Source organism: Nerophis lumbriciformis, linkage group LG32, assembly GCF_033978685.3.
Source record: "Nerophis lumbriciformis linkage group LG32, RoL_Nlum_v2.1, whole genome shotgun sequence".
NCBI lineage: Eukaryota > Metazoa > Chordata > Actinopteri > Syngnathiformes > Syngnathidae > Nerophis > Nerophis lumbriciformis.
Window position 1 is genome coordinate 13,777,725 of NC_084579.2, and position 72,089 is coordinate 13,849,813.

Genomic DNA, 72,089 nt, shown 5'->3' on the forward strand with positions numbered 1-72,089 from the left:
ATGGGATTGCTTTTTACCCCTCAAACTTAAAAACAACCCCTAAATGCTTTCTTGCATATTTTTCCTTTTTAAATGGCTTCATGCCCTTCATTAAATTTTGCTTTCTTTCTAAAATTTATTTTCCATAACATTTCCTCATAACAAATGAGAAATCTTCTCATAAGGTGACTTTCTCCTCCCAATATTTTTTTCTTATAGGATTAATGTATCTTTTTTTTTTTTTTTTAAATCATAATGACTTTCAATCAGTCAATCAAAGTTTCTCATACTGACACTTCTAAAAATGTCAATCTCATGACACTGACTTAAAAATATAGCTTTTTAAAGTCATTTTTAATACTGGAACGACAAACTGATTTTTTTTAATCATAGAATGAATTTCTCAAATTCCAACTTTTCTCAAAAACTTTCTTTACATAAGCTTTTACTTTTGTAAAAGAATGATTATTCTCATGACACTGACAAAATATATTCTCCATCCGTCCATCCATCCCTTTCTACCGCTTGTCGGGGTTGTGGGGTGTTGGAGCCTATCCCATCTCCAGCACTCGGGCAGAAGGCGGGGTACACCCTGGACAAGTGGCCCTAATGGCAGGGCCAACACACAGACAACATTCACACACTCGGGACCATTTAGTGTTGCCAATCAACCTATCCCCAGGTGCATGTCTTTGGAGGGAACCCATGCAGTCACGGGGAGAAAATGCAAACTCCACACAGAAATACCCCGAGCCTGAGAAATCGAACCCAGGACCTTCGTTTTGCGAGGCAATGACTTTTTCCCATATTGACGTGTCTAAAAGAAAGTAATTCTCATGACAGTGACTTAAAAAAGAAGAAGAAAAAAAGTCACTGTTTCTAAAAGAATGTGATTCTCATGACACGGATTTAAAAAAGGTAAATTATGAGATCTTTTTTTTTTTTTAAATCATGGAATGACTTCTATATTAACTTTTATAAAATTTGATTCTCATGACAACTTAAAAAATACAACTTCTCAATATACTTTTCACACTTCGTTTTCATCATGGAATTACTTTCTTTTTAATAATGTTATTCTCCGAACACTGACTTCAAAAATACAACTTCTCAAATTTCTCATGCTTTTTTTAAAAAATCATAGAATGACATTCATAAAAATCACTTCTCTAATAAAATGTGCTTTTTTTATGATACATTTCTCATATTTTTTATCGACACCGAATGACTTCCTCATACTAACTTTCCTAAAAGAATGATTATTCTCATTAAACTGACTTTAAAAAAATAAAACCTTTCAGACTAATTTCTCATACTTTTCAAATGAGTTTCACTTTCCTTATAAAAATGTTTTTCATGATACATTTCTCATACTTTTTCATCAGAGAATGACTTTCTCATACTGACTTTTCTAATGTGAATCTCATGACATTGACTTAAAAATAGAACTTCTCCATAAGTCCCTTTAAATCCTAGAATGACTCGTACTGTTTTTTTAAATCATAGAATGGATTTCTCATGATTTTTCAGACTTTCTCAAAAACGCTTTTACATAAACTTTTAATTTTCTAAAAACAAAAAACATTCTCATGACACGGACTAAAAAAATTCTAATCAAAATAATTTATCATATAGGTTTTATTTTAAATCAATGAATGACTGATACTGAGGTTTGTAAAAGAATGTCATTCTCATGACAGTGAATACAAAAAAAAATACAACTTAGATTAATTATTGCTACTTTTTTTTTTGTTTAAATCAGTACGACTCATACAGACTTTTCTAAAAGAATGTGGTTCTCATGACTATGACTTAAAAAAATAAAAACCCTCAGATTTTCTCATACCTTTTTATCATGGAATTACTTTTACATGCTAACTTTTATAAAATAATTATTCTCATGTCAATAACCTAAAAAATACAACTCAAGATAAATTTCACACTTTTTTCATCATGAAGTTACTTTCTCATGCTGACTTTTAAACTCTTGTGATTCTCATAACACTGACTTCAAAAAGTACAACTTCTCAGACTGACTTTTTTATAATCTGAATCTGTAAAATAATGTGACTTTCATGATACATTTCTAATTTTTTCATCATCGAATGACTTCCTCATACCAACTACTTAAAAAAATACAACTTCTCAAATGCAACATACTTTTTTAATCATAAAATAACTTATAATCTCTTTTCTAAAAGTGTGATTTTAATTATACATTTCTCATACTTTTTTCATCATTGAATGACATTCTCATACTAACTTTTCTAAAATAATGATTATTCTCATGACAATGACTATGAAGAATACAACTTCTCAGACTAATTTCTCATACTTTTTTTAAATCATAGAATGATTATCACTTTTCTAAAAGAATGATTTCCATGACACATTACTCATACTTTTTCATCAGTGATTTCTCTTACTGACTTTTCTAAAAGACCTGACTCGAAAAATACTTCTCAAGATTATCATACTTTATCACAGAATTACCTTTTCCCGTATGTTTTTTCTCAGACTTTCTAACAATTTGGACTGTCCTAATTAATTTATCTTTCTTAATTTAGCTTCTCAAGAATAATTTCTTATACTTCATATAATCACCCAACGCCTTTCATAATGACTTTTCTATTACAATGATTATTCTCATGACATTGACCTGAGTTTTTCAGAACATTTTCCTCATACCTCTTTAATCATAGAATGACTTTCTCACTTTTTTTCCCCTCAGATTTGTATTCTGACTTCAACCTTTTTCTTTCAGAATACGAATTTTTAATTATTCATATTGACCTTTTTCTAAAACATGACTATTGTCAATACACCGACATTTGTTAAGTTAAAGTACCCATGATTGTCATACACACACTAGGTGTGGCGAAATGTGTCTTGAAAAAATATGGCTTTTCATAAGATTTGTATTAAGATATTTTATTTTCTCATACTGACTTTTTCCCTCATCTTTTTAAAGTCGACTTTTTTCTTGGGGAAAAAAAAAATACTTCTCATAAGATTTATTTTCTCCCAGTGACTTTTTTTCCTTCTAAAACGATAACGATCATCATTGAAGTGACTTCATTTTACATCTAAAATACAACTTCTCAAGGGGTGACTTTTTTCCGTCTAAATAAAAACAATTACATCTCACGCAAGCTTATCTTCTTCATAACATCACTTTTTCCTCAAAAAGATGTGCCTATTTGGTATTTTCCTCATTACAACTTTTTCTCAAGACTTTTCCCTGTGGAGGACGAATTCCAAATGTGCACGTGAGACAAAAAAATGGAATAAAAATGGAAGGACTGGGTGCTATTGTAGTGCTGAGTGCATTTGCTATTCATGTGCCTGTAATGTCGTTTAATGAGAGGACTAAGCGCGGGAATGAGATGAATAGAAACACGCTCATGTGTTTTTTTTATATATATTTTTTTAGTAGGCGGCGGAGGAGGGGGGGAGTGTTTTAAAGCATTGTTCCCATGCAAAGCTGCTTTGACGGGCTGCACTTTTCGTAAAGCAGTTTAATATTCATGGGAGTTCTGCTGCAGAGTTTTGGGCTATTTTTCCAGCTTGATGGAGTGCGGCTAAATGGGCAGTTTTGCTTCTTTATTTCGGACATCTTTATTCCATGGCTGCTTTTTCCCCCCATTGAGCTTCTCCCCAAAGTGATGTCCAGGCCCCTGAAAAGTGTCGCAAATCAATCTTTCATGGGGGGTTTTGAGGGCAATTTGACATCCATGCACGCCTCTTTTCACTCCAACTACAAGAAGGATTGGGAGTGGAAAAAGTAGGCATTTTTTGAAGAGGGGCCGGGGGATATATTGCAAAAGAAGGTATACATGGCAAAAGGCAAGGTGAGTGACAGGGCACGTAAAAAGATTACTGCGCAAACAGCTGCTTTTTATGAGACTGCCTTTTTTTTCCCAGATGAAATTCAGGCCCGCCACCCCCCTTCGCCCTATTCCCTTTCTCATCTAGATTGATTTACATTTATGGCATTCATCAGGCAAAATCCGAGGTAAATGGCGGGACAGGGGGGCGGGGCCAGGCTCTTTATTAAAGAGGAATTAAAATGGAGTGAATTGGGGTAACGCATGGATTTGATTTGCTTATTTATGCATTAACCTTATAGCGGCTTTATTGGGGGCGCTGGTAAAGGCGCGGGCATCACATCATCCCCGCTTAGCCGCCATTGTAAAGCCATTATTGTGGCCATTTAAAGCCTATCAAGTTTGTGTGGATGATTGACAATTATTGCACAAAGACGCACGCTAATTGTTGTCATTTCAAAGAGCTGCTGGGAAAGCTATCAAAGAAAGCCTGCAGAAGGGGAGAGAGAAAACATGTTACAATGCTTCGGAGCACTCAATGAATAATTATTATTAGTAGTAGTATTATTATTACAGGCACACCTGCACCCGCTAGTGTACATCTTGTCAACAAAGCTCACACTCCTTAAAATGTCTGCTTTCATCCTAGCCACAGTCTCATTACATTGACTATACTTAAAATATTAAGACTTTCTCTCATAGTGATTTTCCCCCTTTTCTCATACGGACTAGCCGGGTGAAAAAAAAAAAAAAATTTTTTTGCATGGATTTTCTTTAAAAAAAAGTACTCTTTTCCTATACTGACTTTCTATGAAATATGCTTCTGACAAGGAACATTTTTCCTCATACTGATATTTTTCTCATGATTTGTGCTGTTTTTTTCTCAAAACATATTACATTTACTAAGATATTTTTCTAATAGCAACCTTTTTAAAAAACATAACTTTTCACATGACTTTTTGTTATCGAAACTTGTCTCATACTGAAGTTTTTACAAGATGACATTTTCCCTATACTGACATTTTTCTTTTGAAACATCCTCATTACATTTATCTCATAACATTATACCAACTTCTTGTAAAATAAAAATACAACTTTTAACAAGTTTTCTCATTACTTTTTTCTACTAGCTTTTTTCCTCAGAAAATATTCTCAGTTTATTCTAAAAATATGTCTTCTCACAGATCTCTCTCTCATACTGACTTCTTTAACTTTCTTTTCCTCATACGGACTTACTGAGAAAAAAAATACTATCCTCATTACATGGATTTTTCTAAAAAAGAAAATCATGATTTAATCATACCAACTTTTTTTATACTTTCGATTTAAAAAAATCTTACAAGATAGTTTTTCCTCACTGACATTTTTCTCAAAACACGTCCCCACAGGATTTACGTTTCTCATACCGATTGTATTTTTTCTTAAAAAATACGAACTTTATTCGAAGAATGATCTTGCGCTCATACTGTCTTTTTCACAAAAGTTATGACTTCTTATTGCACCTTTTTGAATTCTTTTCACAAGATATTTTCTCATACTGCCTTTCCCCATCACTTCATCTTTTTTTTACTCAAAAACTGAATATTTTTCATGACTTTCATACTGACTTTAAAAAAAATAAAAATATAACCACAATATGACCATTTCTCCTGACTTTCATACTTGCTTTTTTCTTCAAAAAATATTTGTATTAAATCGACTATTCTAAAAAATAAGGCTTCTCACAGATGACATTTGCTCATTCTGCCTTTTACACAAAAATCATCATCTTTTATTTATAACTTTAATTTAAACCAATGTTTTTGCTGAAACCTTGCACGACAAGTTAACTTTCCCCCTAAAATATTATTAAATACTCAATGTAATTCTCATATTTCCTTTTTAAAACTTGACTATTCTTATTACTTTGACTTCTTTTCAGAAAATGACAATTCTCACGAAATCAACTTTCCCAAAGATTACTTTTTACCCCTCAAACTTAAAACAACCCCGACATGACTTCTTACATATATATATTTTTTAAATGTCTTCATGACCTTCCTCATTACATTGACTTTCTTTCTGGAATGTTTTTTCCATAACATTGCCACATATATTAAACAACCTTTGTATTTAAAATTATTAATTTCATACCATTATGATTGGAAAACCGACCTATTTTAAAACATGACTTTTCCGCCGCCTCATATTGGAGGTTTTTTTCCCCAGATGATTCATTACTATGAATTGTTATGAAATACGAAGCACTATCACCCCATTAAAGAGACTTGAATGGCGCAAGTTCAAGCAGAAAAGTGGCCGTAAGCGAGATGGTAAAAACTCACCCACTAGTTGAGTACTTGAGATGAAGAGTTGATGTGAAGAGAAGGTGCACACACATAGAAAGACAAGAGCACACACACACTTGACAAGAGAGTAGTCATTAAAATGAGATTAAGCTGTCGTCATGAGTGCCACAGTGTGCAGGATAGCGAAGATCAGCTAATCTGACGCAAAGGTGAGAGCAGAGGTGCACCCCCCTGGCTCTCCTCCGTATTCTTCTTGTCACATGACACCTGCCTGCCTCGACGGGTGGCTGCACACATGCATAGAAACATATAAAAACATGATTAAATCATCCATGCCAAGTGATCAGGTAGTTAAAGCAGACTGCCAGCATGCGACATGTCAATAAAGCTTAATGAGAAGTGTTTTCATGCGGAAAGTCAAATACAATTAAGTAAACGTAGCAGTTAGAGTAACAAAAATGTAGTGTAAATCTTGCAAAAATACAACTAGAACTACTACTCCTAAAACTAACATCACTTTTGTGCTGATCTTTAAGGATTTTTTTATCAAACTTTTTCTCAGCTTGTATATATTCATTTAAAAAATCAGGCATTTTAAATACTTGATAGACTGGTCCCAAGCTACAGGAGTATTAGGGGTAATCTTTAAAAAAAAAAAAAAAAATCACCTAATTCTGTACTGTAGATAGCAAATACTAAGTTGTAACTACAAGAAATAACATTTACAAAACATTAAATGACTGTAGCGTTGTTCTAGACATAAAAAAGGCTTTAAGTTTGGAACTTAGAATAAAACTAAGAATTTGACCACTCATATTACGACTTTTCCCCCCGATTATTCCTATTACATAAATTTTTTTACTCCGATTCATCATTTACAGATGAAAAAATGGGTTATTCCACTATCACTACATTTCTTATAAAAATCCTCCAGGAAAAAAATATTGTAACTATGACTTTTCCTAAAAAAATAGGAAGTTTCACAGAAAACTTTTAATCGTTTTCATTTTCTTGAAAAACTAAGTCACAACATCCCGACTGTTTTTTAAGTATACTTACCATTGTTGAAAATGTTTTCAGACTATTCGTAACTTTTTTTGTCAGACAAACTACCTCCGCGGAAAAAAAAAATCGTAACATTACGACCATCGTTGTCGGAAGTGTTTTCAAGAAAAAAATATCCTCAAACATTCTCTGACATTTTTTCCTGAGAATGAAAAAATTCTCAAAACATAAACAAAACACCTGAATATTTTACATAAAATCGACAATTCTTGCAACTTAGCATTTGTGAAAATAATTTATTTTTTTTTTTTTTTTTTTTTTTCAGAGCAATGTTTTCCAGAATAACTGACTGTTATGTGACTTTAAGAAAAAATTACATTAAAAAAAAATATATATAATAAATTGTCGAGTACATTTTTCCTGCATTACTAAAATTGGATACCTCTAATAGCACAATTTTTTGTTTTTAAAACAGAAAAATACAACTTTATTCCCATTCATCTTTGCAGCATGGCTCAAACACTCCCTTGATACTAAAGTAGCTATCAGATGATGTCGCAGATAAACACGGAATTAATGATAATTAATGATAACAATAACAAAAGGTCGGTCTGGGAATGAGTCTGGAACAAGCGCGTTATTGGCTTGCAACAATGGCACCACCGGGTCATTAGTGTCCACAGGGACGGCACACTAAGAGAGGAAGAGGATCAAAATCAAGGGCTGGATTTGGAAACAGCTGCAGTGTATCAATGCCGGGGCCGGTATGTGGCTGCTCAGGGGCCAGTATGGCAGGGGCCCCCCTGCTGGGCGCAAGCATGTGCCCTGACAGAACCGGAGGGGGGTGGCGAGGAGGAACATGTCACTAGAAGCGCAGCCTGAGGGCGACACGTTGCTACTATTATTACTATTATTGTCAATGTTTTTAAATGACATGCATGAATTATGTCAGCCCGGATTTCTACACACACATCCAAAATAAGAGCACTAAATGGAGGTCAACCACAAGAGAGGCTTGCGGAAAATTTATTTTGACTTTGAGAACTGTCAACAGGCTATATAGAAAATAGATTATCTGCTAATAAAACATACAGTCGAGCTATAATTCTCTGTATCATGTCTGTATTTACACAATAGGAACCAAAAACAGCTTAACAGTACACAATAAAGGTAGTCTGGATGTTTGTTTTAATACATGGTTAACTGTACACCAAAAGGAAAATAAACCCACCATAATTAGACATTTCCGAAATTATATCCCTTTTCATTAAGAAATGACATTAATACAAGAATTGATTCTCCGTAATGACGCATCATTCCTATTTAAAGTTAGATCACACAAAAAAATAAAAAAATAATTAAAAAGTTATTACCATTGGACTGAGAAGCAGGGAGGTACCAAAGGAGACAGTTTTGATCATAATACTTAAAACATAAAAAGAAAACAATATATCCTACAGTTATCAATCATCACACAGGTAGAATTAACAGAGGCTTAGCAGTCTTGAATAAGTCGTAAGTATACAGAACATACACAAAATAATTCTATAGCACTTTTATCTTCTTCAAACAAGATGCAACATCCAATTTCAATCACATTCATAATCTTTGAACATTTTCAGTATAAGGAAAAAAGAGGGACACTTTTCCTACAATACTGGTCGCAGGAAAATAATTTCTATATATCTATATATATGAAACATATATATCCTTAAATTAACAGTCAAATACATGAGAATATGTACAGTTTTACAAGGTAGCAAAGGCAAAACAGCTATTTGCAACATCCCTCTAAGTCTTAGATACCAGATCAATGTAATAAATTATCCTCGACATTTCCATTTGAGAAAAAAAAAAAAAAAAAATAACAGAAAACATCTTAAAACTACAAGTTAAAAGTCGGTCAAAAATATTAGAGAACCCATCTTTGTTTCAAAAGTGAAAGAAGATATTGCACCTTTTTAATATATATTGTGTGTGTTTAAACCAGAATACAATAAAAATGACAATGAAAAACAGCATACAATGCACAAGAGGAATTAAATTAGAACTATATTGCCACCGGAGGCTGACGTGGAGCCTCGCTTTTTTTTTTAAACTCTTTAAACCATGTAACAAAAAAACAAAAAAACACATTTTCCTGTAACAAAACATCACAGTTTCATTTCACTGAATCATGTAAAAATAAGACAAACAGAATCATCTCAACACGTTCTTTAAACATCTTATGACACGTGACAAAAATAAGACACATATTCAAGACTGCTAAGCGGAATCAACAGGGTGCCATTGGAAACCAAACTAGAAAAAATAGATGTTATATTGCCTTTTTGAAATGTTACACACGCAAGTCTCGGGGTATTCATTTTGGCGGTACAATCTGAGTCACGACAAGAGAACAAACAAAAAAAATACTTGCTCAAGTCCAAAAAGAGATCCCAAATACGGTCTACTCAAAAACAGTGTACATAAGCATTTAGTAACAAATAAAGGTTTGCTGATTTTTAGAAATATATTTATCATGTCATTCTACAGCTAGTGTTTCCCACTAAAAAAAGTCTTCAAGGCGATGAGAGTCTAGAACCCTCCGTTTAAAAAAAAATATAGAAGAAAAAAAAAAAAAGAGGGTCGTCTCCGTCCTCAGTGATGCGACCTTCTTTAGTGATCCTGCAGGACGACACACACACACAAACACACAGCTTATTCCTCACGCCGATTTACATCAGACACACCCTGCACTCTCGCCGTCTACACGCCGAGGAGTCCAAACTGATTGACAGCTGAAAATAATCTTCACGACACACACCTTTGATTCAAATACACTAATAATTGCTGTCACATTTGCTAGAAATGAAACAAGACGGAAAGTGTCATTTGATGAAAAGTGGTTGAATTATTTTTCATTACTACGAAATTAATATGTACATATTAATCAAGTTACCACATTAAGTTCCATGAAAGGGTTAAACATAACCTGTTAATATTATGCAACTATAACATTATTTTAAATTAATACCTCAATTAAAACGGGGCTTATTGGTAAGTCTGGATATTTAACACATTAGAAGATTAAACGCATGTACCAAATGACTGTAATATACTGTAACATCTCCAATCAAATGCTGGGCATTTTTTTAGCCAAACCACAGAAAAAAATGTAACATTAATTGGAAGGAGTTGATAATTGCAGTCAAGCTATTATTCCCAAATGTGAAAACTAATTTATATTTAACTTAATATTTTTACTTCCCAAATTAATTTGGGTGCTTAAGGAAGTAAAAAGGCTTCCTTTGACCGCATTGGCATTTGTAAGACAGGTGTACGGTTGGTTGTCCCTCGCCACATCGCATCTTCACCACATCACAAATTAAAAAAAAAAAACAGTTTAAATTTGTTTAGTCTTAAATCAAGCATTTAAGCATAACAATGACTAAGTGGACACAAAATATTATACCACAGTAGTATTAACCACATTAATTGAAGACTAGACTAATCAGAGTACACTGTTATCATGACCTCTGATGGGCTCAGCCTCAGGCTGCATTACTATATTGAACTAAAAGAGTGCAAAGGCGACTAAAGGGCGTTTTAATAATAATATTGTTGAAATTCCTATTTAGAAGGTAGTAAACAGTTTCTATGCTCAACAAAGAAAATCTTTGATTCATAATTAACGATTCCTACTTTACCTAAATTAATTTATCGCGGACATGTCTGGAAACAATTAACAGCGATAAATGATGGATGACTGTATTGCACAACACAGCATCAACAGAACCATGCTGTAATAGCTATTAGGAGCAAGTTGCTGAGCCAGCATTAAGACAGCTGATTTATCCACTGTGAACACAAATGTGTTTTTTAAAGCGAAAGCTGAGGTAGATAAACCTGCTGGATGCTCAATGCTCACCAGCGATGACACATACATCAATTGCAGCTACCACCATCCTGTGACATTATCAAAAACGACATCAGGTTGGGTACACCCACAGCTGATAATGCTAATGTTTTTTTTACCTGTTGCCATTTACAGACCCCATGCGACTGTAGGCAACTTGTTGGTTTAACTGAATGGAGATGTTAATTAGGATAGGATAGACTTTGTTTATCCCACAATGCAGCATTTACAGTGTAAATGCAGGTTAGCACAGGACTATTCAACTAAATTGTGCTAGGGGCCACATTTCCAGAAAGCAAAGAACAGGGGGCCTAACCTCTCCCTTTACTATTAATCTTATATTGTATATTCCTGAGAACTGACATCGTCTGTAGTGGACATTTGATTTAGTTCTATTTCATACGTCAGGCCATGTCCACACGAATATGGATACTTTATAAACACATACTTATCTCTGCATTTCGGCCTCTTTTACACACGCAAACGCATACATTTGTCCTTAAAAAGGCATACATTTGTCCTTAAAAAGGCATACGTTTGTCCTTAAAAAAACGCATACGTTTGTCCTTAAAAAAACGCATACGTTTTTCCTTAAAAAAACGCACACGTTTGTCCTTAAAAAACGCATACGTTTGTCCTTAAAAGCGCACACTTTTGCAAACGATGGTCAATGCGGAAAGTTCCAAAAACGTTCTCCTTAGTGAGCTGTACTCATCTGATGACGTCACGGTTATGCGCTGTTATTTCGAAAGGTTAGTAATGAGTAACCAACACTGCATTGCTGACTTAAAACAGACTAACAGAACTTACTGGATGTTTGAACGGAAACGTACTGCTATTTCACTCTACATTGATGAAAACTTTCATCAACATAGGCTTTCAAAAACTCTACGAGACTCCCGCCAGCGGTTTTGGATAATTTGCAGTCAAACCTCCAGCTGATGGGACACGACTTTTTGTTTAGTCTCAAAGGAAAGATGCAACATTATCTCATGTTTTAATTCTTATTTAACGACAAATCATGAAGTTAACTTAAGTGTGTTGGTTCCAACTTGTGTAGATTGCGTGTGCGCATATAGTGCACCAGAGCGACAAAAAAAACAGTGATGTATCCTTCCTCCTTGTTAGTGTGAAACTGATGTTAAAGATAATATACACTTCATTGCACATGTAATTTCACTATACTGATGACTAAATATGGTGTAATACCACAAAAGGTTTGCAGCTCACTTAACTATTCAAGAGGTTTCCTGGGCTCCTTGTTAGTGTGCGCTGATTTTAGAAATAATGTACACTTCACTGCACATGCACTATATCACCATGTTGCTGATTAAACGTTATAATTCAATAAGTGTTGGGTTCTAACAGTTTAACAGCACACGTATGCATATGCGCGCTTTAGGCACCAAAAAAAGATTCATGGTGTTCCCCGGCTCGGTTAAGTGTGTGTGTTTTTTTTTGTTTTTTTTTAAAGAATTTACATGTCATTGTGCATATCAAAATAAACAATAACAGAGGTGTAACGCCGCCAAGGCTTCTGATTAGATAAAATGGGCATGACAGCCGATGTATGTGTTTGTGTATAAGCATACAGTTTTGAGACTACACTCGTGTGGATGGAGATCATTTTAAACCAAGATATGCGTTTATCAAACTGTGTTCGTGTGGACATGGCCTCAAAGCTACAAATACAGCCCTGGTATGCAACACCCAAGTGTCCACTGCAGGACGCTGACTCTCAGGAAGTTGAAATGGCAATGAAAAAAATCTGCCAAGCCTAATAAGATTCACTTCATATATAGAATAATTATTAATCTTCTAAAACAGTGATATCAAAGTCAAGGCTTGCGGGCCAGATCCAGCCCGCGAATGAATTATCTATGGCCCCCGGGATGATATTTGATTAGTATCAGAACCGACCTGCAGGCCACAGCAGCCTGCTTTGAAGGAAGTTTGTTTTTGTCTGTGAGCCTGTGGAAAAATGTTTTCAATTGAAATTAGTGATAGAGCTATACAAAAATGTTGGCTTATTAATTTAATCATTAAATAAAATACAGTACACTGTGTTAGGTCTTAGTTCAATAGGTTATGTGCAATCATTTTAATAAACATTGAACCAGTCCGGCCCTTGGGTTGTAGCAATTTTTTTTTTTTTGGCTGTCTTGATGTATTTGACTTTGACATCCCTGCTCTAAAAAGAGGAAAACACAAAAAAGTTAAAATAAATGCAATCAGTGCATGTTGTTTATGGAAGCTACATGAGAATTAAGCCAATAAGCCATCAATTGGCCAGTGATAAATTAAAACAGAAACGATGTGTTTACAATGGTCCAAGTTTCTCTAAACAACAAGAATGCTCCGTTGTTTCTAAGGACCCACTGCAGAAAAACTAATCAAAGTACATCGATATGAGAGTGTTGTAGTATTTTTAGGCATCTGCTGCAAAAATATACTGAATTCAGGGGCCGGTCTGACATCATTCCCCTGTGCCGCCAGTTGAATAGCCCTGGTCTAGAACATAGTGATCTATAGCTGGAACAAATTTTGGTAGCTGAATTGTGCAATAATGCATTGTCCAGTAAGTCTATTTCAGCCGCATGTCAAACGGTATAATGACAGTTAAATCAAACATTATAAAGACTTTTATGAACTGTGTCGATTTGTCAGTTTTTTAAAACTTTTTACCTGAAGGCCTGGGGCTTGAGTCTGCTGAGCGCCCTGGTTAAAGTAGGCCATGGGCTGTCTGTAGAAGTCCACCCAATTGCTGAAGTCAGGATTGGAGGACTGCTGAGATCCAGGAGCTGATGTTTGACCTGACGACAAAAACCACCATGAGCACAACAAGCTCGAGATGAGAGGATGGGGTGTGGTAAGTAATCAATAGGAGCTCACCCCAAGTTTTAATGTATTCTGAAGCAGCGCTCGGGGCCTGCTGACCCTGCTGACCTGCAGAAGACAACAGCCATGTCTATTTAATGTGTACACATTGCTTGTAACTAGGGTTGTACGATATACCGGTACTAATTAAGTACAGTGGTACTAAGAAATCAAACAGTATTATACTACCTCTAAAAAAATGCCTGTTCACTATTTTATTTAAGGCCAAAATTGTTCTTCGATTGCAATAAGAAACGTTTGTTTAATGTATCGTACGATTTTTTGTTAAAACAAAGCTAATAACGCCATTTTTTGTGGTCCCCTTTTATTAGAAAAGTATCGAAATACATTTTGGTACCGGTACCAAAATATAGGTATCGGGACAACCATACTTCTAGCACGTGAATTTACAGATGCATATGTCAGGAAGAAATAAGTGTAGTGGTTTGCTGTGCTTGCCTAGCTTTTTGTAATACTGCTCCCAGTCCATCTGGCCCGTCTGGGATCCATTGTGACCTGAAAGCAGACACACGTAACAGTGTCAGCTTCTCATCTGCAATTCTCTTTCCTAATCATTCCCATGGAGTACAAACTGAAAGTGTGTCTGGACAGGAAAAAGGTGGTTAGCATCATCATGTCTCAAAACCATCCCGTGTGACCTATCAGACTGTCATAAAAACACTTTTCCGTTTCCCTCATTTTGAGATCTGACAACATTAGCTCATGTGACTTCTGTGAGGCGATATGATTGTCCAACTTACTGTGCTCCTGTTGGCCAGGAGGCTGCCAGATCTGAAAGGTTGTGCCCCAGCCACCGGCCATGAACGTCTGAGGGCCGCTGTGAGACAATAATGTCAGTTCATAATACACTTTAATGTGTTTCTGATCTTGAAATGAATGAAAAACTAATTACTGCTGAGGAGGAGTGGCTGATCCTTGGTTGTAGGGGTTCATGCCAAAGCTGCCGTTTCCTCCAATTCCCGGAGCCTGCAGCGGAAAGAAGGAAGTGGCGTTTGAGAGAGACCACACTTGTGTTTAAAAGGAAGCCAACAGACAAGGTCAAAGGGCACGGCTGGGTGCTGATGCACTCCATTAAGTCCATTTGATGGATTCTTACTTTGTAACCTCTGGTGTCATCTCTGTGGCCACCAGGGCCACAATCACCACGCAACACCACCCCACCCCCCACCCGCTGCAGCAGGGACATGTGTGTTCATGAATATAAGCGAGGCACAATAGGGCAATGGAGGAGCTAGACCACCTACCCCAATTCTCTCATCGATCAGCTGGCGAGCTTTTTCCAACTGCTGCGGGGTGCCTCGGATGGAGAAGATGCGCACGTTGGGATCAGTGTTGGGTGGCGGGTTTCTCTGCAGCTCCACGTGGGCACGAGACTGCTCCTTGATGTTTTTGATCGTCTCGCCACCTGCAAGAGCATAAAACGCCTTTAAACGTATCCAAACAATTTTGGACAGGCAGGAAGTCAACTATTGGAAGTTTTGTTGCCAAGCAACGGTCATGATATTAAATTGTTTACCGTACATGGTGGTCTGCCACAAATAAATTTAGCACTACATTTTCACCCTCGCTTATAAACAATGCACCAGAGTAAAAAAAGAAGAGCAGAAGTGATAATTATGGTTGCCAACGTAGCTACTTTGTCGGTATATTTAGTAAATAATCAGATAACTCTAGATACAAAAAAGCATGTGCTGCTCTTCTCAAACATTGGGCTTTACTTTGGACCCCTCCTCCATCTATTCAAACTTTTTGCAAATGTGTCACAGCCAATTATATAAATTTGACCAAACGTTACAGTCCTAAGATGAAACGCACACAAAAGGGAATCAACTAGCCGTGGTTCTAATTAATTACATCCGACCTACTCGAGGTGGGAATCTTTGGGCACCTCATGATTAAATTACGTTTTAGGGGCTGCAATTCGATTATACATCTACAATTGTTATATTGTACAGGGTTTCCCCAAGCTTGCCAACATATACACTATGTGGCGGTGGGGGCGTGGCTATGGGCATTACCAATGACATAATTTTGATTTGCAATGATGCATATATTTTCTTTAAAAAGGCTAAACAAATGATTTATGTATATTTAAAAAACATTGTGTTATTAGTTAATGTTAATATTAAAAATAGTTTGTATCAGAATCCCAATCTAAATCAGTTTTAACACAAGGAATTTGACTTGGTAGACTGTGCTCTTAATTCAATGCAGTTTCAATTGTTGCTTACTGTAAAAAGTAACACTTTATTATGCCCTCCCTGAATGTTGTAATATAGTTTGCCAAATATGTAAACAGTTATTTTTTATTACATTTGAAAATAAATAACTAGGTGTTTTGTTTATATTCTTCACAATCAAGTCACTGTAAAACTAACCACACTAAAGAAAGTACATTATATATAAACATGAAGTGCATACATGTAGGAATCACATTAGATTAATACCTTTCTCATTTTACTTTTGCCCGGTGTCAACACGTTTAGGTGTGCGACCAGCTGCTGATGCGCTTCTGACAGGCAATTTAAATGCAAGTTTTCCCCCCCATAATAAAGCAATGAGGAACATTTTTTATGATGTATGAGCTATTTTTCAAACGTATTATAGCCAATAGTACGTAAATAATAGACTATATACATATCCACTCATGTAATACATCACTTAAATTTGCTTTCATGTAAAAAAAAGAAAAGAAAAGAAAAGAAAAAACTTATTTTGAAGGTTTGGCGGCAGTAATCTTGCCGTGGCGTTGCGCCACGATCCTTTACATGTAGGGGAAACCCTGATTGTATATATTGTAAATATAATGAATATGTCTACAGTAATAAAACAACCGTCCCTACATGGCAGTCATTAGAGGTAGGTGATTTAATAAATTTTAAGATGCATCGCAATTCGGACATGGACAATTATAGAATCGATTAGTAAACGTCAATAATCAATATATTTATTGTAAATAAAGTAATGTAGACAGTTTTAAAAGTTGGCTGACTGCAGTGAGCCACCTCACGGAGAGATCTGACCAGCTCCTTTACTATCTGGCACCTGGCACTTATGGTCCAGTTTATCACATTACACATTTTTAAATTAATTTAATAAATGTGGGAATTAATTTAACTGTTTTATTGCAATTTTTATTAGATTTTTTTCAAGTTGCAAGTGATAAACTCTTATTTAGTGAAACAATTTTTTTAAAACTGCATCCATGTACATAAATTAAAGATGCATCAATAATCTATTTTCAATCGAATCGTAGCCCCTGAACTGTAATCGTAATCCAATCATGAGGTGCCCTAAGGTTCCCACCTCTAGCAGTCATCCTTGATTATTTTTTGTGCTTTTTAAAACCACAGAATGTTCAAACACTTTGCCCCCAATCGCCATAAACGTGCGGCTCAAAGACGTGTGTCCTTTGTTCACTCATTCATATCTATGGCTGTAAGTGTTGCCGGCTGGTGGCCACACTGTATGGTTAGTAGAGGTGGGGGAAATAATTGATTTTTAGATGCATTGCAATTCGGACATGGACGATTATAAAATTGATTAGTAAACGTTGATAATCAATTGTCGATAAAGTAATGCAGACAGTTGTAAACATTTGCAGCGAGCCACCTCAAAGAGATCCGACCAGCTCCTTTTTTATAGGGCACTTTTGTTCCAGTTTTGCACACGTTTCCATGAATTCTATAAATGTAATAGGAATTTCTTATTACAAATGCACTGTTTTTAAAAGATGTAAGTGATAAACGCTTATTTCGTTACACGAAAATACATGTAAAACTGCATCAGTATACATAAATTAAAGATGCATCAATAACCGATTAATAGAATCGTAGCTTCTGAATCTTTATCGTAATTGAATCGTGAGGTGGCCAAACATTCCCACATTTAACGGTTAGTATTGTCTCTTCTGACTTATTGATTTACTTGCGAATATCCTCCTGTTAGCTGGTTACTTTCTGCTGTAACACGGTTCCTAATATCCTTCTGTTAAAATGTACAAGGCATTTACTGCTTTGTTGTTTTACTACTTCACATTCAAGCTAGCACAGCGCCGTGGCTAGCATAGCTCAACTGGTCAGTGTCTCCGTGCTAACACAGCCAACACATAACGAAGAAATGTTGGCTATTGAGTCTACCATAATTAGGTAGAACCAAACCTAAAACTACCGATTAGAGAACATTACCATTTTAGAAATGTCTGTATTACATTAACATTCATAAATTATTGATATTTGGACACTTGTCCATCAATTCTTGAATTGCCCACATTCTAATCGTGATGCATTGTAGAAATTATTATTTTTCCCACCTCTACCAACTGCTGTAGTTTGCTACATCAACGGGTTGTAAACATCTATTTTTTTAAATAGTGGTGTTGGACGATTATGATCTACAAATTCACAGTAAATACAACTGTTGACAGCTACCAAACAAATAGGTAGGAAATACGTGGAGTCAGGTTGCCAACTTTGTATGTCTAAGACATAAGCAAGTTGAAACTTATTTCTCTACAAAAAACAAACACATTTGGACCCCCGTGATTAGATTCAAACATTATACATTATAATGTGAATGTAGAAGTTACAACTATGTACCGTTTTCGTTCCTTAACACACCTCATACGCACCTGGTCTGCCAGAGAATAAGATTACATAGCAGGAGGGATCAAATTAGCAATAGACCCCTCTTGATTAAGATTAGTTGTTTTTTTTAAAAAGCCACCAATGACAAATCTAGCGACTTTTCTGGTCTTTTTGGACAAACAAAAAAGTGCTTATTGCTCTTCTTTATGAGCAGCCAGTGTTGCTACGGGGCCCCTCCCCACCTAGCCTAAAACAGTCAATCAGTCTTGCTTGTAACCTTGGGAAAAAAAAAGAAAAATAAGCAACAGAAATCTTTTTATTTATCAACATTTTTGTTTTGCGTTTGTTATTTTACCCACATAATCTCAAAAAGTGTCCATAAAGATCACATGCACATGCGTCATGGCTAATTATGCAAATGACACTGTACCCCCGCATTAAACAGATTGCAGTTACGTGGGGAAGAATGAGGGGTTAATATTTTGTGCTAAAATTATTGTAAAAATTAAAATTTTTTGATATGACCGATTGACAATTTTGAGGGGGTTAGGGGGTTTGGTGTCACACGTCCACACCATCAAAATGCCGAGGCAAACATTTCCAGATCAACACCGTATGAAAAAAATAGTGATTTTTTTAGTTGTGATTTCCTTCTCTGCAAGAAAGTTTAAAAGTAGCATATATTAATGCAGTATGAAGAAGAATGTTTTAATGTGGACACATAGAATCATCATACTGCTGTGATTATATGCATCAAGTGTTCATTCAAGGCTAAGGCAAAATATCGAGATATATATCGTGTATCGCGATATGGCCTTAAAATATCGCAATATTAAAAAAAGGCAATATCGCCCAGCCCTACACTCTTCACATAATTAATTACACATACAGTACAACCGGGTGTTTGAAGAATTGCTCAAAGCTAAAGCTGTTGCTTTACAAAGCGACTTGACACAGATAATGAGCAGAGAAAGAGGCCTGAGTCTGTTGTGATCTTCTCTCGCGTGAGAACAGCGTACACACAACCCAATCTGTGGCATTGTGTCGGGTCACACGACAGAACGTTACGCCGCAATGCTACCTTAAGACAACCGGCATGTGTCTCGCCACTTTCCTACCATTCTATGATGACATCCGTGCAAATTGGGGAAACAAAAGAGGGACATCTTCTGCACCCCCCGGTAAGGGATGCCAGCTTCCCCGACGTGTGGGGAGAGCAATTACACCAGCAGGGAGAAATGAAACATAGCTGGCAGGAGAAAGGAGCCAAAATTGAAGCGTATCCTCCTCCTGGGACATCATTTGTCTCTTTTTAGCCTTTTCATTCTTGACTCTATGTTGTCTCGATGTGATGAGAACACAGAGTGAATGACATTGGGGGGAGCAAACAACTGCCACCATCCCACTTTCTCCACTGAGATCTCAAGGAAAAAAGCTGAGGGTGCTTCCCCGGGGGGACACCGGGGCTCTCCTGACATCAATTACACATTTGTTCACTTGTGGCTGACACTTAAGATGACCCGGACTGACCCCCGAATGAAAACGCTCAACAAAAACCTCTCCTCCTCCTGGACCCTTCTCCATGCTGCCAACAGACTGCACATGGGCCATTAAGGCATTGTCAAGCAAATGAAACTTCTGCCTTAATGAAGCCATTATGAGCTCTTCCAGTCAGACAGCAGAGAGCAATGAAGAGGCTGACTATTCATTTCATGGACTGGCCTCAAGTCAGGACAGATAATACAGGTCTTATTAATGAGACTGGTTTAGTACGCTGGAGAAAGGGAGGGGGACAAAAGTGCAACTGGTGCCAGTATTCAGAGGGTCTGGTTAGCGGCTGGTGTTCGAGGGGTAGCGGGTGGGGGGTTATTGCGGAGCATGCCCTTGTGTGAGTGAGAATAATATTTTAAACTGTGCCTTCCACAGTGAGGCATTTTTAATATTTTGCTCCTGTTACGCCAAACTTGGGACGACTGGAACGTGTTATAAGTGAACAAAGGAAGCGTTAAGTCAATGTGTTCGTCCTTAAGTAAACCGTGGTGAGAAAATCGAAATCAAATGTTTATATTTTAATTTATGTGAATACATTTGCCCTGTTTAAAAGACCAGCTTACAAGCAACAATTTTGTACGAAAACATCTTCCTCGTAAAATGTTTTTTCTTCTTCATACAAAAGAATGAAGAATGCTGGATGATAAAACAGCTTTGTGTAGAAAACAATTATGGCAATTTCCAAAATAAAAGAGCCAATTTGATGAAACAAGGTACAGTTTTATTCAAATCCCCAAATCATTATCTTTATTGTATTTTTCCTAATACACCATAGCTGTTATATGGTCAACTAGATGGACTATGGAGCTGTAAAAGACTGATATTTTAGTGTTATGGCAGGAAAATATTACACCTCAAGCTTTTATTGTCAGCTGAAGTAAACAATTGTCCTATTTAACACTTGTTTTGTGTGCTAATGCTAACTTGTTAGGTTTAGAGAGAAAGAGAAACGTATACGTTAAATGAAAAACAGACTACTGTGCTGTTTCATTCTCTGCTCTTGCCATGAATTTAAGCCTGTTTTAATGTGAGAGCAGATTGGTGGGTGGCTTGATCCATCAACAGCGAGAGGCGTTGAGCGACACTGTGTGTGCATGAGCGAGTGTGTGTGTGTGTGTGCAGGGGGTCAAAAGCAGGGGGCAACGGGCTACATATGGCATCGTAAAGATATTAATCACCGCACTCTTTAAGGGTTGGCTGACAGCACCCAGACCCACCGCCATCTCGAGCATATTGACCCACTTCATATGCTAATGCATAGGGAGGGGGGGACGCAACGCCCAGGTTTATTTGTTTCCCTTGCCCCGCTACATGCACAAAAGCCACTTGACATTTCTATTGCCATGTTTTTATCTTAGGTAAAGAGGCTCCCTTCGACCCCTCCCACCATCAGCTGCGCGTGCACACACACGCATGCACACACACGCACACACATGCACGCACGCACATACACACCCCCTCCTTCCAATGCAATGGTCAATGACTTTTAAATAGCTGGCAATAGAGTGGGCATGAATAGCCAATAAGCTAATTCCTCCTATTCATTCCCTTGCTGCACTCTATTGGGCTGAAAGAGGCTCATTAGATGCCAGGCAGCCTTCCACATGATTGAGGGCTGTTATTATGCACCTTTAACAATTAATGTCACATTACACGCATTATCCCCATCATTAAGCCCTTAGTGAAGCCAATGAATGCCACTTGTGCTATATACATGAGGCCTGCGAAGAGAATAGAGGGTGGTCACTCAACCCTCATCGGTTTCACAGAAGGGCAAAACGGCAAACGGTACTCATTTATTCAAAAAGGTAGGTGAAGGGGGTTCGGGCAAGCTGTTGACTTGAACCAAACTGAGTGCATCAATGAACTCACACTTTGCATAAGACTTAAGTCTGACATTCAAAGCCTATATCAACACATGTGCAATAGAAAATATTAGGGATATAAATCATACAACTCACGATTCAATTTGATTCCAATACTTGGGGTGCCGATTCGATTCAGAATCCTTTCAACACAATCCTCACAATATTATAAGTTCTAATAACTTCACAAAATTGGATACAGATTACAAAAGCTCCTTTAGGCTGCTGACGTATACATGCAAGTAAGTGAGAAGACGGCTTAAAAAACTTTTTTTTTATTTTTTTAAATTGATTCTTTAACATGTGAATAGATTTAGAATCGTAAGAAAATAAATTTTCGGCATCCGTAGAGACAAAAAAAAATACATATATAAATATGTGTATATGCATACATACATATATATACATATACACATATATACATATATGTATATACATATATGTATATATATATATATATATATATATATATATATACATACATATATATACACATACATACATATATATACACATACATACATACATATACACATACATACATATATATACACATACATACATATATATATATACATACATATATATATATATTTATGTGTGTGTGTGTACATACATACACATATACATATGTATATATACATATATATATATATACATACCGTATTTTCCGCACTATAAGGCGCACCTAAAAACCACAAATTTTCTCAAAAGCTAACAGTGCGCCTTATAACCCGGTGCGCTTTATTACGATTAATTTTCATAAAGTTTCGATCTCGCAACTTCGGTAAACAGCCGCCATCTTTTTTCCCGGTAGAACAGGAAGCGCTTCTTCTTCTACGCAAGCAACCGCCAAGGAAAGCACCCGCCCCCATAGAACAGGAAGCGCTTCACCCGCCCCCATAGAACAGGAAGCGCTTCACCCGCCCCCGGAAGAAGAAGAAAAAACGCGCGGATATCACCGTACGTTTCATTTCCTGTTTACATCTGTAAAGACCACAAAATGGCTCCTACTAAACGATCCGGTTCATAAAAAGACGCAATCTCTCCATCCGCACACGGATTACTACCGTATTTCACAGCAACTGAACCGCACTGTGGAACGGGAGCACGTACGGTGAATATTCGCTCCACAGGGAATGAGAAGTCATCCTTCACTGTGGTTCTAGCTTGCCATGCTAACTTCCACTCATGGTGATATTCAAAAGGAAGACCTTGCCAAAAGAGACCTTTCCAGCCGGCGTCATCATAAAAGCTAACTCGAAGGGATGGATGGATGAAGAAAAGATGAGCGAGTGGTTAAGGGAAGTTTACGCGAAGAGGCCGGGTGGCTTTTTTCACACAGCTCCGAAGGCGAACACACCTTCACTAAGACGGGCAGACAGCCTCGGACGACATACGCCAACATTTGCCAGTGGATCGTAAATGCTTGGGCAGATATTTCGGTCACAACTGTGGTCCGAGCTTTCCGGAAGGCAGGATTCACAGAACAACAGCGACACTGACTCCCGATGACTTCTACGAGACGGAACCGGCCATTTTGGATACCACGCTTGCGCAACTTTTCAATTCGGACACCGAAGACGAAGAATTCGAAGGATTTACGAATGAAGAATAACTTCAGAAGGTGAGCGCTATGTTTATTTTGTGTGTTGTGACATTAACGTTCGAGCAACATTATGTTACTATTGCTCTACACCATTTTGAATTTTACTATGTTTGTGATTGCACATTTGCGTACATTTTGGGACAGAGTTGTTAGAACGCTGGTTTTCAATATATTATTAAAGTTTGACTGAACTATCTGACTGTTTTTTTGACATTCACTTTAGCGCAGCGTTTTTTTGACATTCACTTTAGCGCAGCGTAGGCGCGGCTTATAGTCCGGGGCGGCTTATTGGTGGACAAAATTATGAAATATGTAATTCATAGAAGGTGCGGCTAATAATCCGGTGCGCCTTATAGTGCGGAAAATACGGTATATATATATATATATATATATATATATATATATATATATATATATATATATATGTGTGTGTGTGTGTGTGTACATACATACACATGTACATATATATATATATATATATACATATATATATATATATATATATTTATGTGTGTGTGTGTGTGTGTGTGTGTGTGTGTGTGTGTGTGTGTGTGTGTGTACATACATACACGTATATCGGACTATAAGTCGACATTTTTTTCATAGTTTGGCCGTGGGTGCGACGTATACTCCGGAGCGACTTATGTGTGTAATTATTAACACATTACCGTAAAACATCAAATAATATTATATATCTCATTCGCGTGAGCGACGAAGAAAATGTCCGCAATCATCACACACACGTCAGCAATCGTCACTCACACGCCAACAAATGAGAATTCGGCGGGGGCGGGTCATGGCAGAAGTGCATTGTGGGTCCTGGGATGCTAACTGCTGTACGCTACTGCCGGAGCTATTAAAATGGATCACATCAACATTGGCGGTAACTTATAAAAATTGAGAAGGACTGAACTAAAATGGCACCGAAAAGGAAATCATATACTGCAGATTACAAGCTGGACATAGTGAAATATGCTGCAGAGAACAGCAATCGAGCAGCAGAAAGAAAGGACGCTAGCGGGGCGCATACCAGAGGCGACACCGAGGAAGAAGATTTCATCGGATTTAGCGATCGGGAGTGACAGATTGTTTGGTAAACGTATATCATGTTCTATATGTTATAGATATTTGAATGACTCTTGCCATGATGTGTTAACATACCAGGCACGTTCTCAGTTGGTTATTTGTGCGTCATATAACGTACACTTATTCAGCCTGTTCACTATTCTTTATTTATTTTAAATTGCCCTTCAAATGTCTATTCTTGGTGTTGGATATTATCAAATAAATTTACCTAAAAAATGCGAATTATACTCCAGTGCGACATATATATGTTTTTTTCCTTCTTTATTGTGCATTTTCGGCCGGTGCGACGTATACTCCGGAGCGACTTATAGTCCGAAAAATACGGTATATACATACATACATATATATACATATACACACATACATACATATATATATATATATATATATATACATACATACATACATACATACACACACACATACATATATATATACACATATACACACATACATATATATACATATACACACATACATATATACATATACACACATACATATACACGTATATACATATACATATATACACACAGTACACATATATATACATACATATACTGAACACACACACACACATTTTTTTACCTTTTCCAATCACCAGGCCACACTTGTCAGCAGGTACAGCATATGTCACTTCCTGCAGTCCTCCAGGACCGCCCATATTACAGTCACTTCGGCTTCTGCGCCCCATTACACCTCCAAAGCCATCTCGCTCCTAAACAGTTAACAAGTCAAGATTCATTAAGAGATACACAAAAGAGGTATTTGGCAACCTGGTGGCCGTGTACATACCTGAGCAGTCTGAACCAGTTCATTGATGAGGTGCACAGCATGGTGGCAGTGGTCAGGCTGGCCCATGACCTGGGCAACACGGTCCGGGCTGACGCCATCATCTGCAGGTCAATAAAATATAGGTAAATTAATGGAATGCCACATCACAGATTCAAAATAAATTGACTTGCTTTTACCTTGTTTGAACTGGATCCTGACCCCAGCATCATTCTGAATCTTTTTGATCATCTCTCCATTCCTGCCAATGATGATGCCAACTGCAAATCGAGGTACCACCACCTGATGCCATCCAATAAGAGCGGAAATCCTAATTATTTAGTCATTCAGGTGTTTGAGTTATTTTTATGCCAAGATTTGATTGCCTCTTATTAAGTTGGTTAAAATGCAATAATACGTCAGATGCTGAGTCACTCAAGAGTCTCAAACAAGACCTGATTGAATGGTAAATGCAGATGAACAGGCTCTTACATCCAGACTGCTTCCACCCATTTTGGATCCAAAGTCAACCCTGCCGGCTCTAAAATCTCCCTGGTCCTTATCCCGGATTAGCTTCACCACAAGTTCACGGGCTTGCTGTTAGAACAAAACAAAAAAGTCAAACAATAAAGCCAAAACAAAAACTTGTAAAGATGAAATACTGAAGCAGATGCAGGGTCGACCTGCACTTTGTGGGGGTCCCCAGTTATTCTTAGGGGCTTGTCTGCACCAGTGGGCATGGGGTCATCCTGAATCATGATCATCTGCACTCCTGTTCTCTCCTACACAGCAAACACATTCAGACATGGAAATGAAAGCTACTTTATTCATTTGTGTCACTGTGGAAATCAACCCCCACCTGCAGCTGCTTGATGGTCTCTCCTCCCTTGCCGATCACCAGACCCACTTTATTGGCAGGGATGAGGATCTGCTGAATGGCTCCATTGCCGTCCATCTCGCAGTGGAAGCCTGGTCCGTATCGACACTGCTCGACAATCTCACTCAGCAGTCTTTTAGCTTGACTGTGAGGGCAGAGGGTGGAGGTCGTGGTAGCATTAGTCACCAAAAATTGTTTTTTTTGCTTAAGTCACATTTCTCATTGTCCAAACACAGAAAAGGGAGTTAAGGAGGTGCGGTGACTGATTGAAAGAGGGGGACATGGAAGGAGATGTGGGTTCGTGCCCTCTGCGGCGCAACAATGGACACACGTTCACACAACGCACAGCCTACTTTTTTTTCTTTTAAGTAAATCAGTAAAAGTGGAGAAGACTCACTCAATGTTCTCAGGGCTCCCGGTCAGAGTGCAGGGCCTGTCCAACATGCCTCCACTGTCTAAAAAGTAAAAACACAAATGAACACAATTGAACAAACATTTCTAATTGTTCAAGACATTCACAAAAATTGTAATGCACAGCAATGTTTAAAAAATATCTACATTGGCATCTAGATTAATCCCTGATGACTGACAAAGTGGTACTTTGTTTAAACGTGCCAAAATACAAATTCTATTATTACAAGTAGTTTTCAGCAGGAATCCTTTTTGTTCATATGCAGGAGTTACAAATTAAGTTTTACTCTAGGGTTCATTTTCCAATGTTAAATTGAATCTACGTATTACTTCCATGATCAATTTAAAAGGGACATATGATAATGTTTTCTTTTCTGACTTACAAATGTTACAATGTTGGATACTTATGTTAAACAATGCCGAAGAGTCATGTCATAAAGTTAATTCATTTTGGTGCGAGCTTGCACGCAGTTTTGGTTCCCTCTGTTCACAGGGTCTTGCGTATGGCAACAGTACAGCAGGGTGGATGTACATATTTAAACAATAAGACAAATTCTCAAAAAGAAGGGGATGAGTTCCTCCCCCTCTGTCAGGTTATGAAAAAATGCAAAACAGCTAGGTTTTGGTATTATTTTCATCTTAACTCGGTATGCGCATAACACCACCGATGTGCAACATGTAATGGCATAAAGTGTTCAGGTGTACCCATTGTTATGACTGGGTGAATCTATCCATCCATCCATTTTTCTACCGCTTGTTCATCTCCTCCACAGGCGACCCTAAACATACTCTCCCCAATCCCTTGGTCGCACACATTCAAACGCTCAAGCCCCAGTACTCCTTCACTGCCCTCCAACAGGGAGCCAAACGTCAAAACCCACAAATGTTGTGTAAGCCATGAATGAATCAATAAACCTACACTACTATTTCTAAAGATGAAAAGGGTTATCAATATAATATTATTTTTAAGAAAGTCCATGGTTTCCCCTACATGTAAACGATCATGGCGCAGAGCCACGGCTACATTACTGCCTCCACACCTTCAAAATATATATTTTTTATTTTAACATGAAAACAATTGGGCCAACATAGTGGAAACAGGGGTGGGTGTGTGTGCCTCACAATACGAAGGTCCTAAGTTCCATCCCCGGGCTCTGGGTCTTTCTATGTGGAGTTTGCATGTTCAACCCGTGACTGTGTGGGTTCCCGCCAGGTACTCCGGCTCCCTCCCACCTCCAAAGACATGCACCTGGGGATAGGCTGATTGGCAACACTAAATTGACCCGAGTGCGTGAATGTGAGTGTGAATGTTGTCTGTCTATCTGTGTTGGTCCTGCGATGAGGTGGCGACTTGTTCAGGGTGTACCTCGCCTTCTGCCCAAGAGCAGCTGGGATAGGCTCGAGCACCCCCCGCGAAAATGGATGGATAAAAACACTTCAACATGAAAACAAAAATAAGTGATCGTATGAATGGATATAACGTATGTAGTCTATTATTTACATAGTATTGGCTATAATAAGTTTAAAAAAACAGCCTAAATATCATAAAAACGTTCCACATTGCATTATTAAAAACAACAACAAAAAACGTGCATCTTAAATCGCCTGTCAGAAGTGTGTCAGCTGGTCGCGCACCTAAACAGTTGACACTCGGCAAAAAAAAGGAGAGAAAGTTGAAGAGAAAGGTATTAAGCCTGTGTAAACTACCCTAAATCATTTGACATTACTACCGACAATCAAAACTCTGCACTCTGCGATTGGCCATGCTAATTTGAGTTAGCTTAGCTATGAGCTAGTCGATTGAAAGTTAGCATTAAGCTCACGACATTAGTGCTCAACCTCCATCATTGTAATGCTTTTTTCAGTTTATTCCAAATTACCGTATTTTCCGCACTATAAGGCGCACCTAAAAACCACAAATTTTCTCAAAAGCTGACAGTGCGCCTTATAACCCGGTGCGCTTTATATATGGATAAATATTAAGATTCATTTTCATAAAGTTTAGGTCTCGCAACTACGGTAAACAGCCGCCATCTTTTTTCCCCGTAGAAGAAGCGCGCGGTGCATGCTGGGATATGTGACGTTTCATTTCCATTTGTGTGTTTATGTAAAGACCCCAAAATGGCTCCTATTAAGTGTGTTGTCTGTCTAATTATAAATAATGCAGACGAGGCGTGTTAACTGAGTTCTCAACGTTTACTCACAGCGTGCTCATAACCACATTCTAACTCCCAGCATACAACGCTTCTCAGGGCTACCGCGCATGCTCGTAACTATCGTTGCATGCTGGGTAGTGTAGTTGTTATATTTGCTAGCTCATAACAGCACATTGAGAGACACGCTTACGCGCTTAATTCAATACTCGCCGTCATTCCGGGTGGATTGACAAAAGACCTCCAGCCGCTAGATATTGGTGTCAACAGGGCATTCGAAGCTAGACTGCTAACTGCGTGGGAACAATGGATGACAGAAGGCGAACACACCTTCACTAAGACGAGGAGGCAGCGCCAGACGACGCCAACATCTGCCAGTGGATCGTAAATTTGCCCAACTTTTCACTTCGGACACCGAAGACGAAGGATTTACGAATGAAGAATAACTTCAGAAAGTGAGCGCTATGTTTATTTTGTGTGTTGTGACATTAACGTTCGAGCAACATTATGTTGCTATTGCTCTGCACTATTTTGAATTTTACTATGTTTGTGATTGCACATTTGCGTACATTTTGGGAGTGAACAGAGTTGTTAGAACGCTGGTTTTTAATATATTATTAAAGTTTGACTGACCTATCTGACTGTTTTTTTGACATTCCCTTTAGCGCAGCGTAGGCGCGGCTTATAGTCCGGGGCGGCTTATTGGTGGACAAAGTTATGAAATATGCCATTCATTGAAGGTGCGGCTAATAATCCGGTGCGCCTTATAGTGCGGAAAATACGGTATATTATTAATCTAAAGTGATTCCTACATGTAAGCAGTTCATGTGTATATATAATGTACTTTCTTTAGTGTGGTTAGTTTTAAAGTGACTTTGTTGTAATATTAACAAAACACCTAAAGTGATTTTTTTCTAATTTAATTAAAAATAACTGTTTACAGTAAGCAACAAATGAAACAATATTGAACAAAGAGCATAGTCTCACAAGTCAAATTTCTTGTGTTAAAGCGGATTGTGATTCTGATATAAGAAAAACATGATAGTTATTAAAGGTACTAATAACACTATTATTTGTTTTTAAATATACATAAAACATTTGTTTAGCCTTTTTAAAGAAAATATACGCATCATTGCAAATCAAAATGATCATGTCATATATCTGATGATGTCATACTGAGCACGCCACTCGCCAAGCCCCCACCGCCACATTTATATTGGCAATCTCGGGGAAACACTGAAGTCCACAGACAGAAATACGGTTTTACACGTCTAAAGCTGCCTTCCCAAGTGGCTGAAAAATAATATACCATTTGGCCAATTACCAAGAGCACATAGAATTTACTAAATTCTGATTTTGAGGCCAAAACTGAAGAAATGTAGCCAGATTTTTTAAAAAAAGAAAGAAAAAGGGTACCGGTACAACAAAAAAAACTCCATAAGCCATGATTGTGTCGGCCAATTGCATACTGGACTTTCTTCTTGATAGAAACAACTAAGGATTTTATTATTTTCAGGACCACATACCAACAGGAAACAGAAAAAACAAATGATTAAAAGTTCCTTAATTATTGCAGAGTGATAAGTCTCTTTTGACAAATATTTCCAGAGGGCCCACATGTCAGTTTCAAAATGTGTTCTATTTTAAAACGGCGTGGCTAAGTTGGTAGAGTGGCCGTGCCAGCAATCGGAGGGTTGCTGGTTACTGGGGTTCAATCCCCACCTTCTACCATCCTAGTCATGTCCGTTGTGTCCTTGGGCAAGACACTTCACCCCTTGCTCCTGATGGCTGCTGGTTAGCGCCTTGCATGGCAGCCCCCGCCATCAGTGTGTGAATGGGTGAATGTGGAAATACTGTCAAAGCGCTTTGAGTACCTTGAAGGTAGAAAAGCGCGATACAAGTATAACCTATTTATCATTTATTTAAAAGATAAGGTGGTTCATAGTTATCAACCACCAACTTCTAAAAAGACATGGCTCTAAGTTCCATATCTGTTATAATAACACTTTTAATCATCCATCCATCTTCTTCCGCTTATCCGCTTACACTTTTAATCAATGCATGGACATAAGACATTTTTTAGACTGTTGAGAAAATGAAAAAACCTTTTATCAACTTTAGGACAATATTTGTTGTTTACAGGCTAGAATGCCATATTGCAAAATGTTCTATAGTGGAAAAACAAAAAAAAAACCTCTACAAGTCTGATTGGCGTAGCATAAATATGTCATTCGTACAAGAAACACCAAATACCCTATTGCCAAACAGAGTCCCATAATGATCCAACCAATGTACAAGCATATGAAATAGACCAGGGCTATTCAACTAACTTGTTTTGAGGGCCCCATTTCCAAAGAGCTAAGTACCAGGGGGCCGGATTTCTCTCTTCACTATTATTCTTATTTTGTTTATTTCCGAGAATCTGTTGCTTTTTAGGACCCACTGCAAAACAGCTAGTAAAAGATAATCTATATGACCGTGTTAGTGTTTTTAGGAATCTTCTGCAAAAATGTTTGTATTTTCAAAGAACTTCCTAAACTTTCCTGAACTCACAGTGTGGTTCTGTGAAATAGCTCTGGAATAGACCATATACCAGACACCAAAGAAAAGGAAATGGGATCTCAATAGTGAAATGTGATTTTTGGATTTATGAACTTCAAGCCACAGAATACCCTGGATTAAATGAGGGCATTGATTCAACTGTTTTATGGAGTTATTTGTACACCGCCATTCAGTAGTGATATGTCCACATAGGTGTCTTTTATACGTTTGCACAATATGCAAACCCTTTAACAGATACCTTACTGATGTTATTTTTGGTTTTAAGCTCACATGGTGTACTTTTACAATTGTTTGTACCCCCGATGAAGGCCGGATGGCTGAAACACACCATGAAGACATGCCATAAATATGAAAGACATTGTAACTTAAATAAAATGCCTTGTGTAGGAGACACAATTAGGGGTTTAAGGAGCAGTGTCTTTGGGGTTGACAAGGTGTGTGTCACATGGGTATAGGTGGGTGTGTGCATAACTTGGCATTTAAGGAAAACACACCTGTGAGGGAGGATAGAGAAGAGCACAGGTTTTGGGTGCCATACTCATTGTTTACCCCTTAATGATGCTACTATATTTGATCTTGTTATTGCTTCCATTTGCCATCAGATTCTATTTTTGTTACCGTATTTTTCGGACTATAAGTCGCTCCGGAGTATACGTCGCAGCGGCCGAAAATGCACAATAAAGAAGGAAAAAAACATATATGTCGCACCGGAGCATAAGTCGCATTTTTGGGGGAAATTTATTTGATAAAATCCAACACCAAGAATAGACATTTGAAAGGCAATTTAAAATAAATAAAGAATAGTGAACAACAGGCTGAATAAGTGTACGCCATATGACGCACAAATAACCAACTGAGAACGTGCCTGGTATGTTAACGCAACACATCATGGCAAGAGTCATTCAAATAACTATAACATATAGAACATGCTATACGTTTACCAAACAATCTGTCACTCCCGATCGCTAAATCCGATGAAATCTTCCTACCCGGTGTCGCCTCTGGTATGCGCCGTTTCCTTTCTTTCTGCTGCTCGATCGCCGTTTTCTGCTGCATATTTCACTACGTCCGGTTTGTAATCTGAAGTATATGATTTCCTTTTCGATGCCATTTTAGTTCAGCCCTTCTCAGTTTTTATAAGTTACCGCCAATGTTGAAATAATCCATTTTAATAGCTACGGATGTAGCAGCAGTTAGCATCCCATGACCCACAATGCACTTCTGCCATGACCCGCCCCTGCCGAATTGTTATTGGTTGACGTGTGTGACGATTGCTGACGTGTGTGTGACGATTGCGGACATTTGCTTCGTCTCTTACGCGATTGAGATAAATATTATTTGATATTTTACGGTAATGTGTTAATAATTTCACACATAAGTCACTCCGGAGTATATGTCACACGCCCGGCCAAACTATGAAAAAAACGGACCTATAATCCGTAAAATACGGCATATTGTTTTGTAACATATTAAACCCACTTAAAACCACACTGGAGAAACAAAAAGGTCAAAAGCGCATTATTCATGAAATGAAGACCCATTATTATCCCTCCTGCAACCAAAAAAGGGAAAGGAGGTAGCAACACATTTTTTCCCCTCAATTTTGCTGAAACCTGCTGGTTTAATTAGAATTGGCACCTAAACAGTCCTTTTCATATGAATGTACAGTATGTTTTACGATTACTTTGCATAGGGATGTCCCGATCCGATATTTGGATCGGATCGGCCGCCGATATTTGCCAAAAAATGCGTATCGGCAAGGCATGGGAAAATGCCGATCCAGATCTAAAAAAAAACTCCGGTCCGTGTTTTCCAACGCACCGATTTAAATAATACATTCCACTTTTCTGCTGCTCCCTAATTTCCGTTCCGCATTTTCCAGCACACCTTCAACACATCCACACGTCTGTGGATTCTCACGCAGTTGCTTTTAGCTGCTGGCATTACACGACAGGCTCTTCTCACTCTTTCCTGTGTCTCCCTCTCACAGACAGCAAGCGCACCTTCTTACACACGTCACATACTGTCACGTCATACGTCACATACGAATACGTCCTCCCCGAGCAGAGAGGTAGCAGCATGGCTAACGTTAGCTGTGATGCTAGCACAGCCGTGCGAGAAACGTTCCCTCTAAAAGGTGCGCGCCTGTGCAATTGCGCACTGCTCAAGCGTCCTCTGCGCACGGCAAATCTATGCCACGCACAAAATCAAATAAAAAAATAAGCGCATAACAATTTTCGACACACGGACACGACAGAGAAAACAGTTTTCGTCATCATTGTTCAAATATTGTAACGTCTGTCGAGACGCTTATCTCCGTTCGGTGCCACACGTCCACACCATCAAAATGCTGAGGCAAACATTTCCAGATCAACACCGTATGAAAAAAATAGTGATTTTTTTAGTTGTGATTTCCTTCTCTGCATGAAAGTTTAAAAGTAGCATATATTAATGAAGTATGAAAAAGAATGTTTTAATGTAGACACATAGAATCATCATACTGCTGTGATTATATGCATCAAGTGTTCATTCAAGGCTAAGGCAAAATATTGAGATATACATCGTGTATCGCGATATGGCCTTAAAATATCGCAATACTAAAAAAAAAGGCCATATCGCCCAGCCCTAGTTCAATGATGCCATTTCTGTTTGTCATGTATAATTTTGTCTATTTTGTGTTTATCCTTGAAAAAACAGGTCAGTTTCTTGTTACCAACCATTGTGTATTATTCAAACTTCCCTAATTCAGCTGGCTAGTTGTTATCAAGAGTACTAAAACCCTTTTCAACATGATTCTGACAACTAAGTAGGCTAAATAACTTTAAACTTTAATACATGCTCGGATAGGCCAGTATCGGTCAGTATCGGTATCGGATCGGAAGTGCAAAAACAATATCGGTATCGGATCGGAAGTGCAAAAACCTGGATCGGGACATCCCTAACTTTGCATATATTCATGACATGGAAAGACTAATGCTAGGTAACTTTTTTTTTTTTAAGTAAAATAGATTTTTTCGATATATTCACATTCTGTGAGCAAACTAAACAGTCAACAGTTGCATAATAAAATGCAATTCAAAAAAAAGTTTGCATTATTTTGACTTCAATAGTGTATGTTAACTAAAATGAAATTGAATTACCAATAATTTAAAGCAATCATGTATTAATAAAAAGGCATTAGAGAGTAAAAAGCTTAAGAGTTGAACAGTGTTACAAAAACTCGCTATCCATTAACATGTCTTAAAGTTTTCTTATGAATAGAAATTAGTCACTTTTGGATCCGATTTTAAGGTGAGAACAGACACTTGAGTGAATGCTACTTGAACTCACCGGACGCAATCTGGATCTTACAGCCAGATTCCAGCTGGATTCTTGAAATCTGCTCGCCTCCTTTTCCAATGACTGGTGGGAGAAGGAGTTAAAAAATAAATAAATAAATAAATATATATAGGTGTGTATATATATATATATATATACATTTATTCTGTATATAATTTAGACTGGGACCTATGCGGTGACCCGATAGCTGAGGAGAATGTCAATACTGTTGATTACATGTGGAACATTAGCGGCGACTGCAACTAACTCAAAGCCCACTTACTGAATCCCACCATCTTATCAGGCACTTTGAAGTCTTCGGTCGTAAGAGCCCTGTGAGATTATGAGACAATCAATACATACTCAGTGATTGAAAAATACAAAAATGAGCAGAATCAGAAATGACGCCCACCTTTGATGTACCATTGCACCAAGGTGATTCCCTACTGAGAGAATGGAGAAGTCAGAACACAAGTTAGTGTGTAAGAAACGTATCTAATCAAGCAGATAAATGAGAAGGTAACGCAATGCAGCTGCCAATCTAGAGTTGCCATTTGACACCCAGCAGGATGGAAATCAGGCCTGCAGGTGCACAATAGAGAATTTCAGCTAAAGAAAAATATGGGGGGCAACTGGGTCAGTGGGTGCAATTGAATTTTGACAGGTAGCACAGAGCAATGGTCCTGCAGGGGTCACTGGAGGATGTGCCGTCATGGATGTAAACACCCACGTCGTGGCGAGTTCAATCGATTTTCTGGTGGTTTGCACTCATTTCACTTCCTCTGGTAATGCACTGAGGTGAGGCTGGACATAGGGGACTGCTATGAATATCAAAATAAAAAGGAGCCATACAAGGAGGTACTATCCTTGCAACCGACAAATTTGATTACTGTATGCTGATGAAAGTTTTATATGGCGTGGTGCAACCTTGAATGGAGGAAGCGGGGACAAGGCATTCGAAAAAACGGAATAAAGTGGGCCAGTCAAACAAAGCTAAGGCTAAAGTGTGTAATTTCTCTGATTGACATCTGAAATTTCTACTGAAACACACAGTGACAAGAAAATAAAGAGGACAGATTAATCGGCATGTGTGTTTTCTCTTCATGGATGCTATAAAATGACAGGACAACAACATGAATAAGCACATATTTGTCACAACGTAATATGTACATGGATGCACGCTACGATGAAAGGCCTCATATTATACAAGGTTAAAACAATTTTAAATACACCTCAGAATACTCCACGACACTGAATTTAAAGTGTACTATCTCCCCTTGATGTTACAATTTAGAGTTTTAAAAGTGCTTTTAGTCAATCCTACTGGGAACACACCATTTTGTGTGTCTGTAGCTTTAAAGTACCAGTAGAGTGGAAAAACGAATTGCCACTATATTGAAGCTATTTTATATATCTGATTTATGACACCAAAATACTTCCAAAGTTTGGGAATAAATAAATATGATCACAATAGTATCAATCTCACAGAGATGTTCAAGACATTTTGAGAGATAATGAAGAAGCTAGTCACGTGAATGCGTCACGTTTTATTAGCAACATGCTAGATTAGCTTATTCTCTAGCCGACTAACGGATTATTGTTAGTTTCAGATATTATCTTAAAGCTGCTTTATATCATAGTGAGGTAGATGTATAGAGACCGTTCGTGTTCGATCATTGTGACACGCCCTCTCCTAATTTTATACCTTCAAGATACGCACACGCAGAGAAAAAAAAGAACGCCGCGGCTTAAGAGTGGTGTTTTGAGTGATTTATGATCTCGCTCACCTGTTTAAACTCTACACCCTTTTTTTAATCTGTCATATGCAGAGAGCACTCCTGTAGGGGGGCACGCGCTTTGAGAAAGTGCGCCGAAGTGTTTTACAAAGTTTAACTTCGAATTGTGACAAATAGACGTTTATTAAATTTGTTTTGTTAAACCCCTAATAGTGACATAAGCAAGCCGGTAGTGTTCTTGTTATATTTTTTTATTCGAAAAATTTAACTGAGCAGGTTGTAAACAGACCCTTTTAATGTGTAGCGAAGCCTGATCAATGTTGGCTCCCCTACCCAAGAAAAAAGCTGTCGTTCATCAAGTGGTGGGCCACTGCGTAGGGTGAGCTTATCTAGATTGGGGTGGGCCAGAGGAGGCATCATGCGCAAAGGAGGGTTGTCCTTCATGATGAAAACTAGAAACGTCAAAAGCGACCATTTGAGTGTCTCGTCTTAAAAGTGGAGCAAACAAGTGAGGGAGATTATAGATTTTTCCTTATGTTTGGCACTCAAACATGCTCTAGGGCAGTGCTTCTCAAATATTTTCTGTTATAAACTGTAGAAGCATATTTGTGAGTCTTTTATTCTCCTTTACTTCCAAATAAATACTTTTCTTTAGGAAACTTCCACATGGAATGCGTTGTTGCATGCATACACAACAACGGACACTGGCAGCATCTTTGGTGCTATGTTCAGCATTAAGAAAATATCCTTGATAGTAGAGGTGGGAATCTTTGACCACCTCAAGATTCGATTACAATTCAGGAGCTTTGATTCTATTAAAACTCGATTACTGATGCATCTTCAATTTATGTATATTGAGGCAATTTTACCTTTCTTTTCGTTTCACTAAATACCGTATTTTTTGGACTATAAGTCGCTCCAAAGTATAATTCGCACCGGCCGGGGGCGTGGCTAAGAGGGGAGGAGTATATTTACAGCTAGAATTCACCAAGTCAAGTATTTCATATATATATATTAGGGATGTCCCGATCCGATATTTGGATCGGATCGGCTGCCAATATTTGCCAAAAATTACGTATCGGCAAGGCATGGGAAAATGCCGATCCAGATCCAGTTTTAAAAAAACTCCGGTCCGTGTTTTCCAACGCACCGATTTAAATAATACATTCCATACTTTTCTGCTGCTCCGTAATTTCCGTTCCGCATTTTCCAGCACACCTTCAACACATCCACAATTCTCACGCAGTTGCTTTTAGCTGCTGGCATTAAACGACAGGCTCTTCTCACACTTTCCTGTGTCTCCCTCTCACAGACAGACAAGCGCACCTTCTTACACACGTCACATACTGTCACGACATACGTCACATACGTATACGTCCTCTCCCAGCAGAGAGGTAGCAGCATGGCTAACGTTAGCTGTGATGCTAGCGCAGCCGTGCGAGCAACGCTCCCTCTAAGGTGCTCGCATATCAAACTCTTTTGGCTGTCTTTTGGACACTTACATCCGGCGCCCCCCTCCACACCCTGGATTATAAATAATGTAAATAATTCAATGTGATTATCTTGTGTGATTGTATTATGATGATAGTATATATCTGATAGTATATATCTGTATCATGAATCAATTTAAGTGGACCCCGACTTAAACAAGTGTAAAAACTTATTGGGGTGTTACCATTTAGTGGTCAATTGTACGGAATATGTACTTCACTGTGCAACCTACTAATAAAAGTCTCAATCAATCAATCAAAACACAGAATCATCATACTGCTGTGATTATATGCATCAAGTGTTCATTCAAGGCTAAGGCAAAATATCCAGATATATATTGTGTATCGCAATATGGCCTTAAAATATCGCAATATTAAAAAAAAGGCCATATCGCCCAGCCCTAGTTCAATGATGCCATTTCTGTTTGTCATGTATAATTTTGTCTATTTTGTGTTTATCCTTGAATAAACAGGTCAGTTTCTTGTTACCAACCATTGTGTATTATTCAAACTCCCCTAATTCAGCTGGCTAGTTGTTATCAAGAGTACTAAAACCCTTTTCAACATGATTCTGACAACTAAGTAGGCTAAATAACTTTAAACTTTAATACATGCTCGGATAGGCCAGTATCGGTATCATCGGTCAGTATCGGTATCGGATCGGAAATGCAAAAACAATATCGGTATCGGATCGGAAGTGCAAAAAACCTGGATCGGGACATCCCTAATATAATATATAGATATATATATATATATATATATATATATATATATATATATATGTATATATATATATATATATATATATATGTATATATATATATATATATATATATATATATATATATATATATATATATATATATATAAGAAATACTTGACTTTCAGTGAATTCTAGCTAAATATATAATTATTTTATTATATATATATATATATATATATATATATATATATATATAAAATAAATACTTCAATTTCAGTGTTCATTTATTTACACATATACACACACACAACACTCATCTACTCATTGTTGAGTTAAGGGTTGAATTGTCCATCCTTGTTCTATTCTCTGTCACTATTTTTCTAACCATGCTGAACACCCTTTCGCAGGTACCCAGAAATGTTTCGAGTACCACCAAAAAAACTGAATCTCTGAAGACAGTATAAAAATCTGTGTTAAAGGTGTACAAATACTGTTTGTATAATAAGCATGTTATTGTTTACAAATGAGGGTTAAGAGTTCAGTACTAAGTACTCAGTAAACCAAGAACTCGCCCTCGATCATTCTACAGTTATAACGTGTGTTGTGGGAAAGCGGACGTGAATACAGGCTGTTAACACGTCACTCAGGTCCGCATGGAGCTGGAGGGGGCGTGGCTTCCAGCTCCGCCTGAATTTCGGGAGATTTTCGGGAGAAAATTTGTCCCGGGAGGTTTTCGGGAGAGGCGCTGAATTACGGGAGTCTCCCGGAAAATCCGGGAGGGTTGGCAAGTATGCTGGTATGTTAACGTAACATATTATGGTAAGAGTCATTCAAATAATTATAACATATAGAACATGCTATACGTTTACCAAACAATCTGTCACTCCTAATCGCTAAATCCCATGAAATCTTATACGTCTAGTCTCTTACGTGAATGAGCTTGATAATATTATTTGATATTTTACGCTAATGTGTTAATAATTTCACACATAAGTCGCTCCTGAGTATAAGTCGCACCCCCGACCAAACTATGAAAAAAACTGCGACTTATAGTCCGAAAAATACGGTAAGCGTTTATCAATTGCAACTTTAAAAAAATCAATTTGTAAAAAATTAATTCCAACATTTATTAAATTAATGGAAACGTGTGCAAAACTGGAACATATGTGCCCTATAATAAAGGAGCTGGTCGGATATCTCGCTGGTAATTTCACCACACCTAGTGTGTGTGTGAATATCAGTGGTACTTTAACTTTTAAATGTCAATCAAAAACGTTACAGGTGCACGAGTTAGTCCAACGCTGTCTTTCACGGCTTAATGCTTAATTTGTGGACCCCTCCTGATGTTAAGACATGATGTGTCTCCAATATCTTTTACTTAAAATCCTAGTGAGTGTAAAAAGAAGTGTGGTCAAGCAGTAACTTGAACGGTCAACTTCGGGGATGATGAATGGTTTAAATCTTTAGAAAATGTTTTTTCTGAAGGGTGTATGAATCAACTTTACTCCATTTCAATATTTTTTTTATGATATCAGGCTTTTATATTTGCCTTTCAACATTTCAAAATACGCCCACACCTGCATTGATGCAGGTAAATAAACAGTAGACTAATGGGACTCTTGCCCTCAACCTGAAACCCAGAAGTGCTTTTAGGTCACGTGATTGCAACCCAGCAATTGCACGACATTGTACACAAGAGACTTACCTTCATTGTCAAGCGTACGTTTCTGGCCCCCAAAGCCGTAGAGGGAGGGGTCGATGACGGGAGAGGTGCTGTGCATGTTCGGCATCTGGTCAGCTCCCATCTTGGCAGCCATCTGGAGCCAAATCACAGTGAGACACGTTGAAAGAGGGCCTTTTTTGTTCACCTCTCTAGGATTACCGTATTTTCCGCACTATAAGGCGCACCTAAAAACCACAAATTTTCTCAAAAGCTGACAGTGCGCCTTATAATCCGGTGCGCCTTATATATGGGTTAATATTAATATTAATTTTCATAAAGTTTCGGTCTCGCAACTACGGTAAACAGCCGCCATCTTTTTTCCCCGTAGAAGAAGCGCGCGGTGCATGCTGGGATATGTGACGTTTCATTTCCATTTGTGTGTTTATGTAAAGACCCCAAAATGGCTCCTATTAAGTGTGTTGTCTGTCTAATTATAAATAATGCAGACGAGGCGTGTTAACTGAGTTCTCAACGTTTACTCACAGCGTGCTCATAACCACATTCTAACTCCCAGCATACAACAACGCTTCTCAGGGCTACCGCGCATGCTCGTCACTATCGTTGCATGCTGGGTAGTGTAGTTGTTATATTTGCTAGCTCATAACATCACATTAAGAGACACGCTTACGCGCTTAATTCAATACTCGCCGTCATTCCGGGTGGATTGACAAAAGACCTCCAGCCGCTAGATATTGGTGTCAACAGGGCATTCGAAGCTAGACTGCTAACTGCGTGGGAACAGTGGATGACAGAAGGCGAACACACGTGACGTTCACCAAGACAGGGAGACAGCGCCAGACGACATACGCCACTATCTGCCAGTGGATCGTAAATGCCTGGGCAGATATTTCGGTCACAACTGTGGTCCGAGCTTTCCTTAAGGCAGGATTCATGGAACTGCTGGACAACAGCGACACTGACTCCGATTACTTCGACGAGACGGAGCCGGCCATTTTGGATCCCACATTCGCCCAACTTTTCAATTCGGACAACGAAGGAGAAGAATTCGAGGGATTTATGAATGAAGAATAACTTCAGAAAGTGAGCGTTATGTTTATTTTGTGTGTTGTGACATTAACGTTCGAGCAACATTATGTTGCTATTGCTCTGCACTATTTTGAATTTTACTATGTTTGTGATTGCACATTTGCGTACATTTTGGGAGTGAACAGAGTTGTTAGAACGCTGGTTTTTAATATATTATTAAAGTTTGACTGACCTATCTGACTGTTTTTTTGACATTCCTTTAGCGCAGTTAGATGCGGCTTACAACACGGGGCGGCTTATAGGTGGACAAAGTTTTGAAATATGCCGTTCATTGAAGGCGCGGCTTATAACCCAGGGCGCCTTATGGTGCGGAAAATACGGTAACTGCAAGTGTGTTTAGCTTTCTGATATTATTGCGATGCCAGTGACAGCAAGAGGAAAAAGCATACTGACGATGGGTAATGGCAATGATGCGCAATAACGCAAGCGACACCAACATCTCCATACTGACTGCTCAAAATGATATCGCTAGAGCAAAGTTAAGCAGTGAAATGAAAATAAATCACATAAGCTATTCACTCGTAGTGTATTAGTGGCAGCACAGCACTTCAGTTTCATTTAAAGGGGAACTGCACTTTTTTTTTTTGCCTGTAGTTCAAATTATTATGAGACAAAACCACAGATCTATATTTTTTTTACATTCTAAAGATTAAAAAAAATGCTCACAAGATGCGGCTTAGGAGAGTACCCTGTATACCTTCAAGACCCTCTAAAACATCTTCAAAAACCTCCATTAACGTTGTATATATATATGCTGTATGTATACATTAAAATGTATAAAACTGCGAAAATAACAAGTGAAGAAAGACATGTTACTTTTAGCCCGGTAATTAACATACAGGTATTCTTGTCTCAAGGTGCCACACAAAACAATATGCAATAATTTACCGTAAATTCCGGATTATAAGCCGCAATTTGTTTCTTAAAGTTTGAACCTTGAGGGCTATAAGACGGCGCAGCTAATGCTGGATTTTTTCTTACCCTGACGGCTAAAATAAAAGTAATAATAAATACATTTTTAAAAAAACACTGAGAAGGTGTTTTATTGTTTGTGTTCTGGCACCATCCTTTGGACAAATTAAATCACTGCAGGTGCTGCAGTGTCCTTCCATTTACCGGTAGTGCTTTCAACAAGAAGTGGAGTGACGTTCAGTCTTCTAGCAGTCCACAGCGTTTTTGCTACTTGCATGGATTCTTCATTACTTCAAGCAACGTTTTTAAGTTTTACTGTATAACTGAAACTGTTTATACTTACTTAACTGTCCCATGTGTGAGGTCTGTAGGAGTGTTTCTATGCATATTTGTACGTGCTATCAAAATGTAGGGACGCTGGCATCGTTAGCAATAGCGAGTATGCCAACACGTTTACGAGTGTCAGTGTTAGTATTAACTTACAACAGCATTCTTTTTGTATCGTTTCAGTGCCACAAATTCCTCAGTATTTTCACCAAGACGTCACTGTAGATTTATTGAGTCTGTTTAGTTGACTGGAGAGCCAGCTTCCGATGCCAATGGATTCATGACGATTAATTCTGTTTTGTTTGATCAGCCATTTTACTGCCGTGTTACAGACACTGTTTGGAAACATTTAACTTATGTAAAAAAACATTCAAAAATAATCTTACTGTGTAAATAACTCATTTTGCAACCTATATATCGGCGGCTTATAGTATGGTGCTTTGAACTTTAAATATAGTTTTAAAAAAACATAAAAATTAGTAACGAATAAACCACAATAAGTAAAATAATAGTAATATATTTAAATAATAGCAATATAAAAAAACAATATAATTCAGTGTTTCCGTTTCAATGGTTTTTAATTCCATTTGATACATTTTACACTTATTTTAACACCATAGAGTGTGTGCCTTTTTCAAATAAAATTGAATAAAATGTTATATGCAAAGATCCACACATTTAAAGTTAAAGTTAAAGTACCAATGATTGTCACACACACACTAGGTGTGGCGAAATTATTCTCTGCATTTAACCCATCACCCTTGATCACCCCCTGGGAGGTGAGGGGAGCAGTGGGCAGCAGCGGTGGCCGCGCCCGGGAATCATTTTTGGTGATTATTGGTGCAATACATCTTTGGACAATTTTTTACCAGTATTTTAGGTGAAAGCATAACATCTGTGAATGTATCAGTAAATGCTTTAAGTACATTATGCTTGAGTAAAGTACTTTTTTTTTAAACTTTATTTTGTTAGCGTAGGCAGACCGGATATGGTGCACCGCGCTATTATTGTGAAGGGAGGAATTGTGCTTTGCTGTTCTCAGCTTGACGAGTAAAGAGGCAACATGAGGCCCAAAAAAGAAAAAGAAAAAGAGCGGCTCTGAAGTTCTAATTGCCGTTTGTACATTGCTGTTACATCCATGAATGATGTTCACAACAACACAAACAGATGAGATGTGTTGTGGGTGTATGGATTGTTCTTGCTTGCTTTAGTTTCATGGGTTACTTCCAGTCGCCGTCTCCACATTGTTTAGTTCAGGACAGGGCGGTTGACTGTGCCTGAATGGGCAGTATCGGACACATTATTTTCCCAAACAAATTGTTCTTCTCTTCACAATGACAGCAATGTCAATTTCCATAATATCCTGCGTTTAACAGCGGATCACGTTTTATTGGACAATTATGTGACTCAGCCCACAGTTACGTGAATGCGGAAATCAAATGCCTTACTTCTTTTATTGAGTTTAGTAATTATTGATTAGGCATACTTGCACTGGGTCAAATAAAAAGTAGCAACGATGATGACATCCTAAACTTCTCGTAGACATGCTCTTTTTTCCCCACTTATTCGCTACTCATCCGTTTCACCGTTACAAAATCCGGAAGTTGCAAGTACGTTGCCTGGCCCATTAATTTTCCGATTATTTTATTTTCATGATCGTGAGAAGCCATAATCGAAATCAAAACTCTAATCGTCCAGCCCTACTACACCGGGCTCTTTAACTAAAGAAATAATAGATAACATCTATACAGTATGTGTTATGTAATGTAATCATAAAATATAATAATGCAAATAACCATTTGAAATAATATAACATTGAATTTCTCATTGCATTAGAATTGATTACTATTGCACTGTAATTGGAAGGTAAACACTTTAACTTTGTTGTCCTAAATAAACAAATAATAAAATGAGCTAATTTCTGTAAGCAAAAATTTTACATGAATCAATATTGAACATCTTAAAGTGCATTTTTTTCCAAGTTGGAAAAATTAGGTTGGACGTTGTGTTTTTATTTCTTGTCATCACGTGATCAAGGCATTTTTGCTTGTTAGTCCGTGTTAATGTGCTATTATCGCTCATTTGATTTGAAGCTGAAATATTTCCACAATGGGAAATTTGGCTTTGTAACTTATTTGTTTTCCTCCTAATTTGTTACTTTGCAACACTTGTCACTGGCAAAGCGCAAGGCTCTCTGTACTGTGAGCGTGTTGGCGAAGGCGGGTCACTCTGTTCTGTTATTTCCATTTGTAAATAAACGCGCTTAGGTGCAGACAGCGATGCACTAAATAAGCGTCTTCCTTTTTGATGCGAGAGATGAACAAACACGTGGCTGAACAATTCTGATTGGCGAACATGTTGTCACTTAAATGCTGATGACGGCGGAGGAAAAAGAAAACTTCAGCCTCTTGCGATTATTTACCGCACTAATTAAAACCTCAATGTCGGTTCAATTTTGATTAATAGCGCAGCCCTATAAGTCACTATAATATTGGTCATAATATATGCAGCACGTCATGCTTATTACAGCTACATACACAAATGTAGGCTAATACTTTACAGATATTGTAATATAATATGTTCATGTTTTTCAGTCCGTACATATTGGTGTCATATCGCATTTTGTTCGCATTACTAACTCAAAAGTCATTCAGCTGCTGACACAGAGGCTAGCTTACTTCTCGCTAATACTGTAGCACTGTGAGTGTCTACATATTAGACTACATATGTTACACAAGAAAAACAGTTCCTCAGTGGTTGCTCTTACAATTATATCGCTACAACTTTATTACACAGGTTACGGAACGTAAATAAAGTATTGTTGGCGGTATTTGAATGCATTTTTAGAGTGATTTACTAGGCATAATGGATTGCTCCCATTAGCTACATTGCTAGCCGCATCTTACGAGCGTTTTTTAATCTTAAGAATGCATTTTTTTGCATTCTAAAGATAAAAACGGCTCGTTCTAGGAGGCTAGCAATTCAGCTAATGGGAGCAATACAATCTGCTTCTAAATCACGGAAAATACATCCAAAAACCGCCAACAAATCTTTGTTTAAATTTGCAACCTGTACTACAATAAGGTTGTGGCGACATTATCGTAAGAGCAAACACTGAGGAACTGTTTTTCTAGCGTTGAAACAAATTGCCTTGCAACGGCATGCTACGGTGTTAGCCGTAAGATAGCTCGTGTGTCAGCAGCTGAATAGATTTTGAGTTTGTAATGCACAACACAATGCGATAGGACACAAATCCATACTGACTGGAAAACATGAACAATCATATTACAGTATCTGTAAAGTATTAGCCTACATTTCATGTTTTGTTTGTACACAGCTAGCTTGACAGCGTATGTACTGTATTTGGTATAAGCAGGACGCGCTGCACGTACCATGATGATTATTATGGTGACTCACTCCATGGACATTTGTCCGTTTGGTCAAGCTGGCCAGGGGACGTTTTTTTCCCAGTTGATTTTGGTTATGCGCTCTTTTGTGTCGGCATAGCTTGGCTCCAAGTTCCAAATTTACACTGTGTGTCACGCCAATTTTAACTAACTCGCCTTTCGTCTGCTCAAACTTTTCACCGTCTTTGTGCTCACTAAGCTTCTATAATTAGTACCGTATTTTTCGGACTATAAATCACAGTTTTTTTCATAGTTTGCCCGGGCTCCAGTGCGATTTATATATGTTTTTTTCCTTCTTTATTATGCATTTTCGGCAGGTGCGACTTATACTCCGAAAAATACGGTAGTTTATTCTGTGTATATTTAGGTTAAAAAAGATAAAGTCGTGAATCCTTATTTGTCCAAAAATAGCCATCTATGTCGTCTATGCCGAAGTCCGCCATTATTAGAAAACCCAGGCTTTTGTTGGCGGAGGTCGGAAGTGCGTTGCTATGGGAAAGGATGCAGAAGAAAGAAGTTTACGTAATGCTTGAAATGACCAAAATTCAGTAAAATGTGTACATATTACATACTGTTATGAACTAGAGGTGTAACGATTGATCATACATCGATTTATATTTATAAATTTCAATCAACCCGTGCTTGGCAAGTTTGCTTACGTATAGATCCACATTCGTTTTAAAAGGGAATCGTGGTTTTAATCGATACTAAAAAAATGAAAACATTGGATTTAAGAACAGGAGACTTAATATGAAGTTTGGCACTTCTAAAAATAAGGACGCTAAACGTTTAGTCTATTTGCCAGTCTGACAAAAATGGCGGATAGCTACGCGGGTCAAGAAAGGTCTTAAATGCCACAAAAAAATATCAACTACAACAAAAACTTGAAGCCACAATAAATACAAACGATACAACACCATAATATAAAGCCACAATTTAACTTTAAGCCACAAAAGGCGCGACCGACAAAACAGAAGTGACAACGGAGCAAGATAGACGACGCACCAACTTCCAGAACACAACTAAAAGCCAGGGAAAAGTTATTTTGACAGAAAGAAAGAAATACAAGAGAAGGATGAAGGAGGCTATGGAAATTAGGAAGCGAGGGGCCAACACAATCAACAGGAACAAGGGGGCATACCGTACATGCTTCCGCACACCTGAGACACTGTCCGTCATCGGCGCCGCCAGGGCTGAGATCAGATACTGTATGGCTAGGTCGGTGTACGTTATTTAGGTAGATCTACTGTTAAAATGTTAATGTACTTTATTTAAACTTGCTTGATTGAAAATAAGAGCAGAAAAGGTTACCTCTTGAAATGTTGGTTGCACTTTATTCAAATAAGATGTGAAGGCATTGGCCATTAATTGTTTACTTGCTTATTTGTATCATAATTCATTTATACATAATTACCTGACAAGAAATAACAGGAATATAAGAAACTTCACCTGCAATGTCCAGTATCCACTGTTCATTTCACAGTCACACTAGTTAATAAAAAAGTTTTTGATTCGATTTCAACTCACTGAATCGTTGTTTAAAAAATGAGACCCTCCCTGAATCGTATCGCATACACCGAATGTTAAAACGAGTATCGTTACACCCCTATTATGAACGTATCTGTTACTACAGTATAAATATACTTGCAGGGCGTATATAAAACGTTGGCGTGTTTAGAAGTTGCTGTAGAGGGCTTGGAAAGCTACAAAAGTGCAGTTCTCCATTAATTTAATGCTAACAGGCTGACCCTAAATCAGCTGGATGTCCATCAATTTTCTACCGTTTGTCCCTCTCGGGATTGCGGGGAATGTGTTGGTGAGAATCCCAGGAGACTTTGTTTTTAAAATGCCATGAAAACAAACTATTAGAATTACTTAGAATCGTTTTAATCGGGTCAAAAAGCTCTCTCCCGGATGCAGTTAGTCCAGAGCGCAGCAGCACGACTTTTAACAGGGGCCAGGAAACCCAAACATATAACCCCAATTCTTCAGACTTTGCAATGGCTCCCTGTTCATTTTAGAATTGATTTTAAAATGTTGCTGTTTGGTTTTAAAGCTTTGCATGGACTGGCACCTCTTTATATCTTGGACCTCATCCAAATTTACACTCCTGCGCGCGCTCTGAGGTCCGAGAGCCAGTTACAGCTCGTGGTGCCCAAGACGAGACTTAAAACCAGGGGTCGACAGGGCCTTCTCTGTGGTTGGCCTTAAGATCTGGAACACTCTGCCCCTCCATGTTCGAACTGCTCCCACTGTGGAGTGTTTTAAGTCTCGTCGTATTTGTATCTATTGTTTTAATTGGTTTTACCCTTTAAAATCCTTTATAATCATATTTTCTTTCAATTGTTTTTATGTTGGTTTTCCATCCATCCATCCATCCATTTTCTACCGCTTGTCCCGTTCGGGGTCGCAGGGGGTGCTGGAGCCTATCGCAGCTGCATTCGGGCAGAAGGCGGGGAACCCCCTGGACAAGTCGCCACCTCATCACAGGGCCAACACGGATAGACAGACAACATTCACACACGAGGGCCAATTTAGTGTTGCCAATCAACCTATCCCCATGTGCATGTTTTTGGATGTAGGAGGAAGCCGCAGTACCTGGAGGGAACCCACGCAGTCACGGGGAGAACATGGTTTTATATTTATTTATTTTGTTTTTATTCAGGCATTGGTAGAGCTAAGGATAAGGATAGTGTTTGAATCTTGTTTTTAATATTTTTGTGCAGCACTTTGAAAACATTTTTGTTGTTTAAATGTATCTATTTGTATTGGCCCTGTGATGAGGTGCCGACTTGTCCAGGGTGTACACCGCCTTCCGCCCGAATGCAGCTGAGATAGGCTCCAGCACCCCACACGCCCCCCAAAAAGGGACAAGCGTCAGAAAATGGATGGATGGATTGAAAAAGTTCCTGGTAATGTTGGTGGAAAGGGCTAAGCCACATGCTATTGATAAGCTACTAAGTCCACACTGGGCCCTTTCCTGTTTTTGACATTTACAATTGGATTTGAAATCCTAAATGTTAGAAGTCGGATGATTTTCTACAAAAGATAAACTCCAACCAACCAACTGTTTTCTACCGCTTGTCTCGTTCGGGGTCGCGGGGGGGTGCTGGAGCTTATCTGAGCTGCATTCGGGCGGAAGGCGGTGTACACCCTGGACAAGTCGCCACGTCATCACAGGGCCAACTAGGGCTGGGCGATATATCGATATACTCGATATATTCGATATATCGCGGGTTTGTCTCTGTGCGATATAGAAAATGACTATATCGTGATATTCGAGTATATGTTCTCACGCAGTTGCTTTTAGCTGCGGGCATTACACTACAGGCTCTTCTCACTCTTTCTTGTCTGTCCTTCTCACAGACAGCAAGCGCACCTTCTTACATACGTCACATACGTAGACGCCCTCGCGGAGCAGAGGTAGCAGCATGGGTAACGTTAGCTGTGATGCGAGTGGTAATACGAGAGAAAGAAGGTGCGAATCTGGTAACAAATGAAGGAAGAATTAATTCCCAAGAAAAACAGCAGGCTTTCAAGTGGGAATATGTCGAACAGACAACCGTACTTTGTCAAGTGTGGGGAAAAAGCATTGCTACAAAAAGTAGCATTACTGCTAATATGTAGCATCACTTGAAAAGTCACCTGCTAGAGAATGAAGAGTGCTTACTCCGCATGTCAACATCTCCATTCGGTGTCACACGCCCACACCATCAAAATGCCGAGGCAAACATTTCCAGATCAACACCGTATGTAGATTAACTACGATCAAAGTATTGGACAAGACGTCAAAAATGTGTAATAAAGTTGTACTTTATAACTTAGAGGTGGGAGGAAGCCGGAGTACCTGGAGGGAACCCACACAGTCACGGGGAGAACAAGGTTTTATATTTATTTATTTTGTTTTTAATCAGGCATTTGTGGAGCTAAGGACAGTATTTGAATCTTGTTTTGATTATTTTTGTGCAGCACTTTGGAAACATTTTTGTTGTTTAAATGTGTCTGTGTGGGCCCTGTGATGAGGTGGCGACTTGTCCAGGGTGTACGCCGCCTTCCGCCCGAATGCAGCTGAGATAGGCTCCAGCGTTAGAAAATGGATGGATTGGAAAAAGTTCCTGGTTATGTTGGTGGAAAGGGCTAAGCCACATGCTATTGATAAGCTACTAAGTCCACACTTGGCCCTTTCCTGTTTTTGACATTTATAATTGGATTTGAAACCCTAAATGTTAGAAGTAGGGTGATTATCTACTAAAGATGAACTCAACTCTCATGAAAACAAGTAGCAGGTCCTGTAAAGCAAGTTAAAGTCAGCTTAACCAAGGCAGCCATGTTGGCTGTCGTCAATGTCTGACGTATGGTCGAATTTTAAGGGAAACCTGAGATGTTGGGGGGCTTTAAAATGCAATTACACTTGTATTTTCTGTGTTGCTAATGACAAAAAATGACAAGTGTGCAAAAAATATTCGCAGCTGCGGGGGGATGACGTTTCATTGTGACATGGCCTAACTCCAACGGAGACTATCTTAACACGCTAGCTAGCCCAAGCTTAGTTAGCCCTGCTAGCTTCCTGGTGTTTACTACCACGAGCAAAGTACGACACAACTTCAACGAATTAGCACCGCTTGCATTTACCACGACGGAAGCTTTTGGGTTGGCTGCCGAATTCGTGTAACTGAGGCGACAGCCGTGTTTTTTGCATTAAACCCAGAACTATCGACGCTAAGTATGAAAAGTAGCGAGGCTAACTTTCTGACAGCGTGTCAGGGCTGTCAGTGTTGCGGAGCTAGCATGCTAAGCTAATCGCCAACTTCTGAGACTTGACAACAGGTTGCCGAGCGTCGACGTAACTTGTCAAAGTTACGCAAAACTTCCAATATCGTACTCTGTGCACGGCGTCTTGTGTCGGAAACGAGCCGCCCGGCGGTGTCGACGGCTGTGGCCGACGCAGTTAGCACGTAGTCGGGTGTCTGCTGGAAACTAATCTGTTGGCTCAGCTATGCTAACGGGGCTAGTAGCTTGCTAGCTAGTTAGCGGGCTAGCTGGCTTACATGCTGAGTGCATGAGTGCTGATTGTGGTTAACGTGAGGAGGGGGCGAGGAGGGCTTAGGTGCGGCCCACTTGAGCGGCTTTACCTGTCGGACGCGGCGTATCGTGTCTGCGAAGTCATCTTTCGTTCCGGGCTGAGCCACCGAGGCCTGTCCCTGAACCAGCTCCGCCATCATCATCACTCGCCTCGGCAGCTGAGAGCTTCTCTTGGGGGGTAGAGGGGTGGAGGAAAAAAAAAAAAAGAAAAGAAAGAGCACATGTGCCAAGCCCAAGCGCCGAGAGCACCGTAGATCTCGCGAGATGATGAAACCACAGACAAGAAAAACATGCTTACGATATAGAAAAACGGATGGATGGATGGATGTATAAAATATTGTCCAAAATAAAAATCTCACCCTGGGGGGAAAAAAATGATAACTAAAAAAAAAGTAAATATATATATATATATATATATATATATATATATATATATATATATATATATATATATATATATATATATATATATATGTCTTAATAAGGTTATCCAAAAAATAGTGCTCGACACCGTAGTAGAGCGCAATATATGTATGTGTGGGGAAAAAAAATCACAAGACTATTTCATCTCTACAGGCCTGTTTCATGAGGGGGTTCCCTCAATCATCAGGAGATTTTAATGGGAGCATTCACATACCATGGTTTATATAGGGCACAGAGTGGGTGGGTACAGGCTGGCGTAGGGGCGTGGTGATTGGCTCATGTGTTACCTAGGAGGTGTTTCCGTCTGTGGCGGCATGCTGTTACAATTTCGCTGCGCTTGTTGAGGGATGACAGGTCTGGACGGTAAATAATAAACAGTTTCTCTTTCAAGCATAGGTTGCATCTTGTGCTGGATGCAAGAATTTGCCATGTTATTGAATATTCAACATTATTGTCTTTGAGGTCCCAAATGTGTTTGCTGAGTTCTGTGGTATTCCGCAGGTTTTGGTTCCTGAAAGAAGCCTTGTGATTGTTCCATCTGGTTTTGAACTCTCCTTCGGTTAATCCTACATATGTGTCGGATGTGTTAATGTCCTTGCGTGTTACCTTAGATTGGTAGACAACTGATGTTTGTAAGCACCCCCCGTTGAGAGGGCAATCAGGTTTCTTTCGACAGTTGCAGCCTTTGTTGGTTTTGTAGTCGCTCTGTCCGGGGGCCGACGGCTCATTTGCAATTGTTTTGTTGTGGTTTGAGATAATTTGTCGTATATTGTTCATACAGCTGTAGCTCAATTTAATGTTGTTCTTGTTGAATACTTTTCTTAGGATGTTGTCTTTGGGAAAGTGTTTGTCAATCAGATTGAGGAATTTGTGTCCAATGTTAGTTGAGACGTTTTTGCTGTATGGAGGGTTGTACTAGATGATGTCGTTTCGTTTTCTGTTCTTTTTTGGTTGGTTTCCTGGCGTGGGTTCATAGGTGAGGGTGAAATTGTATCCGCTTTCATCAAGGGCTTTTTGGTACGGGGGGGTTGCTTGGTCAAATTCAGCTTTGCTAGATGACAGCATCGATAGCCTTTTATTAATTCCGGTAGGTATTCTTTTCGTGGTGGTGGGTGGGTGGTTGCTGTCATGGTGCACGTATTGGAGTGTTGTGTTGGGTTTCGTGAATGGTTGGTAGCTGTTATTTCTCAGGTTGAAAGTGACGTCAAGGAAGTTGACGGTTTGCTTGTTGGCTTCAATCGTGATCCGTAGGCCGTTCTCTTTGAAAATTTGGCATATGCGCTTCTTGGTATTCTCGCTGCTCCTTGGCGAGGCGCGACACACTGCCAGTCCGTCATCACGGTAAATGCCAAGGTTCAGATTGAGGCTAGCGAGCTGGGAGAGGAGGAAACTCCCAACGAGTTCACACGTTTCTGCTCCGTCAAAACTTCCCATAGTGACGTCAAATGTTGCATTGTTCTTTTTTTGCCATGGTGTACTGTTGTGGATGAGAATGGAGTTTTTTGCGTGGATGATGATGTTTCTTTCGTTGCCTGTGATTGAGTCGTAGTCTGAGGCGAAGTCTAGTGCTTGAGTCAGTAGGTCTTGCGTGATGGAAGGGTAAAATTCTTCGATGTCAAAGGAGATGAAGTTGTGCTGTTGTTTGTCTTGGATGTTGTTGAACCATTTGATTACTGCTGCTGTATTTCTCCATTGGTTGAGTGGTGTTTTGTCCTTGATTTTTGTGTTGACTCTGTCCAGGATTATTTTGCTGATTTTTCCTATTTCAGATTTAGTTGGGTTTATTAGTCGGCATGTTGGGTTATTTGCGAAGTTGGGTTTGTGGTCCTTCAATGTGATGAAGGCTTCCTTGTTGGCTGTGGCGTCCACCCTGTCCTCAATGTCCAGTTCAGCCGCGATCCTTTTATTTTCCAGGTGGATGTTCTGTAAGGTGTTGGGTTGTGCTTTTTTGTATGATTTGGTGATGCTTCTGTCCAGTAAGGTGTGATGTTCTGGTATGTCCATTCTGTAGAAGTTTGTGGTTTTATCGGCAGCTATGATGAGGTTGTTTACTTTCTTGATGCGCTCCTTGTCATTTTTCAGTTTGGTGAGGAGTGGGTTGCGGATTGGCTTGAATTTGACTGATTGTATCATTTTGAGCATGTCGTTCTCAAAATCCTTTAGTTCCTCAACTGTGGGTGGGTTCTTGGTAGATTTGAATCCGTAAGTTTTCTTTTGCGTTCCTTTTGTTTCAGGGTGGAGGAAAAAATGTGCTTTCCACCGCATCCTTCTTAGGAAGTGTTCCGTCTTTTCTATGAGCCTTAGCTTGTAGTCATTCTGCGCGGGTATGGGAATGTTCTTCGTGGAGTAGTCGATGTTGAATTTTTCCATTTCTGATCGTCGTACAGTGCTCAACAAATGTCAATTTGGAGCGGAGTATATGTCTTAATAAGGTTATCCAAAAAATAGTGCTCGATACCGTAGTAGAGCGCAATATATGTATGTGTGGGAAAAAAATCACAAGACTATTTCATCTCTACAGGCCTGTTTCATGAGGGGGTTCCCTCAATCATCAGGAGATTTTAATGGGAGCATTCACATACCATGGTTTATATAGGGCACAGAGTGGGTGGGTACAGGCTGGCGTAGGGGCGTGGTGATTGGCTCATGTGTTACCTAGGAGGTGTTTCCGTCTGTGGCGGCATGCTGTTACAATTTCGCTGCGCTTGTTGAGGGATGACAGGTCTAGGCCGTGCCAGAAACCTGAGGGTTGCAGGTTCGCTCCCCGCCTCTTGACATCCAAATCGCTGCCGTTGTGTCCTTGGGCAGGACACTTCACCCTTGCCCCCGGTGCCGCTCACACTGGTGGTCGGAGGGGCCGTCGGCGCAAACTGGCAGCCACGCTTCCGTCAGTCTACCCCAGGGCAGCTGTGGCTACGAAAGTAGCTTACCACCAGGTGTGAATGAATGATGGGTTCTCACTTCTCTGTGAAGTGCTTTGAGTGTTTAGAAAAGCGCTATATAAATCTAATCCATTATATATATATATATATATATATATATATATATATATATATATATATATATTAGGGCTGTGAATTTTTGGATGTCCCACGATTAAATTCAATATCGATTCTTGGGGTCATGATTCGATTCAAAATCGATTATTTTTTTTCAATTCAACACGATTCTCGATTAAAAAACGATTTTTTCCCGATTCAAAACGGTTCTCTATTCATTCAATACATAGGATTTCAGCAGGATCTACCCCAGTATGCTGACATGCAAGCAGAGTAGTAGATTTTTGTAAAAAGCTTTTATAATTGTGAAGGACAATGTTTTATCAACTGATTGCAATAATGTAAATTTGTTTTAACTATTAAATGAACCAAAAATATGACTTATTTTATCCATCCATCCATCCATTTTCTACCGCTTATTCCCTTTGGGGTCGCGGGGGTGCTGGAGCCTATCTCAGCTACAATCGGGCGGAAGGCGGGGTACACCCTGGACAAGTCGCCACCTCATCGCAGGGCCAACACAGATAGACAGACAACATTCACACTCACATCCACACACTAGGGCCAATTTAGTGTTGCCAATCAACTTATCCCCAGGTGCATGTCTTTGGAAGTGGGAGGAAGCCGGAGTACCCGGAGGGAACCCACGCAGTCACGGGGAGAACATGCAAACTCCACACAGAAAGATCCCGAGCCCGGGATTGAACCCAAGACTACTCAGGACCTTCGTATTGTGAGGCAGATGCACTAACCCCTCTGCCACCGTGAAGCCCGACTTATTTTATCTTTGTGAAAATATTGGACACAGTGTGTTGTCAAGCTTATGAGATGTGATGCAAGTGTAAGCCACTGTGACACTATTGTTCATTTAAAAAAAAAAAAAATTTTTTTTAAATAAATGTCTAATGATAATGTCAATGAGGGATTTTTAATCACTGCTATGTTGAAATTGTAACTAATATTGATACTGTTGTTGATAATATTCATTTTTGTTTCACTACTTTTGGATTGTTCTGTGTCGTGTTTGTGTCTCCTCTCAATTGCTCTGTTTATTGCTGTTCTGAGTGTTGCTGGGTCGGGTTTGGTTTTGGAATTGGATTGCATTGTTATGGTATTGCTTTGTATTATTTTGTTGGATGATTAAATACAGCACGGTGGAAGAGGGGTTAGTGCGTCTGCCTCACAATACGAAGGTCCTGAGTAGTCGCAAGTTCAATCCCTTGGGATCTTTCTGTGTGGAGTTTGCATGTCCTCCCTGTGACTGCGTGGGTTCCCTCCGGGTACTCCGGCTTCCTCCCACCTCCAAAAACATGCACCTGGGGATAGGTAATTTGGCAACACTAAATTGGCCCTAGTGTGTGAATGTGAGTGTGAATGTTGTCTGTCTATCTGTGTTGGCCCTGTGATGAGGTGGCGACTTGTCCAGGTTGTATCCCGTCTTCCGCCCGAATGCGGCTGAGATAGGCTCCAGCGCCCCCCGCAACCACGAAAGGGACAAGCGGTAGAAAATGGATGGATGGATGTTAAAGAGGAACTGCACTTTTTGTAATTTTTGCCTATCATTCACAATCCCTTTGTGAGACAAAAACACATATGTTTTTCTTTTTTATGCATTCTAACTCATAAAAAAACGCTAGCAAAAGGCAGCTAACAATGGCGGTAGTGGGTTTCATGACGTCATTGTGCCCTTATTGCGCCCAAATAGCCCTATGAAATAACATCTGAAAACGGCCAACATTTATATGTTGTGACCTGAATATTAACAATATTGTTTTTAAAAGCCCCAACACAAACAAACCACTTTTAACGGTGCCGTGAACACAGAGAGCTAAATAGCTTGTGCTTCTTTATTTTATAAACTGTCCTGTTTTTGTAATTATGGAAATATCCTTATTTATAGATTTTTTTGTTTAGAACATTTGAGCTTCAATTAGCATATAGCATATTTTATTTGTATTTTCATAATTTATGCTATTTTTATTTTTATTTGGAACATTTGGCCTCAGTTTATTTCTTATATTTTTTCATACATTGTAATAAATGTTTTTCTCAAAATTAACATTTTTGCGTGTAATTATGTTTGGTATTTATATACATTTTACTATTTGGCTTGTAATGTGATTTTTTTTTTAGCATATGTTATTTGTATTTTATATATATATATATATATATATATATATATATATATATATATATATATATATATATATATATATATGTATATATAGATGTATATATGTATATATATATATATATATATATATATATATATATATATATATATATATATATACATCTATATATAGATATATACATGCATCTATATATATATATATATACACATATGTGTATATAAATATATGTGTGTATATATATATATATATATATATATATATATATATATGTATATGTGTATATATATGTGTATATATATATATATGTGTACATATATATATATATGTGTATATGTATATATGTGTGTATATGTATGTATATATATGTATGTATGTATATATATATATGTATATATATGTGTATATATATATATATGTATATATATACAGGTATATTTATATATATGTGTATATATGTATATATATATTTATATGTATATATATATATATATATATATATATATATATATATATATATATATATATATATATATATATATATATATATATATATATATATATATATATATAAATGATAAATGGGTTGTACTTGTATAGCGCTTTTCTACCTTCAAGGCACTCAAAGCGCTTTGACACTACTTCCACATTTACCCATTCACACACACATTCACACACTGATGGAGGGAGCTGCCATGCAAGGCGCTAACCAGCACCCATCAGGAGCAAGGGTGAAGTGTCTTGCTCAGGACACAACAGAGATGCACTGAGTCATACAGCTCCAACAGCTCATGAAAAATCTTGAATATAAGTTGACATCCATCCAGCAGAGCAACATCTTCATGTTTATAAGGAAGATAAACATTGAACTGCCGGATCATTTTTGTGATTTTGGACTTGTTGGAGACTTTTTGATGACATGTGCTTCAATGCACTGACAAGCCATCAATACTGGATTGCCTGGAATCAGAAAGTACTCTGAAAGATCAACTGGATTCTAAAAGTACTTTTCCTCTCTAAAGAATGGCAACTAAGAAGTTGGCAGAAGAAATGGAAGAGGTGAAAAAGTCTCTGAATTTCATGTCAGAGGAACTGAGCAAAGTAGCAAAACAGCAAACGGGCCTTCTGGACTTAATTGATGAAATTAAGCAGCTGAAGGCAATAATCAAAGACAAAGACAAGAAGATTGAAGAGCTTGAAAGAAGAGTGGACGATCTAGAGCAGTACTCCAGGATGGATGACCTGGTGATTTCTGGGCTTGAGACAAGCCACCGCTCCTATGCTCGGATCACAGCAGGTGACAAGGAGGGAGAAGGTGCACCAAGAGGTGAACTGCACACGCTTGAGCAGCAAGTCATCAACTTCTTCAATAACAAAGGAATTCCTGTATGCAGTTCAAGTATAGCTGCATGCCACACCATTCCACTGAAACAAAACAACAGATCCAACATCATCATCCGTTTTGTGAGTAGAAAACATAAAATTGAAATGCTTAAGCTGGGAAAAAATTTGAAAGGCACTGGAGTGTATGTAAATGAGCACCTCACAAAGAGAAACGCAGAAATTGCAAGACAAGCCAGGATCTTGAAAAAGGGAAAGCGAATTCAGGATACATGGACAAGGAACTGTAAAGTAATGATCAGATTGAATGGTCCACCAGAACAAGCAAGGGTATTAGTAGTCAGAGACATGAAGGAACTTGAACAATATAAATGAAAAAGATGATAATGATAAACAAGTGGAATAGTGGGGAAAAGTTCCTTGTTGGCTATGTACTGTGTGCAGAGAAACAGTGTGGACAACCAACATGACGGAAGAACAAATGAGCTGCACAAAATTCAAGTCTTTTGACTTTCATGATCATAAATGCTATGAGTTAGAAAATAACATTGACCCAGATATTCACTTCTATCAGGACTCTAATGTGGACTGTGAGTATTATACTGAAGAACAGTTTAATTCAAATGTTAAAATGGAAGGCTTTTCTGTGATTCATTTCAACAGCAGGAGTCTTTACAGTAATTTTTCCAAAATTAAAGAGTATCTTAAACAAATACAGCAAAGGTTTACCGTAATAGCAATTTCAGAGACTTGGTTGAGTGATAGTAAGGAATTACTGGATGGGTTAGAGGGATATCATTATCATTATCATCTTTTTAATTTATATTGTTCAAGTTCCTTCATGTCTCTGACTACTAATACCCTTGCTTGTTCTGGTGGACCATTCAATCTGATCATTACTTTACAGTTCCTTGTCCATGTATCCTGAATTCGCTTTCCCTTTTTCAAGATCCTGGCTTGTCTTGCAATTTCTGCGTTTCTCTTTGTGAAGCATTTAAGTCCCATCTTAAAACTCATTTGTATACTCTAGCCTTTAAATAGCCCCCCTGTTAGACCAGTTGATCTGCCGTTTCTTTTCTTTTCTCCTCTGCTCCCCTTTTCCTTGAGGGGGGGGGGGGGGGGGGCTCAGGTCCGGTGGCCATGGATGAAGTGCTGGCTGTCCAGAGTCGGGACCCGGGGTGGACCGCTCGCCTGTGCATCGGCTGGGAACATCTCTGCGCTGCTGACCCGTCTCCGCTCGGGATGGTGTCCTGCTGGCCCCACTATGGACTGGACTCTTACTATTATGTTGGATCCACTATGGACTGGACTCTCACAATATTATGTCAGACCCACTCGACATCCATTGCTTTCGGTCTCCCCTAGAGGGGGGGGGTTACCCACATATGCGGTCCTCTCCAAGGTTTCTCATAGTCATTCACATCGACGTCCCACTGGGGTGAGTTTTTCCTTGCCCGTATGTGGGCTTTGTACCGAGGATGTCGTTGTGGCTTGTGCAGCCCTTTGAGACACTTGTGATTTAGGGCTATATAAATAAAGATTGATTGATTGATTGATTGATTGATATGAAATGTTTTGGCAAAACAGGATGAACAAAAGGGGAGGAGGTGTTGTATTGTTTGTGATGTCCTCTCTCAAATGTAGGCTGATTGCTGACATGACAACTGCTATTGACAATATGATGGAATGTGTAACTATTGAAATCAGTGTTGAAAGATCCAAAAACATATTCATTAGTTGTATTTATAGAACTCCAGGATCATGCATTGATCAATTTAATAAGAAAATGTTTGAGTTATATGAAAGACTTAATGATAAGGTGATCTTGATTTGTGGTGACTTCAACATTGATTTGATGAAATTTAATGATCACATGAAAACTACTGATTTTGTTAATCTTATGTTCAGCTTGAGTTTCTTTCCACTAATTGTAAAACCTAGCAGAATAACAAAGGACAGCTTAACACTGATTGACAATATTTTTATAAATGTATTTGATGGGAATAGAAAAAGTGGACTCTTGGTGACTGATGTAAGTGATCACTTGCCTGTCTTTACAGTGATCCAAATTTACAAGGAGCAAAACTTACAAACAAAAAGACAAATAAATAACTTTGTTAGAATAAAATCACCAGAAGCAGTTAAGGCATTCAAGGCGGATCTTTTAAATCAGGATTGGCAAAATGTTTTTGTGGAGGATACTAATGAAGCATACGATACATTCCTGGATATATTTCTGACACTTTATGACCGTCATTGTCCATTAAGAGAATATAAGCAAAATACTAAAAAGAGGGAGAAACCATGGATAACAAGGGGTTTAGTAAAAGCCTGTAAAAAAAAAAAAAGGCTTTACAAGGAATTTATTAAGCATCGAACAAAGGAAAGTGAGGACAAATATAAAAAGTATAAAAACAGATTGACATGTATCATGAGGCTGCAACAAAAAAACTATTATGAACAATTGCTGCATAAACATAAAAATAACATTATTGAAACCTGGGATGTGCTTAATACTATGATTAAAAAATCTAGCAAAAAGGATTTTACAGCTTATCTGGTAAAAGATAACAACTCAATTATTGAAAATATAGAAGAAATAGCTGAGGAATTCAATACATTTTTTGTGAATGTTGGCCCAAATTTGGCAAAAAATATTAAGTTTAATATGAATGATGAGAAAAAGTTAAGGCGTGTATCTGACATTAAAAATTCAATGTTTCTTGGCGGAGTTTGTGAAAGTGATGTGTTAGAAGTGGTAAGAAAGTTTAAAAACAAAAAATCTGTCGATGGTAACAACGTGGATATGTCACTTATTAAAGAAGTGATGGATTGTGTCCTGAAGCCGTTTACTTATATATGTAATACATCTTTATCAACTGGAGCTTTTCCAGACAAAATGAAAATTGCTAAAGTTATTCCGATTTATAAAAATGGTGATAAACATATGGTCTCAAATTATAGACCTGTGTCTCTACTACCTCAATTTGCAAAAATTCTTGAGAAATTATTTGTAAATAGACTTGATAAGTTCATTGACAAACATGAGCTACTGAATGACCATCAGTATGGGTTCAGGAGTAATCGATCTACATCCCTAGCAGTGATGGACTTTGTAGAAAACGTAGCTACAGCAATAGAAAAAAAGCAACACACCGTTGGAGTATTTATTGATTTATGTAAAGCTTTTGACACAATCGATCATTCCTTACTTCTGCAAAAATTGGAAAACTATGGCATAAGAGGTGTTTCACAAGAGTGGTTAAGTAGTTATTTAAGTAATAGATCTCAATATGTGGAAATCAATAAGACTAAATCACAGCCAAGAAGAGTAACTTGTGGGGTTCCACAAGGCTCGGTATTGGGACCTAAGTTATTTATACTATATTTAAATGATATTTGTTCAGTATCTAATAAATTGAAATTTATTATGTTTGCAGATGATACAAATGTATATTGTTCAGGAGAAGACTTGAAGGAAGTGTTGAGGGTAATAGAGGTTGAGTTGATTCAGTTAAAAAAATGGTTTGATATCAATAAGTTATCATTAAATGATAAGAAAACTAAATTTATGGTGTTTAGTGGTGCAAGAACAAATCGTGAAGTAAAACTAAAATTAAATCAAGTGGAAATTGATAGAGTATATGAAACTAAATTCTTGGGAATAATAATTGATCATAAATTATGTTGGAAACCGCATATTGAATATATAAAGGGAAAAATATCCAAATCCATTGCCATTCTTTATAAAGTAAAAAACATGCTGAATAAGAAATGTCTGCATATGTTATATTATTCTTTTATTTTTCCATATTTAACATATTGTGTTGAAGTTTGGGGAAATGTTTATAGAACAAACATAGACCCAATAATTAAACTTCAAAAAAGGGTAATTAGAATAATACACAAAGCGTGCTACTATGAACATACCAATCCATTATTTATAAGTTCTAATGTGTTAAAATTTTCAGATATTGTGTTTTTAAAAACAATGGAAATTATGTTTCGAGTAAAGAACAACAGCCTTCCAGCTTGTATTCTTAGCTTATTTCAATTAAGAGGAGAAACCCATAATTTACGGGGGGTATTGATTTTTGAAATAGGTAAAGCAAGAACGAATATTAAATACAAATGTATTTCAGTTTTAGGAGTTAACTGGTGGAATAAGCTCAGTGAGGAGTTGAAGACATGTACTTCTTTGTTAAGGTTTAAGAAAACATTGAAAGGTGAGATAATTGAAAATTATAAAATGTAGTAACAATTACTTTCATCCCATTGATTTTTTTTTTTTTTTTAACATTGATGTTCCAGGTAATCTTATTTTCAGTGAAGGTATAGGCAAATATAAGCTTTGGCTTCAGCCTATTCCTTTTTCGGTCATGCCTTTTCTTTTCTTTTCTTTTCCTTTTGTGTGTAAATGTGTATGATTGTTATACTGTATATGTATAGTCTGTACTTTTAAACTGGTCACACAAAATGGTTAATGGTTGATGGTTGATTATATGACCGAAATAAACTTATTTCATTCATTCATTCATTCATACTTGTATAGCGCTTTTCTACCTTCAAGGTACTCAAAGCGCTTTGATACTACTTCCACATTTACCCATTCACACACACATTCACACACTGATGGAGGGAGCTGCCATGCAAGGCGCTAACCAGCACCCATCAGGAGCAAGGGTGAAGTGTCTTGCTCAGGACACAACAGACATGACGAGGTTGGTACTAGGTGGGGATTGAACCAGGGACCCTCGGGTTGCGCACGGCCACTCTCCCACTGCGCCACGCCGTCCTTATATATATATATATATATATATATATATATATATATATATATATATATATATATATATACTGTATATATATATATATATATATATATATATATATATATATATATATATATATATATATATATATATGTGTATGTATGTATGTATGTATGTATGTATGTATGTATGTATGTATGTATGTATGTATGTATGTATGTATGTATTAATGGAAACCATGAAGAGGCCACAAGGAAGTCAACCACAGCCAAATACCTCCAGAGAGTAAGGCAGGTCCTGAAAAGTCAGCTGAATGGTAAGAACAAAGTCCGTGCCATCAACATGTACGCACTACCAGTCATCAGATACCCCGTTGGTATCCTAAGCTGGCCAAAGGAGGAGATAGAAGGCACAGATATCAAGACTAGAAAGCTCCTCACCATGCATTGAGGGTTCCACCCCAAGTCCGGCACCCTGAGGCTATACACTAAGCGAAAAAAGGGAGGCCGAGGGCTAGTGAGCATCAAGGCCACAGTCCAGGATGAAACATTGAATATTCGAGAATACATCGAAAAAATGGCCCCGAAGGATGAACTGCTAAGTGAATGTCTCAGGCAGAAGAAACCTGATGAGAGTGTAGAGGTGGAGGAGCAGACATCCTGGACGGACAAGCCCCTACATGGCATGTACCACCGTCAGTTAGAGGAAGTGGCTGATATCAAGAAATCTTACTAGTGGCTGGAAAATGCAGGACTGGCAGACAGCACAGAGGCACTAATCATGGCAGCACAAGAACAGGCCATAAGCACAAGAGCCATAGAGGCCAAGATCTACCAGAGTAGATCAAACCCAAGATGCAGACTGTGCAAAAAAGCCCCTGAGACAGTCCAGCACATAGTAGCAGGCTGTGAGATGCTCGCTGGATCAGCTTACATGGAGAGGCACAACCAAGTGGCTGGGATAGTATACAGGAATATCTGCAACCAGTATGGAATAAAAGTACCCAAATCCCAATGGGCCATACCACAGAAGGTGGCTGAGAACAACAGGGCCAAGGTTCGGTGGGACTTCAGCTTCCAGACTGACAAACAGCTCCTGGCTAACCAACCGGACATAGTGGTAGTGGACAAAGAGCAGAAAAGGGTGGTGTTGATAGATGTGGCAATCCCAGCTGACGCCAACATCAGGAAGAAGGAACATGAGAAACTTGAGAAGTACCAAGGGTTGAAAGAGCAGCTGGAACGGATGTGGAAGGTCAAGGCTAGCGTGGTCCCCGTGGTAGTGGGGGCGCTTGGGGCAGTAACCCCCAAACTGGGAAAGTGGCTCTATCAGATCCCAGGAACAACATCTGAAGCCTCAGTCCAGAAGAGCGCAGTCCTACGAACAGCCAAGATACAGCGCAGAAGCCTCAAACTCCCAGGCCTCTGGTAGAGGACCCGAACTTGGAGGATGACATAGATACCACCCCACCGGGGTGAGAAGGAGATTTTGTTTTTTATATACACACATACCATGCTTCACTGTAAGGATGGTTTCGGCCTGGTGATGAGCGGTGCCTGGTTTCCTCCAAACATGACACCTGACATCCACGCCAAAGATCTCCATCTTTGTCTCATCAGACCAGAGCATTTTGTATCTCACGGTCTGAGAGTCTTTCAGGTGCATTTTGGCAAACTTTTTACTAAGAAACGGCTTCCGTCTGGCAACTCTACAATACAGGCCTGATTGGTGGATTGGTTGTCCTTCTGGAAGATTCTCCTCTCTCCACAGATGAATGCTGTAGCTCTGAAAAGTGACCATTGGGTTCTTGGTCACCTCCCTGACTCGACTAAGATGAATGCAACAATGTACAGAGACATCCTGGATGAAAACCAACACTTCCCAGCCAGTCCGATGGAGCTTGAGAGGTGCTGCAAAGAGGAATGGACAAAACTGCCCAAACTTGTGGCATTGTATTCAGACTTGATGCTATAATTGCTGCCAAAGGTGCGTCAACAAAGTATTTAGCAAAGGTTGTGAATACTTATGTACATGTGATTTTTTATTTTTAATACATTTGAAAATAAAATGAGAAAAACCTTTTCACATTGTCATTATGGGGTATTGTCTGTAGAATTTTTAGGACAAAAATGAAATTGTTCCATTTTGGAATAAGGCTGTAACATAACAAAATGTAGAAAAACTGAAGCGCTGTGAATACTTTACGGATGCACTGTTTTTTTATGTCCAACTACTACTACATTGAATAGAAATTCATCATTATAAAAAATGTGTCTGGCGTTCAGGCTTGTCTCGAAAACACGTTCACAAAGGCAGCGTGTGCAAATACGGTACACCATAGTCATTTAGTCAATTTAGCAGCTAAACTTTGTTAAATCGCCATCATTAGCTGACAAAACACTAATCTAATGTTATGTACGAGCGTAGTTTTACGCCGTTACGTACAAATGTCAGGTTTAAACACTGATGACAACTGTTAATCAGACAAGAAGCAAGGAATCATGCAGAGACAGAGTTCAATTTTGCTCATGGGGAGAACGCATGGAGCTGCACACTTAGTCACAGTCTTGCCCTACGCGCTAAGGTTCAGCTCCTGTGTCCCTCTATTTATTCAGGAGTTCCACAGTCAACAACACTAAGGCCGCCTCTAAAAGGAGTGGTCACATATATTATGCAAAGCAGGTCCAGGACGCACAGTATGTGACGGAATGTGCTGGGGGCCTTGTGATTTCGCCTTGTCTCCGCTTCGTCTGCGTGCTGTCATCTTATCTTCGTTGAGGTCGTTGAAGTCCTTGGCTGTTAGCGGGCTAAAACAAAGATAACATCTACGGCTGAGGCCACCCCTCAGACAAGAAGTTTTGTCCTTGCATAGATTAGAAAAGTCTAACTTGAGCACAATAGCTAATAACTAAAGCAACGGACTTTAAGCATACTAAAGTTAGTGTGATAGTATATGAATAATTATTCTAACAACAAAATATGTACGATTGCGGTGTATAATTCTTACAACACTTTGGAAAGTAAGCACCCTAAAGGTTTCAAACAGTCCTTTTGATTAAACATGCATGTGGGAGGAAGCTGGAGTAATGGAACACGTAGCCTGTAACATGCAAACCACTATCATTGAAAAAAACACATTTTGGAATAATACTAAAAAAAAAAAAAGAATGCAGGACGTATATTATTGTCGTTTCACTTTGCTGCACAGGTTGAAACATCTGCTGTTGCACATCTGGAAGACTGCCGGCAGCCATCAGACATAAGTGAAATTGCTGCAGATTTCCTCAAATCTTTATGCAAAACAGTCCTCGCTTCATAAATTGCATCCAAACCTCAGAGCAGTATGACGACTGTGTGGTCTGCAGCTTGTAGAGATTTGATTTCTGTCAGTTTCCTCCCCCCCTTTTTTGAATGACAACATTTATAGCTGCATGAAATGCATATACCGTCATTAAAATTTAATATTAAAATACATTCTCTAAAGGATAATAACTCTAACAAGAATTATGAAACTGATCATTTTAAACACATGTATTTTCTTATTGTGAAACATTTAGCAAATATCTTAGAATTCATTAAAATATATTTTGAGTGCTCGAAATAAAAACACAAGTATTATAATGAATGAAATTACTAAAAAAATAAAACAAAGTCACAATACTTTCAGGCCAAACGCTCAAAGTAAAAACTGTTATAAATTAAAATAATGTACTAAAGTGTATGAAGAAAATATGATAACAAATATTTTGAGGCCAAATGTTCTAAATAAAACCACAAATATATAATATGAATAACACACATCATATATGCTAAAAAATAATTACAGGCAAAATGCTTGAAGTAAAAAAAAATGTTTTTAATTGCACACAATATTATTATTGGCAAAAATAAAAATGTATTACAATCTATGGAAAATAAACTGAGGCCAAATGTGCTAAATAAAAACAAATTAATTACGGAAATAATACAAATAAAATATGCTAAAAAAAATTATTACAGGACAAATGTAAGGTAAAATGTATATAAATAACAAAAATAATGACACACAATAATATTAATATTGACAAAAAACTGGGGCGCAAATGTAATAAAAACAGAAATACAAATATCATAAATTATGAAAATACAAATAAAACACAAATAATATATGATATATGCTAATTGAAGCTCAAATGTTCTAAATAAGGATATTTCCATAATTACAAAAACAGGACAGTTTATAAAATAAAGAATGCCCCAAATTAAATACAAATAAAAGGTTCCTCTAATCAAACAAAACACTTTGTATTTCAAAAACCTAATACAAGAATGTTACAAGAAATGTACATTACATAACATGTTCGATGTTCAATAATAGAAATGTTGAGTGTCGGCCAGAAGGCTTTTTTTTTCTCTCTCCCACACGGGCAGACTGCTAAAATTTCCGTGCTCCCGCGTATCAATATCACTTCCACGCCAGCCTCTGGGCAATTCATCGTCTCCAGAAAAGATTCCCATGCAGAGCTTGCATGGAAGTCTACACTACAGCTGCTCCCCAACCAGCCAGGCTCCACTCAAACATTTCCCACACATTAGCATGAGTGAAGTACGATCCTGCTGCCATATTGCTGCCATGTGCTGAGTAACAGTAACAGAGATGTGGAACTGCCAAGTCAAGTTTGCTAATTGAAAGAAAAAAAACACAAAAAAACAAAAAAAACCTGCAGCCCCCTTCTGGTCAAATAGCATAGTGGGTGTGGGCGGCCAAAGCAGGTGTGTGAGCTGCCATTAAATCGGTGCATGTGTGTGGATCAAGTATCACACAGGCATGCACACTACTGTTTCCTCCCTTCTATTGTTTTGCTGAGAATAGACTCTTGTTGCCAGGGTTCATTGTGCAGCAACCTTTGACCTCCAAAACATTAGAAAGTAGACAAATCGTCCCCCAAAAATAGTGCGCGCACACACACACACACACACACACACACACACACACACACACACACACACACACACACACACACACGCACACACACACACACGTCTTGCCTACTTTTTGTGGACCCATGTTTGGTCAGTATTTTGTGAGGACCCCCCTTTCCACTATAGCTAGAAGGATGAAAAAAATATATCTAGCACTAGATGGGAGTAGATAGTTGCAACTTCACTTCAGAATGCAAAACAAACAAAGTAAAAATAATATTTTACTTCTGTAGTTGTGAGGACCAACCGCTGTTGCTAGGTAGATTTGACCGTACACACACATAGTAATAAGTTCTGTGAGTTGGCCATTTTTAAGGACAGCATAGTACTCAATGAAGGTAACACATCTAGATTGTAATGGCCACTATAGTCTTAGTAGCGTAGTGTATTTGTTCATCCTATGGTCACATATGGGACGCGGGTTGTCTTACGTCAGCACCGGAAGTCGTAAAATCAGCTGTTCACTTAGCGGGTTTTTTTGGGGATGAATAGGGAAGTCCTTCTTTAGCTGCCGTCTTGTTTTATCATATGTTGCTGCCTTTGCACCTGAAAATTTACACTTTAAATCAACAAAAAATCCTGACTTTGGAGCAATGTTTACGGACTCTAGTTTTTGGCTCTGTGTTAGATGCAATGGTTCCTATTGGGACCATGATTTCGGTCCTAACTTGTTCACCGGTCCTCATATGGAAGGTACTTTTCCTTGTTGATGTCTCAAGAATGGTAGAAATACAAGAACACACACACACTCACACACACATATTCTTGTATTTGTTACCTTCTTGAGATCTTCGAAAAATGCCTACCTCTTTAGGACCACCCTTTCTAGATATATAAAGATTTGTATTTACAACATTAATAATATATACTGCACATACTATGTGTATATGAAAAAGGTACATTTTTTTGTTAATTATTTTGTTTTTGAATTGTTTGTTTTTGTAATTGGTTTCTAATCTTCATTATTTACTTGAAGTTATTACAGTATGTCTCTATATACATATTTATTTTTATTTTGTATTCATTTTGGCCAAAGGGGGCGCATTTCAATTTCTTACACACACTTGTTATTACATATGTTGGCCAGAGGGGGGGGGGGCAATTCAAACGTTTACACACACTTGTTATTTCATATGTTGACCAAAGGGGGAGCACTTTCAAAACCAACACACAGTCAATTTGAAAAATCCCTCCTTTTTGGGACCACCCTAATTTTGATAGATTTCTCCACCAGGGGTGTAAATGAGAGCTCTATTTTTTTTGTAATGTGCTTAAGGCCGATTACAAACTAGTCACGGACCACAGATGGCCCCTGTGCCGCACTTTGGTTAACCCAGCTGTAGAAGCTAACTGTTAAGGGCCATTATAGTCTTAGCAGCGTAGTGTATTTGTTCATCCTATGGTCACATATGGGACGCGGGTTGTCTTACGTCAGCACCGGAAGTCGTAAAATCAGCTGTTCACTTAGCGGTTTTTTGGGGGGATGAATAGGGAAGTCCTTCTTTAGCTGCCGTCTTGTTTTATCATATGTTGCTGCCTTTGGACCTGAAAATGTACACTTTAAATCAACAAAAAATCCTGACTTTGGAGCAATGTTCACGGACCCTAGTATTTGGCTCTGTGTTAGATGCAATGGTTCCTATTGGGACCATGATTTCGGTCCTAACTTGTTCACCGGTCCTCATATGGAAGGTACTTTTCCTTGTTGATGTCTCAAGAATGGTAGAAATACAAGAACACACACACACACACACACACACACACACACACACACACACACACACACACACACACACACACACACACACACACACACACACACACACACACACACACAAACACATTCTTGTATTTGTTACCTTCTTGAGATCTTCGAAAAATGCCTACCTCTTTAGGACCACCCTTTCTAGATATATAAAGATTTGTATTTACAACATTAATAATATATACTGCACATACTATGTATATATGAAAAAGGTACATTTTTTGTTAATTATTTTGTTTTTGAATTGTTTGTTTTTGTAATTGGTTTCTAATCTTCATTATTTACTTCAAGTTATTACAGTATGTCTCTATATACATATTTATTTAAATTTTTTATTAATTTTGGCCAAAGGGGGCGCATTTCAATTTCTTACACACACTTGTTATTACATATGTTGGCCAGAGGGGGAGCAATTCAAACTTTTACACACACTTGTTATTTCATATGTTGACCAGAGAGGGAGCACTTTTAAAAACGACACTGTCAATTTGAAAAATCCCTCCTTTTTGGGACCACCCTCATTTTGATAGATTTCACCACCAGGGGTGCAAAAGAGATCTCTATTTCTTTTGTAATGTGCTTAAGGCCAATGACAAACTAGTCACGGACCACAGATGGCCCCTGTACCGCACTTTGGTTAACCCAGCTGTAGAAGCTAACTGTTAAGGGCCACTATAGTCTTAGTACCCTAGTGTATTTTTTCATCCTATGGTCACATATGGGACGCGGGTTGTTTTACGTCAGCACCGGCAGATGTAAAATCAGCTGTTCACCTGGCGGGATTTTTCGGGGATGAATAGGGAAGTCCTTCTTTAGCTGCCGTCTTGTTTTATCATATATTGCTGCCTTTGCACCTGTCAATGTTTACTTTTGTATGCACATTATATCAACAAAAAATCCTGACTTTGGAGCAATGTTCACGGACTCTAGTATTTGGCTCTTTATTAGATGCAATGGTTTTCCGTATTGGTACCATGATTTTGGTCCGAACTTGTTCACCGGTCCTCATATGGAAGGTACTTTTCCTTGTTGATGTCTCAAGAATGGTAGAAATACAAGAACACACACACACACACACACACACACACACACACACACACACACACACACACACACACACACACACACACACACACACTTTCTTGGATTTCTTACCTTCTTGAGACCTCCAAAAATTGCCTACCTCTTTAGGACCACCCTTTCTTAATATGATATGTATCTACAACATTATAAATATATACATACTAGGCAAATATAAAAAAGCTTCTTGTGAAAAATTTGTTGGAATTTCACAAGAAAAAGGTCACAATTTCACAAGAAAAACTTAAAATTTTGGCAGTATTGTAATAAAAGTCGAAATTTTACTCAACGCAAGTCAAAATTTTACAAGAAAAACTGAACATTTGTGCAATATTAAGATAAAAGTTGGAATTTTACTCAAAACAGTCACAATTTTACAAAAAAAGCTTAACATTTTGGCAATTTTATGAAAAGAGTCGTAATTTTACTCGACAAAAGTCACAATTTTATGAGAAAACTTAAAATTTTTGGCAATTTTATAATAATAATAATTAAAAATGTAATGTCCTAATTTTACTCAAAAAAATTCACTATTTTACAAGAACAATTAAAAAATTGGCAACATTGTGATCCATCCATCCATTTTCTACCACTTGTCCCTTTTTAAAAGTCACAATTGTATATGACAAATGTCCCCATTTTGCATCAAAAAGTAATAATTTAAGATAGAAAAGTAATAATTTTACGAGAAAATATTGCAATATTACAGAAACAGAAAGAATATGAGAAATTGTTCCCAATTTTATAAGAAAAAATTTGACACATTGTGAGAAAAAGACTGCTTTTAGTTCTTTTTTTGTTGTTGAATTTTTTGTTTGTAATTGGTTTTTAATCTTCATTATTTACTTCAAGTTATTACAGTATGTCTTTATATACATATTTATAAAAAAAAATGTAAATACATTTTGGCGAAAGGGGGCACATTTTAATTTCTTACACACACTTGTTATTACATATGATGACCAGAGGGGGAGCACTTTTAAAACCGACACACAGTCAATTTGAAAAATCCCTCCTTTTTGGGACCACCCTAATTTTGATAGATTTCACCACCAGGGGTGCAAATGAGACATTCTCTATTAGATGCAATGGTTTTCCGTATTGGGACCAATATATATTATATATATAATATATTATATATATTATATTATTTATTATAATCATTGTCTATTGTGAGCGAACTGTGGTGCTGAATTTCCCCCAGGGTTCAATAAAGTACTTTCTATTCTATTCTATTCTATGATTTCTGTCCTAACTTGATCACCGGTCCTCATATGGAAGCTACTTTTCCTTGTTGATGTCTCAAGAAGGGTAGAAATACAAGAACACACACACACACACACACACACACACACACACACACACACACACACACACACACGCGCGCGCGCGCACACACACACACACACACACACACACACACACACACACACACACACACACACACACACACACACACACACACACACACACACACACACGGAGCTGTACGACCACAACATGG

The 72,089-nt window shown here is 38.2% G+C and overlaps 2 protein-coding genes across 3 annotated transcripts in view; both read right to left on the reverse strand.

Annotated features, from left to right (window-relative positions):
• LOC133574897 (PR domain zinc finger protein 12-like) overlaps positions 1-27 on the reverse strand; it is a 7,493-nt gene extending 7,466 nt beyond the window's left edge. The window contains exon 1 of the mRNA XM_061927234.2: positions 1-27. This exon is cut by the window's left edge and continues 1,078 nt beyond it. The gene's annotated coding sequence lies outside the window, so the exon portion shown is untranslated.
• An 8,241-nt stretch (positions 28-8,268) lies between these two features.
• Positions 8,269-51,348, reverse strand: fubp3 (far upstream element (FUSE) binding protein 3). 2 transcript variants are annotated; one of them, XM_061927436.2, is made up of 19 exons: positions 51,162-51,348; positions 40,319-40,430; positions 35,097-35,127; positions 34,968-35,017; positions 34,697-34,768; positions 26,638-26,695; positions 26,223-26,385; positions 26,047-26,145; positions 25,856-25,960; positions 25,564-25,666; positions 25,388-25,488; positions 25,181-25,310; positions 15,140-15,300; positions 14,788-14,861; positions 14,636-14,712; positions 14,334-14,390; positions 13,890-13,943; positions 13,683-13,810; positions 8,269-9,766 (listed from the first exon to the last, which is right to left on the reverse strand). In XM_061927436.2, exons 1-19 carry the CDS (start codon positions 51,252-51,254, stop codon positions 9,758-9,760), a joined length of 1,677 nt encoding a protein of 558 aa, XP_061783420.1. In that variant the 5' UTR covers positions 51,255-51,348; the 3' UTR covers positions 8,269-9,757. The 2 variants fall into 2 exon arrangements, with proteins under 2 accessions (XP_061783420.1, XP_061783419.1); XM_061927435.2 differs by having other exon boundaries at positions 35,097-35,130; positions 51,162-51,346.
• Positions 51,349-72,089: the final 20,741 nt, after the last annotated feature.

Excerpts from the sequence above, each read along its gene's own strand:
- fubp3 (XM_061927435.2), bottom strand. The coding sequence starts at position 51,254 with ATGATGATGGCGGAGCTGGTTCAGGGACAGGCCTCGGTGGCTCAGCCC. Across the intron at positions 26,386-26,637 it reads GGGAGCCCTGAGAACATTGA|TCAAGCTAAAAGACTGCTGA; the intron begins GTGAGTCTTCTC and ends CTGCCCTCACAG. Across the intron at positions 14,713-14,787 it reads TCAGCCACTCCTCCTCAGCA|CGGCCCTCAGACGTTCATGG; the intron begins GTAATTAGTTTT and ends ATTGTCTCACAG.